The 72,089-nt window shown below is 36.8% G+C and overlaps 1 long non-coding RNA gene across 1 annotated transcript; it reads left to right on the forward strand.

The window, feature by feature from the left end:
* Positions 1 to 24,865: 24,865 nt before the first annotated feature.
* Positions 24,866 to 47,810, forward strand: LOC138842511 (uncharacterized). Its single transcript, XR_011377162.1, has 4 exons — positions 24,866 to 25,373; positions 28,817 to 28,989; positions 44,467 to 44,563; positions 47,693 to 47,810. It is a non-coding gene; the product is annotated as an uncharacterized lncRNA (long non-coding RNA).
* Positions 47,811 to 72,089: the final 24,279 nt, after the last annotated feature.

Raw genomic sequence — 72,089 nt, forward strand, 5'->3', positions numbered from 1 at the left:
GATTAATGTTTAATATGTATGCAACAACAATACTTGAACATTTTCTTGTTTACCAACCACAAAAGTGTCCCTGGGCATCAAAATAGTTCTCTTCCAAGTTTGGGGGAAATTAAGTAGTGTACTTGAAGTGCTTTGCCAGCACCGTGCTGTCAAACGTTTACCTGTGTGGCAGTTAAATGGGCCTCAGGTGAATTAACTTTTACCCCCTCCAGAAGCAGGACAATTGTAGGCATTTTCACTGCAGGCTTCACAACATGCAACAGAACTGTCACTCCGGAGTGAGTTTGAAGAGCAGTCAAATGAAAGTTAAATTGTTTTGCCTGCAACTTGCTCAGTTAACTTTGGAGAATATTCTCATATTTGCATTTGATATCATAAGTCCTCTTCAGCACTCAGTCCTGAGGGGAAGTCATTCCCTGGTCTTTTTTCACCAGGGGCATGCTTACTTCATGCCAGCCTCATGTCTGAACTGGATTTTCATCCCATGTGACTAAGTGGAAAAATCTTATGCTCACAATGGTAAGGTTTTTTTTAAATTTATTAATTTATTTTTTGGCTGTGTCGGGTCTTAGTTGCAGCACATGGGATCCTTTTTTTTTTTTTTGTGGTACACAGGCCTCTCACTGTTGTGGCCTCTCCCGTTGCGGAGCACAGGCTCCGGACGCGTAGGCTCAGCGGCCATGGCTCACGGGCCCAGCCGCTCCGCGGCATGTGGGATCTTCCCGGACCGGGGCACGAACCTGTGTCCCCTGCATTGGCAGGCGGACTCCCAACCACTGCACTACCAGAGAAGCCCCACATGGGATCTTTTGTTGCAGTGTGCGGGCTTCTCTCTAGTTGCAGCGTGCAGGCTTCTCTCTAGTTGCGGCCCGTGGGCTCCAGAGTGCATGGGCTCTGTATTTGCGGCACACGGGCTCTCTAGTTGAAGCGCGTGGCCTTAGTTGCCCCGTAGCATTTGGGATCTTAATTCCCCAACCAGGGATCGAACCGGCATCCCCTGCATTGCAAGACAGATTCTTAACCACTGGGCCACCAGGGAAGTCCCTACAATGGTAACTTTTAACCAAAGTAAAATTCTGGGACAATTTCTACCTTTGATACTTGGATTCACTTAATCCATCATTCATTCATAATTTATTTCTTAAAAACACATTTACTAAGTACCTATTATAATCTAGATTCTAAGCAAGATATTGAAGATATGACAAAGAAAACAGAATAAATCCTGCCATTAGTGAGCTCAGAATCTAGGGAAGGAAATGAAACATAAATAACACTTACTTACACAAAGTTATAACTATAGTATCATTAATATTAAAAAAACTTAAAACAACAAACAAATAGCCAGAGTTGCAGCATCAAAGTCTTCTACAGATAAAGTACCTCCTGGAAGTGCAACCTCAGTGTTGTTTATATGAAGGAAGTTTATATAAAGGAGAGGTTGGTCATACTTGGGTGTTGAAGTAGAATCTCCAGCAGCTGGACCTTCTATGAGAAGATGGGTTTACACAAATGGTAAAGTGGAGAAGAAGACAACAAAGGCATTAAAGTAGGAAGATCAGATTTGTTTTAACTCAGATAAAGGTCATGCTGTAAAACCATGTGAGTCCTCCTTCCCTTAGTGAGTGTAGACATTAAAGCATTCCCTTGGTCTCTTTCATAGATCAACAAGGATACTTTCCAGAGTGACTGTCATCTGCATATGCCGAGTCAATATTAACACCACCACGTGTAGAGCTATTGAGAACAAGCTCCCTGGTTAGATATTTCCATTTTGTTCTGTGGTCATGGGAAGTACCACTAACGTTGCCCAGGAGCTTCTCCAAATTTTCCCACTGGTCACCAAGGAGCCCATGAAGAGAAGGAGTCATCAAACCTCCTACTAAGTAACTTAAATCCCTCAAAAACATGGACGGTGTGAGTGCAGTGTAGTATCATACTCACATACAAAGGACATGATATTTCATCTTAGGCTATGACATAGGCCAATGAATTGACTGTCTATAGATCCATTTATTTTAGCTTTCTGCAATGACAAAAAGGCAGTGGCAGTTTAATTCATCAGGAGATTGTTGTGTAAATACATTGTCTATTGTCATTAGCATTTGGTCTTGCAGATAAGTGCACATTGTACAAGCTTGCTTCTCCCCAGCTACTTATGACAGAGTACAATAAATTAAAATAACTTTCTTTTCTACCTTCTTCAAGGGTCATTACCTCTTACCTGTCCCTCATAGAGTTATGGAACTTTTAATCAAGAAAACATTTTAGTACGTTGTTTTTCAAAATGCAGTCTGAGCACATCTGCTTCAGATGGCCTCTTCTTATGATCCAGATTCTGGGGTCACTGTCCAGCTCAACTAAAGCAATCTCTAGGTATGGGGCTGAAGGACCTGTATGTTTAACAAGCTTCTTGGGTGATCTCATGTAAATTAAAATTTGACAATCACTACCTTCAAAGATAGCTTAACTCCAACATTTCTCAAATCAATAATCTGCAGTTCAGAAAGGGGAAGTGACTTGTCCAGGGTTACAGAGCAAGTATCCACAGAACTCAGCCTTCCTCAGAACTCTGAGATCTGAGCCCAGGGTTCTTTTCACCACCCCACAATGTTTATACCCCAACCCCCCATCATATGCCTGTTGTGCAACATTTTCAGGAGGAAGAGTTTTTGGTGATAAGCTACTTTCAATACACAAACTCTTTTTGACTTATAATGACATATTTTAAAATAATTGTTTAGAATATACTTGTGGCAATACTTCCTTCTTCCAGAAAACTGTTTAACTGAGAATGTAGTCTCAACACAGAATCTTTGCATATGGAAAGCATTAAGTAAAGATAACTGGCAAGTTTGTAATGTAGTCTCAATATAGGCTTTGGCTTTGTGCCAAAACTCTGTAAGGTAGAATGGAATTTCAGAAAATGATGTTGAGAAATTAAATACCATAAGTTGACTAGCTCACACTTGAAGACTGAAACTTCTGCCCACTTTGTATGTTCTCTTAGAACTCACTGTGTATTGTGCCTTTGTTCTTCTTAATTACTGTTACATTGGTGAAAGTGAGAAGAACATTCTGGATCCTGCTCACAAGGAGTGGCTCCAGAAGTCACTGTTTAATTGCTTTGAAAATCAATTAAAAACATTTTATTTTGAGTATCATGGCTTTAGTAATAGCTCAGTTGAACCAGGTCACCATTTTGGAACCCGGAAAAACAGGCTTTCTGCATGCTCTATGAAGACTTTATGAGAGGCAACTCCCAGTTATTGAAAACTCTTAAATTGATTTCACCCATGACCAAGCATGGGCTTTGGGTACTGAAAAATTGGAGCTTTTATCCATGCTGACAGGTAGCGTAGTTTTAAAAAAAAGTCATGGGTAGATTGTTTAATTTTTAAGAAAGTGGCTCTATAGAATAACTATTCCCTGCCAGGTGGATTCAGTTTAGTCTAAGACTTTTTTTTCTTAAAATGACAAAGGTTTTGAATCTGAGAACTGTCAGCCTGCCTTTATTGGTACTGCAGGTTCTTGTAGTCCTTTTCATATGTTCTACATCTCATCTGATCTGACAAAATGCTTTCTCAGAACCAAAAGATTTTTCAGGTATTTTGGAAGTCTTGTTTGCTAGCTCTACAAATTAAACTCTTGTATTTTGAATTCTCAGACTTCACCTCTAGCAATGTTTTAGCTTCATATTGGGACTGAAGAGGAGGAAGAAAAAACACTTGACCTCAATGAAAATATTCCCCACATGTGCTAATCGTCTCAACTGATAGTTTAGAAGGGGCTTCAGTAACCATTAAAAATACTGATTAATGGAACCAGCTGCTTTGTACAAGGACTTCTAAGTGACATCTTTTTTTATAAGGGCCCACTCCAGCGTCTTTGATGTTCTAATAGTGTAGGGCCCCTTCATTTTATTGGGCTTTTTCTGTTTCCTATTTTGTATCATTAACATGATCTAAAATGTGAAATAATCAACAAGTGTGCATGACTTGTTCATTACTCTCTTTATTTTTTTATCTTTATTTTTTAAAAATTTTTATTGGAGTATAGTTGATTTAAAATGTAGTGTTAGTTTCAGGTGTACAGCAAAGTAAATCAGTTATACATGCACATATATCCACTCTTTATTAGATTCTTTTCCCATACATGTCATTACAGAGTATTGAGAAGAGTTCCTTTTGCTATACAATAGGTCCTTATTAGTTATCTATTTTATATATAGTAGTGTGGATGTGTCAATCCCAATCTCCCAATTTATCCCTCCCCCCCATTTCACCCCCAGTAACCATAAGTCTGTTTTCTGCTTCCATGATTCTACTTCTGTTTTGTACATAAGTTCATTTGTACCCTTCTTTTAGATTCCACATACAAATGATATCATATGATATTTGTCTTTCTCTGTCTGACTTACTTCATTCAGTATGACAATCTCCAGGTCCATCCATGTTGCTGCAAATGACATTATTTTTTCTTTTTCATGGCTGATTAATATTCCATTGTATAAATGTACCATATATTCTTTATCCATTCCTCTGTCAATGAACACTTAGGTTGCTTCCATGTCCTGGCTATTGTAAATAGTGCTGCAATGAACAATGGGGTGCATGTATCTTTTCAAATCATGGTTTTCTCTGGATATATGCCCAGGAGTGGGATTGCAGGATCATATGGTAGCTCTAGTTTTTTTAGTTTTTTGAGGAACCTCCATACTGTTCTCCATAGTGGCTGTACCAATTTACATTCCCACCAACAGTGCAGGAGGGTTCCCTTTTCTCCATGCCCTCTCCAGCATTTATTGTTTGTAGATTTTTTGATGATGGCCATTCTGACTGGTGTGAGGTGATACCTCATTGTAGTTTTGATTTGCCTTTCTCTAATAATTAGTGATGTTAAGCATCTTTTCATGTGCCTCTTGGCCATCTGTATGTCTTCTTTGGAGAAATGTCTATTTAGATCATCTGCCCATTTATTTTATTGGGTTGTTTGTTTTTTTGATATTGAGCTGCAGCTCATTACTCTCTTTATGTCTCTTTCTTTTTTGAAATAAGGTAACCATTTGCCTCAGTCATAGGTACTAGCCATTTTCCTATTCTATAAAAATAACTATGTAGGATTCAATGATCTATAAGTTCTTTTCCCACTTCAACATCATGTGTTTAGTGCTAAGGCACATTTTAATCTATCTTGTCTGTCTTTTTTTTTTTTTTGGCATGTATTTATAAAAGGGAAATAGCTAATATTCTGTGAGTTGAGAAAAAGGCTGTGTCCCTGCATTCTCAAGTGAGGAGATAGTTGATTTAAGTTAGAATATGTTTTGACAATAGGCACCACTAAATGTAATGCATTAGGAGGTATATTATATCTTTGTTTTAATATATCTATATGAACAGTGTATAAAAAGCATATGTGTTTCCCACTTGCAACCTCATTTGAATACCATTTTATTTTTAAGAGAAAAGTTCAGAAATATAGGTAAAAATCAAACCATAGACTGTTACTATGCTTATTGACTGTTTAATGGAAGCATTTGAAGAATATTTATCCTTGACCTTTTCCAAAAGAAGTCCAGTGAATTGTGCACAGGGGAATACAAATGGGTGCATTCATCCTGACTTGAAAAAAGACTCTGGCTTTGTTAAGCACTCTTTTAAAACTTTGTATTATCAGCCAAGCATTAAAATCCAGTTTTGTGATAAAAAATAAGTTCTGTATATAGATTTTAGGCCTAAATATGAAATTCATCATCAAAAGAAACTTAAGACATTAGGAATATATGTAATGTTTCCATTTTGGGGGAAAGCAATGGTAAATTAAGAAGCTAGCTAATGAATGCTAGCAGTAGGTTGGAGTTTTAATTTGCATTGTAATATGAGGGTCATTTATCTCTTCCCCTACCATCTTCTTAATTAACAAATCTTATGAGAAACATATGAACAGTTTACCCCTCGTGCAGTGCTCTGGATTGTTGTATAATAAATAGAGGACACATCCATTTTCTACTTTTCTTAATTAGGATATTATCCTTTCAATGCTTGCTAGTCTACCAGTGAACAGTAAAGACTGCTAGCTCCAGATGGTGAGAAATTGAATACCTTGCAGGTTACCATGCACCTAATACAGCAAAGAGGAGGGATTGGATGCAGTCATTGGAATAATAGTGGTGACAAGCAATAGGGATGTCAGTGTAGAAAACCTTTGACTTCCTATTAGCAGACTGAGTGTTGATTCCTAACTCAACGTGATGAAAACTCTAATAACACACATTCTGAATTGCTCTCTTTGTAGTTTGTTGCTTTATGCAAGGGGATAAAATGTTGACAGATAAATCTTACTCCAGGGAATCTAAATGTGTGTTCTTTGAATCTGTTATATTAATATAATAGCTTTCTTTTTCACAACTTTATTGAGGTATGATTAATTGCACATGTTTAATGTATGCAATTTGATGAATTTGGACATATGCAAAATACCTGTGATACCATAACCACAAACAAGGTAATAGATATGTCCATCACTTCCAAAAGTTTCCTTGTGTCTGCTTTTTGTGTGTGTGTGGTAAGAACATTAAGCATGAAATCTACTCTCTTAACAAATTTTTAAGTATACAATACATTATTGCTAACTAGAGCCCATAAAGTGCAATGTGGCAAACAGCCACATAGAATGGGTGACTTAATGAAGGATCTTTAAAATATTTTTTAAAAAAAAGAGGTGAGAGAATGGAGGTGATGATGTAGTAAGGAGAAAAAGAATAGCCATAAGCAAAATCCAACACCAAACAGAAGATAAGTTTAAAGCAAGTCTTTTAAAGCCACTGCCTAGGGGTAACATCGTTTTCTTTAGTTTAATTTTTATTTTATATTGGAGTATAGTTGATTTACAATATTGTTTTAGTTTCAGGTGTAACATTTTTCAGTTAACATTTTTCTTCTAAGCCACTGTTTCTTCTGTTGGCCGTATGGCTGATCTGTTGCTTGGCTTTAACCAAGTTTATTAATGAAAAAGTTCTAAAATAGTTTTGCAGGCTTGAGGAGCCAAATAAACAATAGCATTTATAAACTATAAGTAGGGATGTTATATTCTTTTGGCATTTAAGCATGCTGCTACATTTGGGCTGTTAAAACAAAGCAAAACAATAGTTTTAAGGTTGAATTTATTGAGTTATAATGTACATCAAGTAAAATTCACCTTTTCAAGGTGTACAGTTCTATGAATTTTAAGGATTATACAATCCACTTTTATTTATTAAGTTTTTATTGGGGTATAGTTGCTTTACAACGTTGTGCTAGTTTCTACTGCACAGCTAAGTGAATCAGCTATACACATACATATATCCCCTCTTTTTTGGATTTCCTTCCCATTTAGGTCACCGCAGAGCACTGAGTAGAGTTCCCTGTGCTATACAGTAGGTTCTCATTAGTTATCTATTTTATACATAATATCAGTAGTGTATATATGTCAATCCCCATCTCCCAATTCACTCCACTCCTCCTTTCCCCCCTTGGTGTCCATATGTTTGTTCTCTACATCTGTGTCTCTATTTCTGCTTTGCCAGTAAGTTTATCTATACCATTTTTCTGGATTCCACATATATGCATTAATATATGATATTTGTTTTCCTCTTTCTGACTTACTTCACTCCGTATGATAGACTATATGTCCATCCACATCTCTACAAATGACCCAGTTTCGTTCCTTTTTTATGGCTGAGTAATATTCACTATGGAGAACAGTATGGAGGTTCCTGAAAAAACTAAAAATAGAACTACTGGGCATATACCCAGAGAAAACCATAATTCAAAAAGACACATGCTCCTCAATGTTCATTGCAGCGCTATTTACAATAGCCAGGACATGAAATCAACCTAAATGTCCATTAACAGAGGAATGGATAAAGAAGATGTAGTACATATATACAATGGAACATTAGCCATAAAAAGGAACAATCCACTTTTAGAACATTCCCATCACATCAAAAACTTTCTCCATATCTCTTTGTTGTCAATCGTCTCTCTTCACACCCAGTCCCTGTCAGTCACTGATAGGTCTGTGTCCCTAATAAGTTCAACTTTTCCAGAATGTCATATGAATGGAATCCTGCAACATAGAGTGTTTCATATTTGGCTTTTTTCATTTTGCATAATGCATTTACATTGTATGCATCAATTGGTTTTTAGGATAAAATATGTGCCTTGTAGTAAGTTGCAGAAGGCAAAAAAATATATATGAAGAAAAATTACCAATAATTCTACTGCAAAGATAATCATTGCATTAACTGCTTTTTAAACATTTATTTCCAGGTTTTTCTTTATGCATATATTATTACACACAACTGTTGACCTTCTAATATATATATATTTTATAATATATATATTATATATAATATATATAGTTATATACTTACATAGTTTTGTGATTTTTCAGATAACATTGTATTAAATTATTTCTCATGTCATTAAAGTCTTCATGAGTCTAATTTGATGGGCTGCAAATGCCATATTGTATGTCAGTTATTTAGCCATACCTATAGTTTTAGATATTTTGTGGTTGTTTCCAATTTCTTCCTATCATAACACAACAGTGGAAATTTTGGGGTATAATGCTTTTGAGAAGTAGAAACCTCAGATGCCAGCTGATCACAGATTTTGCCATCTGAATATGAAAGGGGAATCTGATGTAAGTGTGATGAGTGCAACAGAAGGAGGATTTTATTACTCAGATAAAGCAGTCTGATAGGAATAAATGCATATAAGAGAAGCAGTACTATAGTACAAAGCACAGACTCCAAAAACTGCAAAATCCAAAAAAAAAAGCAGTGTACAGCAATAGCTTCCCTTCATTGAATAGCTTGTATTAAGCATTTAATCTATGTTATCTCATTTAACTCCTACAACAATCTTATGAGGTAGTGTGGTAGGCAGAATGCCTCCCTAAGCTGTGGAATCTATAAATATGTTACCATATATGGCACAAGAGATTTTACAGATGCAGTTATGGTAAGATGCATTAAAATAGGGAGATTAGTCTGGATTATTCTTGTGGACTCAGTCTAACCAGCATTAGCACTTAAAAGCAGAAAACTTTTTTCCGGCTAGAGTAAAATATGGCAGACAGAAACGTCAGAGGTGTCTAAAGTGTGAGAAGGACTCAATGCACTATTGCTTGCTTTAAGAACGGAAGGGGTAATGTGATAAGGAATACAAGTGGTGATAAGGAGCTGAGTGAGGATTCCAGCTGACAGCAAGAAGGAAGCAGGAACGTCAGTCCTACAACCACACAGAACTGAATACTGCCCATAACTTACACAGAGTCTACACCATTTTGCATTCCCACAGTAGTGCATAAGAGTTCCAATTTCTCCACATATATTTTCTGTTTTTTTTTATAGTAGCCATCGTAATGTGCATGAGATGGTATCAACTATTGAATTGATAGTAATGGCCTTAGTTTCATTTCTAATTTTAGTTATTTGAGTATTTGCTCTTTTTTTCCTAGTCCATCTAAGCTAAAGATTTGTCAATTTTCTTGATCTTTTAAAAGAACCAACTCTTCGTTTCACTGATTGTCTCTACTTTTTACTATCCTGTATTTTGTTTATCTCTGCTCTAATCTTTATTATTTCCTGCATTCTCTGAGTTTTGGGTTTAGTTTATTCTTATATTTGCAGTTCCTTAAGCTGTAAATTTAGGTTGTTGATATTAGATCTTTCTTATTTTTTAATGTAAGCACTTATAACTATAAATTTCCACCTTAGCACTGCTTTCACTACACCACATAAGTTTTGGTATGTTGTGTTTCATTTTCATTAATCTCTAAGTATTTCCTAATTTCCTTTGTGATTTCTTCTTTGGTATATTGGTTATTTAAGAGTATGGTTTTTAATTTTCACAAATGTGTTAATTTTCCAGTTTTACGTCTGCTGTTAATTTTTAACTGCATCAGAAATTTTCTATAGTCAGAAAATATACTTTGTTTGATATTTATCTTTTAAAATCTATTGAGATTAAACTTGTGGCCTAACATATGGTCTATCCTGGAAAATGTCCCATGTGTAATTGAGAAGAATGTGTATGCTGTTGTTGTTGGGTAGAGTGTTCTTTATATGTCTGTTACATTTTGTGGGCTTATGGTGTTAAGCCTCTATTTTGTTAATTTTTTTCTGTCTGGTTGTTCTATCTGTTACGGAGAGTGGTGTATTGAAGTCTCCAACCATTATTTTACCACTATTTCTTCCTTCATTTATACCAGTTTTTGCTTCATATACTTTGCTGATCTGTGAAAAGGTGTGTACATGTTTATAATTGTTATATCTTCTTCCTGTATTGAAACTTTTATTAATATATAATGTCATTCTTTGTCTTTTGTAAACTTTTTGATTTAAAGTCTATTTTGTTTGATATTAATGTAGATACACCTGCTCTCTTTTGATTACTATTTGCATAGAATATCTTTTCCATTCTTTCACTTCCATCTATTTGTGTCTTTGGATCTAAAATGAGTCTCTTCTAGACAGCATATAGTTGGATAATATGTCATTATCCATTTTGCCAATCTCTGTCTTTTGACTGGAGAGTTCAGTCCATTTACATTTAAAATAATTACTGATAACATGGGACTTACTTCTATCATTTTATTATTTGTTTTTTATATGCCTTATAACTTTTTAGTCCCTCATTTCCTGCACTGCTGTCTTATTTTGTGTTTAATTATTTTGTAGTGAAATCTTTAAGTTCCTTTATCATTTACTTTTGTTTATTTTCTACAGCTATTTTTTGTAGTTATAATAGGAATTACATTTAACATCCTAAAGTTATATCACTCATATAAATTTATGCCAGCTTAACTTAAATAACATACAAAAACTCTGGTGCTTTACAGCTCTGTCCTCCCACATTTTAGTTCTTGATGTCACAAAATTACATCTTTATGCATAAACTAGTAATTCTTTTAAAGGCATTAGTTTTTTAAATTATGTAGAAAACAAAAGGTGGATTTACAAATCAAAGTTACAAAAATAATAATTGATTAATAATTTAAAAATATATCAGTCCTTAAATCATGTAGAAAACAAAGAGGGCAGTTATGAACCATTGTTACAATAATACTGGTATTTATAACGCCCAAGTATTTACCTTTATTGAAATCTTTATTTCTTCATATGGCTCAAGTTACTGTCTGGTATCCTTTCATTTTACCCTGCAAGACTTGAGTATTTCTAGTAGGACAGGTCTAGTGCTAATGAACTTCTTCAGCTTTTGTTTATCTGGGAAAGTATTATTTTCTCTCTCACTCGGACATTTTTGACAGATATAGGCATCTTGGTTGACAGGGTTTTTTTCTTTTAGCACTTTGTATATATTGGTGCACAGCCTTCTGGCCTCCAAAGTTTCTAACGGCAAAGCTGCTGCTAAACTTATTGAGGATAAGTTGTATATCAGAAGTCCCCAACCCCCAGGCCGCGGGCTGGTACCAGTCCATGGCCTGTTAGGAACTGGGCTGCACAGCAGGAGGTGAGTGGCGGGCACGCAAACAAAGCCTCATCTGCCACTCCCCATCACTCACGTTACCACCTGAACCATTGCTGGCATTACTGCCTGAACCATCGCTTGCATTACCACCTGAACCATTGCTGGCATTACTGCCTGAACCATTGCTCACATTACCACCTGAACCATCACTCACATTACTGCCTGAACCATCGCTTGCATTACCACCTGAACCATCCACCCCCATCACTCACATTACCACCTGAGCCATCCACCCCCATCACTCACATTACCATCTGAGCCATCCACCCCCATCACTCACATTACCATCTGAACCATTGCCCTCTGGTCTTCCACGATACTGGTCCCTGGTGTCAAAAAGTTAGGGACCGCTGTTGTATATGACAAGTTGCTTCTCTCTTGCTGCTTCCAAGATTCTCTGTCTTTATCTTTTGAAAGTTTGAGTATAATGTGTCTCTCTGTGGGTCTCTTAGAATTTTGTTACTTGGAGCTCATTAAGCTTCTTGGATGTTTATATTCATGTGTTTCATCAAATTTGTGATATTTTCAGCCATTATTTCTTCGATATTCTCTCTGCCCCTTTTCTCCCTCTCTTCTCCTTAAAGAACCCCCATACTGTGTATGTTAGTCCACTAGATGTTGCCCCAGGGATCCCTTAGGCTCTGTTCACTTTTCTTCAATCTTTCTTCTTTTTGTTCCTCAGACTCAATAATTTCCATTGTGTTATCTTCAAGTTTGCTGACTCTTTCTTCTATCTGCTCAAATCTTCTTTTGAATCCCTCTATTTAAAATTTCATTTCAGTTATTATACATTTTAGCTCTGGAATTTCTTTCTGGTTTCATTTTAGGTTTTCTATCTCTTTATTGACATTTTGATTTTATTCATACATACTTTTCTTGACTTTCTCCACATCTTCCTTAGTTAGTTCTTTGAGCATCTTTAAGATGGTCATTTTAAAGTCTTTGTCTAGTAGATCTGACATTAGGTCTTTTTCAGGGACAGATTTTGTTGATTTATTGTTTTCCTTTGTATGGGCCATTCTTTCCTGTTTCTTTGTATGCCTCATGATTTTATGTTTAAAAAAAATGGGCATTTATATCTAATAATGTGGTAAATCTGGAAATCAGATTCTCCGTTTTCCCCAGAGTTTGCTGTTTTATTGTTTTGTTTTGTTTTGTTTTTCATTGTTACAGGCTGTCTCTGTGCCAAAGCTTAGCCTCAGGTATAAACATAAATTCTTCCTAGGTCTTTTCTGAGCTTGTACCTTTCCCTGGGCATGCACAGTCACTTTCTAATTTTTCCCATTTATACAGTTGCTTTTGAATGTCCTAGTCTTTAATGTATGGCTCCCAAAAGGGAGAAAAGAGAAAAATGAAGGGAGGTGAGAAGAGTGTTAGCCCTTTAAACCCCCTGGAAGTCACTTCTGCCAGAGGAGGAGGAGCTTGCAATAGTCGGGGGAAGTGCAAGAACAATGGCCACCCTTCTTCTTATCTGCACCTCTGCAACTAAAGCAGTGATCTTTTTTTTTTTTTTTTTTGGCGGTACGCAGGCCTCTCACTGTTGTGGCCTCTCCCGTTGCAGAGCACAGGCTCCGGACGCGCAGGCCCAGCGGCCATGGCTCACGGGCCCAGCCACCCCGCAGCATGTGGGATCTTTCCGGACCGGGGCACGAACCCGCGTCCCCTGCATCGGCAGGCGGACTCCCAACCACTGCGCCACCAGGGAAGCCCAAAGCAGTGATCTTTGATCAGAGCACAGACCCCTGATATTTGGAGGACTGGGTTCTTTTTGTCCACCCTGGCTCCCACAAACAGGAACATGTACATAGCTGTCAGACATAGGGTTGAGGGTAGGGCATGGGTAGCTGCTACTATGCTAAGAGCTGTTATTGACTGAAATTCACCACAATTTACCATCAAAGTCTTTCCCTGGAAGTTTTAAGACTTCACTCCAGAATTCCAAAATAGTTATATCATATTCTGCCAGTTTAATTGTTGTCTAGGTGGGGAGACAGATCCCTGGTGCTTCCTATTTTGTCATCTTCTCTTAGATTGCTTTTTTAAAAACTATTTTCCAACTTGGCCTAGTTGAAAGTTTAGTTGATTTATTTTCAATATGTTCTTGTTTTCTAACAAAAGCATTTAAAGCTAAGTAAGGAATCTCGACTTCTACTTTGGCCATATCTCTTCTCTTTCAGAATATTGTAGTCCCATTATTTTTACATTTCAACTACTTTATAACTTTAATATTCATTTCTTCTTAAACTAGAGTTATTTAGAATTGCATGTCTGTAAATACATACATGTGTATTGAATTGTTGTTTATTTGATTCTTAATTTTCAAATATGTTGATTTCTCTTGGCTACCTTTCTGGTGTTATTTTATAATTTTATTTAATTGTGATCAGTGAGTATGAGAGATAATTATGGCCTAACACATGATCAGTTTTGGTAACTGTTCCATGTTTGTTTAAAATGAATATGTAGACTCTATTTTGGGAACACAAAATTCTTTGTCTCTGTAAGTATAAGACTATAATTATGTTTTTCAATTTCTCTATATGTTTTCAATACTTAATTGTTGGTTTCTTAGCATGGTGTATTAAAATCTGCCACCATGATTACTGCTTTCTCAACTTCTCATATTGTAGTTCTCTTAGCATTTGTTATATCTATTTCAAATCTATAATGTCATGTGGATGAAGATTTATGACTTGGCTTTTCTGTAGGTTTAAAAAATACTCAATAAATTTGAAGTGTCTTTTAACCCCTTTAAATGATTTACCTTGAATAGTTTTGCCTAATATTAATATTGCCCCATGAGTTTTTTTATGCTATAAAATGATAGATTAATTTAAATTTCTTCAATCTGTCCACATATTTTAATAGAAAATAAATATCAAATTAAATTTAATATTGTTATTCTGATTATTAATATGTGGAGATATGTTCTTGTCAACTTGTTTGTGTTTACTTGTTCTGATGTTTTCAACTTGTTTCATTTATCCTTTTTAAAATTCTCAGTTGGTTTTATGTTTCATTGTTACTTTCCCTTTTATCCTATGGCTTAGAAATTATATTTATGTTTATATTCTTGGAGTGGTTGCCCTTAACCTTTAATACACAAACCTAACATTTCTTCAATATCTAGATTTAAATTAATATCTATTTCCTCCCTCTAACAATGTTAAGAACCATTACACACTTTACTTCCTTTCATTTCTTTCCCTCTCTCTGCTATGTCTGATAATTGATATTATTTAATATTTCAATTCTAGTTTATTATTATTACTTTAAACTCAATATTTATTTAGATTTGACACAGATATATTGGTTTCTGGTTTATTTCCCACCATTCCTTCTTCAATTCTAGTTTCTTCTTCAAGATTAATCTTTCCTTTGCTCCAGCATTTATTTCAGGGAGAACCTATGAATTGTTAAATTGAGACTTTTGCATGTCTGTAAATATCATTATTTTAATTTAATTTTTGAATAATTCATTGGCTGAATATAGATAAACATTTTTTCAGTTTTATTTCTTTAAAAAAATGAAATGTTTTTCCCCACTATGTTTTTGCCAGGTTGACAATGAGAAGCATAAAGTCAAAAAATAGTTTTATTATTTGTATAATTATTTTTTCTCTCTGAAAGATATTATGTTTTCTCTTGACCTTCATGTTCTAAAATATGGGAATATTTGTGGCACATTATCATTCATCTTCTTGGTACTATGTGGCTCTTTCATTAATCATGTCTTTCTTCCATTTAGAGAAGTTTTATTCTACTATTGTTTAGAATACTTGCTTTTCTTCATCCTTATTTGTCTCAACTTACTCCAATCTCTCTTTATTGGAATTATATAATCAATTTAGAAATTCTGGATCTATATCTTATGACTTTTTAATCTTATTCTCTGGTATATACAACTTCAAAACATAGGGCACCACTGTAGTCTTTCCTAACCTTTTTCTATTTTTTGTAACAGGTCTTTTCCTATTCCTATTTTGGGCTGTGGTTCCCTTTTCAACCCAGTCCCATTTTCCTTCTCTCCATTTGCTATTCTTTACTTCTCAGAAGTGAAATAAGGCACAAAGAATTAAGTATCTTATTCAAAGTCACAAAGGTAGTGAATAGAATTGGGTTTTGAACCTAGGCTGTCTGGCTCCAGAATCATGCTTTTCAGCTTTAAGCCATATAGCCTTGCTTTTCGGTCTTTACTGACTTTTTTCATTGAATTCCCCATTTAAATAATTTGTTACCACCCTTAGAAATAGTATTAATTTTCATTATAATAAAAAGCAACATGGTAATACAGTGAAAGATGAATATCTAGTTCTCTTCTCTCTGAGGTGTTAGTGCCTACTGAAAAATATTTGTGTTTTTGTTTAAATTATTCTTTTTTTTTAAACTAGCTTTATTGGAGTATGATCCCTTTACAGTGTTGTGTTACTTTCTGCTGTATAACAAAGTGAATCAGCTATATGCATACATATATCCCGATATCCCCTCCCTCTTGCACCTACCCCCCACCCTCCCTATCCCACCCCTCTAGGTCGTCACAAAGCACCAAGCTGATCTCCCTGTGCTATGCGGCTGCTTTCCACTAGCTATCTGTTTTACATTTGGTAGTGTATATATGTCCATGCCACTCTCTCACTTTGTCACAGCTTACCCTTCCCCCTCCCCATATCCTCAAGTCCATTCTCTAGTAGGTCTGTGTCTTTATTCCCGTCTTACCCCTAGGCTCCTCATGACCTTTTTTTTTTTTTTCTTAGATTCCATATATATGTGTTAGCATACGGTATTTGTTTTTCTCTTTCTGACTTACTTCACTCTGTATAACAGACTCTAGGTCCACCCACCTCATTACAAATAACTCAGTTTCGTTTCTTTTTATGGCTGAGTAATATTCCGCTGTATGTAAGTCCATCTTTTTTATCCATTCATCTGTCGATGGACACTTAGGTTACTTCTGAATCCTGGCTGTTGTAAATGGTGCTGCAGTGAACATTGTGGTACATGTCTCTTTTTGAATTATGGTTTTCTCAGGGTATATGCCCAGTAGTGGGATTGCTGGGTCATATGGTAGTTCTATTTCTGGTTTTTTAAAGAACATCCATACTGTTATCCATAGTGGCTGTATTAATTTACATTCTCACCAACAGTGCAAGAGGGTTCCCTTTTCTCCACACCCTCTCCAGCATTTAATGTTTGTAGATTTTTTGATAATGGCCATTCTGACCTGTGTGAGGTGACACCACATTGTAGTTTTGATTTGCATTTCTCTAATGATTAGTGATATTGAGCATCTTTTCATGTGTTTGTTGGCAATCTGTATATCTTCTTTGGAGAAATGTCTATTTAGATCTTCTGCCCATTTTTGTTTTCTTCATAGTTTCCTTTGCTGTGCAAAAGCTTTGAAATTTCATTAGGTCCCATTTGTTTAGTTTTGTTTTTATTTCCATTTCTCTAGGAGGTGGGTCAAAAAGGATCTTGCTGTGATTTATATCATAGAGTGTTCTGCCTATGTTTTTCTCGAAGAGTTTTAGTGTGTCTGGCCTTACATTTAGGTCTTTAATCCATTTTGAGTTTATTTTTGTGTATGGCATTAGGGAGTGTTCTAATTTCATTCTTTTACCTCTGGCTGTCCAGTTTTCCCAGCACCACTTATTGAAGAGGCTGTCTTTTCTCCATTGTATACTCTAGCCTCCTTTATCAAAATAAGGTGACCATATGGAAGTGGGTTTATCTCTGAACTTTCTATTCTGTTCCATTGATCTATATTTTTGTTTTTGTGCCAGTACCATACTGTCTTGATTACTGTAGCTTTGTAGTATAGTCTGAAGTTAGGGAGCCTTATTCCTCCAGCTCCGTTTTTCTTTCTCAATATTGCTTTGGCTATTCAGGGTCTTTTGTGTTTCCATAGAAATTGTAAAATTTTTTGTTCTCATTCTATGAAAATGCCGTTGGTAGATTGATAGGAATTACATTGAATCTGTAGATTGCTTTGGGTAATATTGTCATTTTCATGATGTTGATTCTTCCAATCAAAGAACTTGGTATATCACTCCATCTCTTTGTATCATCTTTAATTTCTTTCATCAGTGTCTTATAGTTTTCTGCATACAGGGCTTTTGTCTCCTTAGGTAGGTTTATTCCTAGGTATATTATTCTTTTTGTTGCAGTTCTAAATGAGAGTGTTTCCTTAATTTCTCTTTCAGGTTTTCAATCTTTAGTGTATAGGAATGTAAGAGATTACTGTGCATTAATTTTGTATCCTGCTACTTTAGCAAATTCATTCAGTAGCTCTAGTAGTTTTCTGGTAACATCTTTAGGAATCTCTATGTATAGTATCATGTCATCTGCAAACAATGACAGTTTTACTTTTTCTTTTGTAGTTTGGATTCTTTTATTTTTTCTTCTCTTACTGCTGTGGCTAAAACTTCAAAAACTATGTTGAATAGTAGTGGTGAGAGTGGGCACCCTTGTCTTGTTCCTGATCTTAGTAGAAAGGCTTTAGTCTTTCACCATTGAGAATGATGTTGGCTGTGGGTTTGTCATACATGGCCTTTATTATGTTGATGTAGGTTCCCTCTATGCCTACTTTCTGGAGAGTTTTTATCATAAATGGGTGTTGAATTTTGTTGAAAGCTTTTTCTGCCTCTATTGAGATTATCATATGGTTTTTATCTTTCAGTTTGTTAATATGGTGTGTCACATTCATTGCTTTGCATATATTGAAGAATCCTTGCATTCCTGGGATAAACCCCACTTAATCATGGTGTATGATCCTTTTAATGTGCTGTTGGATTCTGTTTTCTAGTATTTTGTCGAGGATTTTTGCATCTATGTTCATCAGTGATATTGGTCTGTAGTTTTCTTTTTTTGTGACATCTTTGTCTGGTTTTGGTATCAGGGTGATGGTGGCCTTATAGATTGAGTTTGGGGGTGTTCCTCCCCCTGCTATATTTTGGAAGATTTTGAGAAGGATAGGTGTTAGCTCTTCTCTAAATGTTTGATAGAATTCGCCTGGGAAGCCATCTGGTCCTGGGCTTTTGTTTGTTGGAAGATTTTTAATCACAGTTTCATTTTCAGTGCTTGTGATTGGCTTGTTTATACTTTCTATTTCTTCCTGGTTCAGTCTAGGAAGGTTTTGCTTTTCTAAGAATTTATCCATTTCTTCCAGGTTGTCCATTTTATGGGCATATAGTTGCTTGTAGTAATCTCTCATGATCCTTTGTATTTCTGCAGTGTCAGTTGTTACTTCTCCTTTTTCATTTCTAATTCTGTTGATTTGAGTCTTCTCCCTTTTTTCTTGATGAGTCTGGCTGATGGTTTATCAATTTTGTTTATCTTCTCAAAGAACCAGCTTTTAGTTTTATTGATCTTTGCTATTGTTACCTTCATTTCTTTTTCATTTATTTCTGATCTGATCTTTATGATATTTTTACTTTGGCTAACTTCGGGTTGATTTTTTTGTTGTTGTTCTTCTTTCTCTAATTGCTTTAGTTGTAAGGTTAGATTGTTTATTTTAGATTTCCTTGTTTCTGGAGGGAGGATTGTATTGCTATAAACTTCCCTCTTAGAACTGCTTTTGCTGCCTCCCTTAGGTCTTTGGTCATGGTGTTTTCAATGTCATTTGTTTCTAGGTAATTTTTGATTTCCTCTTTGATTTCTTTGGTGATTTCTTTGTTATTTAGTAGCATATTTTCTAGCATCCAGGTGTTTGTTTTTTTATTTTTTTCACCTCTAACTGATAGCTAGTCTCATAACATTGTGGTCAGAAAAGATACTTGATATGATTTCAATTTTCTTAAATTTACCAAGGCTTGATTTGTGACCAGGATATGATCTATCCTGGAGAATGTTCCATGAGCACTTGAGTAGAAAGTGTATTCTGTTGTTGTTGAATGGAACATCCTATTAATACCAATTAAGTCCATCTGGTCTAATGTGTCATTTAAAGCTTGTATTTCCTTATTTATTTTAATTTTGGATGATCTTGCCTTGGGTGAAAGTGAGGTGTTAAGTTCCCCTACGATTATTGTGTTACTGTTGATTTCCCCTTTATGGCTGTTAGCATTTACCTTATGTATTCAGGTGTTCCTGTGTTGCGTGTATAAATATTTACATTTGTTATATCATCTTGGATTGATCCCATGATCATTATGTAGTGTCTTTCTTTGTCTCTTGTAATAGTCTTTATTTTAAAGTCTATTTTGTCTGATATGAGAATTGCTCCTCCAGCTTTCTTTTAATTTCCATTTACATGGAATATCTTTTTCCCTCCCTTCACTTTCCGTCTGTATGTGTCCCTAGGTCTGAAGTGGGTCTCTTGTACATAGCATATATATGGGTCTTGTTTCTGTATCCATTCATCCAGTCTATGTCTTTTGGTTGGAGTATTTCATCCATTTATATGTAAGATAATTATCGATATGTATGTTCCTATTACCATTTTCTTAGCTCTTTTGGGTTTGTTTTTGTAGGTCTTTTCCTTCTCTTTTGTTTCCTGCGTAGAGAAGTTCCCTTAGCATTTGTTGTAAATGCTGAATTCTCTTAACTTTTGCTTATTTGTAACAGTTTTAATTTCTCTGTCGCATCTGAATGAGATCCTTGCTGGGTAGAGTAATCTTGGTTGTAGGTTTTTCCTTTTGATCACTTTAAATATGTCTTGCTACTCCCTTCTGGCTTGCAGAGTTTCTGCTGAAAGATCAGCTGTTAACCTTATGGGGATTCCATTGTTTGTTATTTGTTGCTTTTCCCTTGCTGCTTTTAATATTTTTTCTTTGTATTTAATTTTTGATAGTTTGATTAATATGTGTCTTGGCATGTTTCTCCTTGGATTTATCCTGTATTGGACTCTCTTTTCTTCCTGGGCTTTATTGACTATTTCCTTTCCCATGTTAGGGAAGTTTTCAACTATAATCTCTTCAAATATTTTCTTAAACCCTCTCTTTTTCTCATCTTCTTCTGGAACCCCTATAATTTGAATGTTGGTGTGTTTAATGGTGTCCCAGAGATCTGTGAGACTGTCCTCAGTTCTTTTCATTCTTTTTTCCTTTTTTCTGCCCTGCGGCAGTTATTTCCACTCTTTTATCTTCCAGGTCACTTATCCTTTCTTCTGCCTCAGTTATTCTGTTATTGATTCTTTATAAATAATTTTAAATTTCATTTATTGTGTTCTTCACCATTGTTTGTTCTTTAGTTCTTCTAGGTCCTTGTTAATCGTTTCGTGTATTTTCTCCATTTTATTTCTAAGATTTTTGATCATCTTTACTATATTATTTTGAATTCTTTTTCAGGTAGACTGCCTATTTCCTCTTTGTTTGATCTGGTGGGTTTTTACTTTGCTCCTTCATCTGCTGCATAGTTCTCTGTCTTCTCACTTTGTTTAACTTATTGTGTTTGGGGTCTCCTTTTTGCAGGCTGCAGGTTCATAGTTCCCGTTGTTTTTGGTGTGTGCTCCCAGTGGGTGAGGTTGGTTCAGTGGCTTGTGTAGGCTTCCTGGTGGAGGGAACTGGTGCCTGTGTTCTCGTGGGTGGGACTGGATCCTGTCTTTCTGGTGGGCAGGGCTGCATCCAGTGATGTGTTTTGGGGTGTCTGTGAACTTATGATTTTAGGCAGCCTCTCTGCTCATGGCTGTGGTTGTATTCCTGTCTTTCTAGTTGTTTGGCATGGGACATCAAGCCTTTGAGTTTTCCTGCTCTTGGGTGGTGCTGGGTCTTAGTGCTGAGATGGAGATCTCTGGGAGAGCTCTCGTCAACTGATATTACGTGGGGCCGTGAGGTCTCCGGTGGTTCCATGTCCTGGACACAGCTCTGCTGCCTCCGAGGCTCAGGCCTGACTCCCGGCCAAAGCACCAAGACCCTGTCAGCCACATGGCTCAGAAGAAAAGGAAGAAAAAATAAAGTAAAATAAAATAAAATTTAAAAAGTAATAAAATAAAAAAGTAAAGAAAAGAAGAGAAAAAAAGAAGAGAGCAGCCAAGCCAATAAACAAATTCACCAATCAAAAAAGCACATGAACTAAAGTAAGATAACCATAAAATTGAGAAACAAATCAGTCACTGTAAGTAAACCCCAAGTCTACAGTTGCTCCCAAAATCCATCTTCTCAATTTTGGGAACATGCCTTGTCTCTCAAGTATTCCACAGATGCAGGGTACATCAAGTTGGTTGTGGCGATTTAATCCACTCCTCCTGAGGCTGCATGGAGAAATTTCCCTTTCTCTTCTTTTTTTGCACAGCTCCTGGGGTTCAGCTTTTGCTTTTGCCCTGCCTCTGCATGTAGGTCGCCCTCACATCTTTGTTCCCCACCCAGACAGCAGAGGATTAAAGCAGCAGCTGATTAGGTCTCTCTTTCTCTCTCTGGCTGTGTAGAAGGAAGGGTATGGTAGTCATAATTGGAATGCGGGTCAGCCTGTGGCAGTAGAAGCCAGCATGTCATTGCAACAGCCTAAGGCACACCGTGTTTTCTCCTGGGGAAGTTGTCCCTGTATCTCAGGACCCTGGCAGTGGCGTGCTGCACAGGCTCCCGGGGGGTGTGGGTAGTGACTTGTGCTTGCACACAGGATTCTTGGTCACAGCGGCAGTAGCCTTAGCATTTCATGCCTGTCTCTGGCGTCCGAGCTGATAGCCGTGGCTCACGCCCATCTCTGGAGCTCACTTAGCCGGTGCTCTGCCTTCTGTGGGCACACGGGGAAGGAATCCCCTCTCCTCCTGAACCCTGAAACAATGGTCTCTTGCCTCTTTGGCAGGTCCAGACTTTTCCCAGACTCACTCCCAGCTAGCTGTGGCACACTAGCCCCCTTCAGGCTGTTTTCACACAGCCAACCCTAGTCCTCTCCCTGGGATCTGACCTCCAAAGCCTTAGCCTCAGCTCCCAGCCCCCACCCGCCTTGGCGGGTGAGCAGACAAGCCTCTCAGGCTGGTGAGTGCTGGTTGGCACTGATCCTTTGTGTGGGAATCTCTCCGCTTTGCCCTCTGCACCCCTGTTGCTGCACTCTCCTCCATGGGTCCAAAACTTCACCCCTGCCCAACCCCCGTCTTCACCAGTGAAGGCGCTTCCTAGTGTATGGAAACTTCTCCTCTTTCACAGCTCCCTCCCAGAGGTGCAGGTCCCATCCCTATTCTTTTGTCTCTGTTTTTTCTTTTTACTTTTGCCCTACCCAGGTACATGGAGAGTTTCTTGCCTTTTGAGAAGTGGGACGTCTTCTTCCAGCATTCAGTAGGTGTTCTGTAGGAGTTGTTCCCCATATGATGTATTTTTGATGTATTTGTGGGGAGGAAGGTGATCTCCACATCTTACTCCTCCACCATCTTGAAGGTCCCCCCCTGAATTATTCTTTTTACTGTAAATTCTTGCCTTGAGTCTTTTTCTTCTCATAAACCATAATAAAAAAAAAACCCAGAAATCTCATCTCAATTAGATACCTATAATACAAGATCAGCATATGTGGCCCTTCAGTATTTTTGGAGATGAAAATAGACTAACCAGTTTCAATATATAATCCTTTAAATTGAGTTAACCTAAGGCTGATTACATCTGAAGTAAGCAAAGGACTTGCCTCAAATTTTAATATTTGTGAGGACTAAAGTATATACGTTAGAAAAGTGTTAGAAATCAAAGACAAACTCACTCTGTTTCCCATGATTGATTTTTCTCCCACTGAGTCTCACTGTCACAGATATGTCAGAAGTATTCATGCCTAAAGAAAGAGATTGCAGAGCAAATGAATTCCAGAGTCCTTTCACATGAAAACTTTGAAAAATACCTGCAAAATCACCAACAAGTTAGTTTACTTTAGGCATTTATTTCTGTGTTTCCCATAGAATTCAGTATACATTGCCAGTTCCTCTTTTAAAAGAGAAAGGTATTGAAGGACCACATTTTTTATTCTGTGCAGTCTTCTCATCCAAGTGTATTTTGGACAATAAGATATAGTAGGGACATTCTATAAGGCATTACAGGAAAATAAAAATGCTAATTTTGAACCCAATTCTTCCATTTAAACCTCTGACCTCATTAGCTATGTCCTTTTACCTCTGGAGAGGGGATTTTGCTCAATGCCTTCCACATCTCATATGCTCAAAAAATGTTTTTCAGCCCTTGGCATTTCATTGAGGAATTCTTCCTAGGGTATGAAATCCAACTCATAATTTCATTATTGCATAACATGTAGTGATTGGGAAGCCCAGAGATACTGTCTAATCCTTAAAACAAAAGGCAGATCTACTACTATCCTCCTCTAGTCCTTCTCTTGAGACAGTCGTGTAGGCAGGAAAGGTAATACTGGCCTGTAATTCTACTGGCTTAATGTGACCAGCATTTTCCCTTGTGATCCTGACTACCTTTGACCTAAGTTATTTAACCACTTGGTCTTAAGTTATTCTTTCTTTTCAAGGGAAAGAAGAATTTCAGGTACTTGAAGGGCTTCTGGAGAGCTAGAAAGTGACTAGGAAGAGCAGATCCCAGTTTTGTCTTTAGGACTGTCCCTTTAACACTGCATTTCAGATCTCCGTTAAAAAAATTTTTTTTAATGATGAAGAAATTATAAATAACAGGAAATAAGACACTCTAAAATAAAATATGTAGAAAGACAGATCCACTATGTAGAACTCTAGTTAAACCCAGCAAGTCTTTCTTTTATCAAAAAGTTAGGAAAATTCTCCTAAAGGACAAGATTTAATAAGTAGGCTCTTCAGTCAGTGGAGTTTAACTGGCTAGACAAGGCTGAGCATCTTTCCAGTCAAACTTCAGGCTAGAGGAAGATGTGCTAGATGTCTGTAGGGTAGAAGCTGCCAGTGATTGGGCAGAGAATCTTATTCAACAGAGTGCTCCCCAATCTTTGCCTTCTTTATTGTGAACCCATGTACCTCTTCTAGATTAATCTCCAGACTACTGGTTCATCATCTCTTTCCCACTTATTTTTTCAAGTCTTTGCATGCAGCCCAGGACTGAAGGTAAAGAATCGACTTCTTGGAGTGGATCTAATTGGTTTGGGCCATTGTCCATATACCCTAACAATGTATTTTGTGTATCTGCTCAGCAATGCCTCCCTTTTCTGGACGTCCAAATAGTCTACAGATTTACCCATGTTCTTCATTTTATCCTGATATCTGGAACCCTGACCTATACATTTTTTTCATATTCAGAGTAATTTACCTTCACAAATCAAATTTTGAGTCTTGATCTCTAACCTTGCACACTGCTAAATCCATGTCACTTAGGTATGTGCCTCTCCCATCCTGCCCCTCTGTCACCCCTTAGCAGCCATGTCTCATGTCTGTTTATAAACCTGTACTGAACTTGGATAGTTTTTAAAAATCCCTTTTTATTTATGACAAATAATATTATTTTATGGGAAATAAAAATAAGAACTTAAAAATTTCTACCTGCCAAAAATTTATTAGTTAGCAAGTTCATAGTCATACAGTGGTTAAATTTTTAGAATTTCATGCAATGTCAGGACTCATCAATTTCAGCTTTACATCTAAAGTTAAACAGCTTTCTATATTATCCCTAATAAATAGCTGTTTAATATCTGGTTGCAAGTGAAAGACATCCAACTAAAACTGGCATAAGAAAATAGGGAAATTTATTACAAGAATAGTGTAGAATTTCATGGGAGTCAAAGCAGGGTTATAACTGGTACTAAGGAAGAAATTGTCTCAAATACCACCAGGGTTCAATAACTTTGTCTCTGATTTTCACTGCTTGTTGGCTTCATTCTTTCTCCACATGGCAAAACACATAGCTTCTTACAGTTCCTGAGTTTTATAAGACCTGGCTCAAGTGTGACTGCCTTGCTTCTGTGGCTTCCAAGTCCAATTATCACACAAAGGACTCATCTTGGGTAAGTTACCCATCCTGGATCAATCATTTATGGCCATTGGGGGTAGGGTTTTGTCACATAAAATGATTGCTCTTTCAGTCTTCCTTGTTTATAGGTAGGAAGGTCCTAGGAAAGCTGGTATAGGTTAGAGAGCTGAAAATACAAACATATTTTATATATACATATATATGTATATATAGATACACATATACACACATATGTATATATAATTTATATAAATGCTATAAAATTAGTGTATCTATATATACATATATATGTTTTGCATTCTGCTTAAATATTTTCAGTGATAAAATGCTTGCTACTTTGTGAAATACCTAATTCTCTGAAGAGTATAGTTGTCAGATTTTTTGATTTGAAAGACCATTAAAATGAGATGAACAAAATAGTAGTGACATAGAGGCTGAGTATTAAACACAATTCTAAGTAAATACTGGCATAATGACACAAATTAGAAGCTGCATTCATCTCTTTCTCAGACCCTGTGAATAGTACACTAACATTTTCTATAGCTGTTGAGATGAGTTATTGACATAGGTAGCTATAAGAAATAGTGATTGCAGGGTACTGAACAGCAATTAATTGATGATATTACTTTAAAGTATTAAAATTAAGATGAAAATAAGTAGGATATGAGGGTAATTATAAATTTAAAATAGTTTGATGTTTAAGTCATTTACATTCTTTTTTATAGAAGTTATTAAACATACATTTGAAATGTTCCTCCTTTCGATATATAATCAAAATGTTTTAAATATAGACTCACAATTCACAAACACTTTTAGACAACTTCTTCATATAGGACTTTTTGGATGGTGCTTATTTCATCTCCATTCTGACTTTCTTCTTGCTTAATGTTTAAATGTGCTCTATCATTTTAAGCAAAGTAAGGATTGTGTATCTATTTTGTGTTTGTGAAATAACTCTGCTATTTCATAATAATTATTTTTTTCATAATAGCTTTTTAGTGTCAATGGTGGAGGGTTGTAATAAATAGACTTGAACATTGCTTTTGTATTTTAATCTATAGATTGCACTAAATACCTAATAAACACTACAGTTTGCATAGCCAACCAAATTTTTCATAAAATATGTCCAAGAATCTCAGAATTGGAACAGATTAAACTGAGTTAACTGTAATAATATGTAAACTATGGTTTCTCTATCATAGAATTAAATTTTACCTACAAATCTTCTAAATGTTTTTCCCTTAATCAAAATTTTGAGACCTCAGTTTAACACTGAGCGAATCCAAGAGTTGGAGATATGTGGACTATTTTTTGTAATGTTGACAGCTCTATTATAAGGTTATTAAGATGAACTATCATGCCAAGTGTCACTGGCATTCTAAAGTTTCTAAACCAGAAATTAATTTGTAAATCTTAATCCCAATATGGATTTCAATATTTTAATAAAATTTTTCATAAAATTAATGAATAGGAATATGAATAAGAATGTGAAAATTATTGATGTAACAAAACAAATTTATAAATCAGCAAAACAACTAATTTAAAATGTGGCCTTTTTAAATTTTTTATTTATTTATTTTTGTTTTAATTTTTTAAATTTTTTTGCGGTACGTGGGCCTCTCACTGCTGCGGCTTCTCCCATCGTGGAGCACAGGCTCCGGACGCGCAGGCTCAGCAGCCATGGCTCACAGGCCTAGCTGCTCCGCGGCATGTGGGATCCTCCCGGACCGGGGCACGAACCCGTGCTCCCCGCATCGGCAGGCGGACTCCCAACCACTGCGCCACCAGGGAAGCCCGTGGCCTTTTTTTAAATCATATGATAGCTTTATGTAACATACAGGAAATGGTGATGAACCATGTCAAATGTGTTCCCCTGACCATCTCTCACTACCTCCATTCTTGTGATTCTCAGTCTGTCCATATTCTACAATCCAAATTCAGCTTGGAACACCATATTGGTTTTCACTGAGTTTGGAATCAGCCAATCATCATTTTGAATTTGAAAAAGCATCCTTGATCTATGTGTTTTGGCAATGATACAATACATAAGTGATGCCCTTACATGCTTATGGACAACTTTCACAAACCTTTTCGTTCTAACCTCATAATTCCACCAAATAGCCAGGATAGACAGTCACATGAGGCTCAAGTTAAGTGACTGTCCGAAGTCTCACATTGTCCTATATAATAAACTACATGGCCTAAACACAGGGTTTGATTTTAAACCTCCTGATTCACTGATTTTGCTTTTTGTTTCTTGTGTTTTGGTTTTTTTTACAACATCTATACTTTATTATATCAATGTCTCTTGCTATAAGAGTTATATAATAACATCACAATTTTGATAATTGATTAACAAAGCAAGGAAATATATTAGCATAAGCACCAGTGATTTTTTTGCTTAGAAATTGATTAGAAATTTAGCTTATTATGTACAAGGTGTGTCCACATGTGAAAACTATGGAATATAGTCCCATTTATCTCATTGTTGATTTTCATGGCTGATGTCAATTTACCTGATTGGTCAGACTGCAGTGATTAATCTTTGGTAAGAAGACAGATGACACCAACATCCAAAGGACCATATTAGAAACATGACCTGAGACTGATGATTCCATGTGCCTTAACTGTTTTTCTGGTCATGGGGCAAGTGATGTTTTGCAGGGATTGCATATAAAAGTCAGTCTTGTAAATGAAATGTGTATTTTGAATCAGCAGTTCATCAATGAATCAGGAATGAGTGGTAAGGAGAAATTAAGAAACTAAAGATCATTACCTAAAGTTACAGATCGTTACTCATTCTCTATTCATGTGTGTATGGAGATTTGGTTCACATCTCTATCTAATTTTTTCTGACTCAGTTTTTCCATCAGAAAAATGAATATCACAAACCAAATAATTTTATATGAAAAAACTGAAGATCATTTAGATCATAAATATAAATATAAATGACACCTTGAATATGCAGAATGGAAAGTAGCACATTTCTTCAAAGGAAACAAATTTTCAAATACATGTGGTTACTCCTTTTGTTCAATTGCCCATTTTATGATACTATCTTATACTTATGATTGAGGCAGATCACATTTTTGCAACTCTGACAAGCCCAAGAATGACCTTATACAATTTAGCTGTCTTTGTATTTTACAGTATGTTATTCTCAAGCCAATAGAAATCTAGTTCCAACTCAGATTAACCATGTCATATTTTCCATTTTTCCAAAAAGATGTAGCTGAACACACTTCGATTAATTTGAAACAGGCTAGCAATTGTGAACAACCTCATTCTAGATGCTCAAAATATAGTTTATACTTAATTTAAACCTGATAGGAGTTATAACCTGAATGATGCCATGCATTTTCTGCTACTGGTATGTCTACATATCAGTAGTACTGGCAATTATAACAAATACATTTAAGGTGCATGAGTGTATGTGTGTGTGTTTGTGTACATAAACTGTCATGATTTATTTTACAGGTTAGAAGTAAGTAAAAGTTAATGGATAGGAAGGGGACCTACAAGACGGCGGAAGAGTAAGACGTGGAGATCATCTTCCTTCCCACAAATACATCTGAAATACATCTACATGAGGAACAACTCCTACAGAACACCTACTGAACGCTGGCAGAAGACCTCACACTTCCCAAAAGGCAAGAAACTCCCCACGTACCTGGGTAGGGCAAAAGAAAAAAGAAAAAACAGAGACAAAAGAATAGGGACGGGACCTGCACTTCTGGGAGGGAGCTGTGAAGGAGGAGAAGTTTCTACACCCTAGGAAGCCCCTTCACTGGTGGAGACGGAGGTTGGGCAGGAGGGGAGCTTTGGGCCCACAGAGGAGAGTGCAGCAACAGGGGTACAGAGGGCAAAGCGGAGAGATACCCACACAGAGGATCCATGCCAACCAGGACTCACCAGCCTGAGAAGCTTGTCTCCTCACCCGCCGGGGTGGGCGGGGTCTGGGAGCTGAGGCTCGGGCTTCAGAGGTCAGATCCCAGGGAGAGGACTGGGGTTGGCTGTGTGAACACAACCTGAAGGGGGTTAGCGTACCACAGCTAGCCGGGAAGGAGTCCAGGAAAAAGTCTGGACCTACCTAAGAGGCAAGAGACCATTGTTTCAGGGTGCACAAGGAGAGGGGATTCCTTCCCTGTCTACCCACAGAAGGCAGAGCACCGGCTAAGTGAGCTCTAGGGACAGGCGGGATCCACAGCTATCAGCTCAGACCCCAAAGATGGGCATGAAATGCTAACGCTGCTGCTGCAGCCACCAAGAATCCTGTGTGCGAGCACAGGTCACTACCCACACACTTGCCCCAGGAGCCTGTGCAGCCTGCCACTGCCAGGGTCCCATGATCCAGGGACAACTTCCCCAGGAGAACACATGGCGCGCCTCAGGCTGTTGCAACATCATGCAGGCCTCTGTCGCTGCAGGCTCACCCCGCATTCCGTACCCCTCCCTCCCCCTGGCCTGAGTGAGCCAGAGCCCCCGAATCAGCTGCTGCTTTAAACCCCCTCCTGTCTGGGTGGGGAACAGATGCCTGAGGGCGACCTACACGCAGAGGCGGGTCCAAATCCAAAGGTGAACCCCAGGAACTGTGCGAACAAAGATGAGAAAGGGAAATTTCTCCCAGCAGCTTCAGGAGCAGTGGATTAAATCTCCACAATCAACTTGATGTACCCTGCATCTGTGGAATACCTGAATAGATAACAAATCAACCCCAAATTGAGGCGGTAGACTTTGGGAGCAACTGTAGACTTGGGATTTGCTGTCTGCGACTGACATGTCTCTGATTTTCATTTTTATCTTAGTAGAGATTTTAGTGCTTGTTATCATTGGTGGATTTGTTTATTGGTTTCGTTGCTCTCTTCTCCTTTTATTTTTTTATTTTAATAACTTGAACGTTTAACAAGGACCTAGAAGAACTAAAGAGCAAACAAACAATGAGGAACAACACAATAAATGAAATTAAAAATTCTCTAGAAGGAATCAATAGCAGAATAACTGAAGCAGAAGAACGGATAAGTGACCTGGAAGATAAAATAGTGGAAATAACTATCACACAGAAGAATAAAGGCAAAAGAATGAAAAGAATTGAGGACAGTCTCAGAAACCTCTGGCACAACATTAAATGCACCAACATTCGAATTATAGGTGTTCCAGAAGAAGAAGAGAAAAAGAAAGGGACTGAGAAAAAACTTTTTTGAATGTTTGAATTTTATTATTTTTGTATACAGCAGGTTCTTATTAGTTATCTATTTTATACATATTAGTGTATATATGTCAATCCCAATCTCCCAATTCATCACACCACCACGACCACCACCACCACCCCCCACTGAGAAAACATTTGAAGAGATTATAGTTGAAAACTTCCCTAATGTGGGAAAGGAAATAGTCAAGTCCAGGAAGCACAGAGAGTCCCAGGCAGGATAAATCCAAGGAGAAACACCAAGACACATGTTAATCAAGCTATCAAAAATTAAATACAAAGAAAGCATATTAAAAGCAGCAAGAGAAAAACAACATGTAACATACAAAGGAATCCCATAAGGTTAACAGCTGATCTTTCAGCAGTAACTCTGCAAGCCAGAAGGGACTGGCAGGACATATTTAAAGTGATGAAAGGGAAAAACCTACAACCAAGATTACTCTACCTAGCAAGGTTCTCATTCAGATTCAATGGAGAAATTAAAACCTTTACAGACAAGCAAAAGCTAAGAGAATTCAGCACCACCAAACCAACTGTACGATAAATGCTACAGGAACTTCTCTAAGTGGGAAACACAAGAGAAGAAAAGAACCTACAAAAACAAACCCAAAAGAGTTAAGAAAATGGTAATAGGAGCATATATTTTGATAATTATCTTAAATGTGAAAGGATTAAATGTTCCAACCGAAAGACATAGACTGGCTGAATGGATAAAAGAACACGACCAGTATATATGCTGTCTACAAGAGACCCACTTCCCACCTAAGGACACATACAGACCGAAAATGAGGGGATGGAAAAAATATTCCATGCCAATGGAAATCAAAAGAAAGCTGGAATAACAATTCTCACATCAGACAAAAGAGACTTTAAAGTCTATTACAAGAGACAAAGAAGGACACTACATAATGATCAAGGGATCAATCCAAGAAGATATATCAACTAATTTTTAATTCTGATAGGTTTTAGTTTTACATATTTAAAATAGCACATTCAACTTTAAATTTTCAAGTATCACTTTTAGATATACAAGAGTTTCTTTGAATTCTCCTCTATGAAATATTAATAGCTATAGCTGATGCCTAATGAGTCTTTTCTTAGTAACTGCTTGGGAATTTGCATGCATCATCTTATTCTCACAACAACCCTATGAAATAGGCACACTTCTCATCAAGTGATTTTGCAGGTGAAAAAGCTGAGGTTGATGGGGCTTCCCTGGTGGCGCAGTGGTTGAGAGTCCGCCTGCCAATGCAGGGGATATGGGTTCGTGCCCCAGTCTGGGAGGGTCCTGTGTGCCGCAGAGCGGCTGGGCCCATGAGCCATGGCTGCTGGGCCTGCGTGTCCGGAGCCTGTGCTCCGCAGATGGAGGGGCCACAACAGTGAGAGGCCCGCGTACCGCCAAAAAAAAAATAACCCAAAAAACAAACAAAACAACAACAACAAAAGCTGAAGTTGAGAGAAGTCAGTCATTAGACCAGGGGCCCATAACTATTTCTTGTTAAAGCTACATTCAAAATATGTTTTGATTGATTCTAAAGGCCAAAATCATAATATACTGAAGTGAAGAAATTATTGAACTTCTACTTACTTCTTTCCAATCTCCGTCCATTTTCACAGTTAGTGAGTCTAATTCTAAACCAGTGATCCTAACATTGGGCTTGTTTTCTTTTATATCACGCTATATATATCATGCTCATCTGTTTGCCCCTGTACTGGGGAAGCTGCTCCATGTTAAGAAGGCATACACTTTGGTGTCGAGTGCCCTTCATGTTTCATTGTATTCCATCTCAGAGGAAGGAATCCATTTTCATGAAAAATGTCCAGGGTTGATGGGGTTTTTGTTTTGTGTTAACGTATGTATTTCTCCTGTCCAGAAAGCTGTTTGTGGCTCTACTTCTCAGATTACTTCTATTTTTCTCTGACATTCTACCTGGCTAGAAGGAAGAGGAACTATAAATGGGTAGGTAGGTAAGCAATCTCATCGGTTCTATGGCTTCACATCTCTTCCAGGATTTAACTTTGCAGGGATGGTTATTTTCAGTGGTGAAATGGCCTCCACACAGTATGTTCTATGTATTTTGGAGTCTGCTCAAATCTAATTTCTCTGCCTCTCCAAGCTGATATCTGAACTAAGCTGGTCATAGGGGTCATATAATGATTTCTTGAGTCTTCTTTTAACCTGGGACAAATTATTTTGTATCTGCATTATACCTCTAGAAGTATATTGAATGAGACTTGGATTTTTTCCAAGTTCAAGCACTGCTGATTTATGTCTGTTCATGTTGGTCAGTCGTGGCATGAGAAGTTCTTCAAGCCTGCACTATTTCTGCTTGATTTCCTAGAAAGCCTCACACTTACTTATTTTTGAAGGTTTTTAAGGAAAAGAAAGTTAAGCAGTATTCCTTGTTGAATGCCAAATTTCCACACTTGACATTTCATCAGAATAAAGCAAAAATCTCTACAGAAGAAAATGCTTGAGAGTAAAGGAAACCTTGTGCATTGTTAATGGGAATTTAAATTGGTACAGCCACTATGGAAAACAGTATGGAGGTACCTCAAAAATTAAAAATATAAATAGAGCTAAATATTATCCAGCAATCCCACTTCTGGGTATATACTCATAGGGAGTGAAAACAGGACTTTGAAGAGATTTCTGGACTCCTGTGTTCATTGTAACACTATTCATAACAGCCAAGATACGGAAACAACCTAAGTGCCCTTCGATGGACAAATGGATAAAGAGAATGTAGTATATGAGAAAGAAGAAAATCCTGCCGTTTGCAACAACAGGGATGGACCTTAGAACATTATGCTAAGTGACATAAATCAGACAGAGAAAGATAAATACTGTATTATAGCACCGCATGTGGAATCTAATAAAGCCAAACTCATAGAAATAGAGAGTAGATCAGTGGTTACCAGGGGCTGGTGGGTGAGGGAAATGAGGAGATGGTGGTCAAAGAATACAAACTTCCAGTTATAAGATGAGTCAGTTCTGGGGATCCAATGTACATCATGGTGATTATAGCTAACAATACTGTGGTATACACATGAAAGTTGCTAAGATAGTAGATCTTAAATGTTCTCACCACAAAAGAGAAATGGTAATTTTGTGAGGTGATGGAGGTATTAGCTAACACTATGGTGGTAATCATTTTGCAATCTATAAGTGCATCAAATCAACATGGTGTATAACTTAAACTTACACAATGTTATATGTCAATTGTATTTTAATAAAATTGGAGCAAAAGAGATCCATGGATCAGGAGATCTCTTTGCTGAGGTGGGAATGGCGTCAGTTCTAGAGTCATACACTCTGGTAGTAAGTTTTTGCTCAGCTGCTTTTAGATGCTGTGATCTCGATCAAATGTTTACTTTTTCTGAAACTCAGTTTTCTTTTTTAACTCTGTAAAATGGAAATAACTATCATAACTTCCTGATATTATTTTTAGAAGGATTAAATGTAGCAAAAATATAAAGTATTGAGCATAATGCCTGGCACAGAATGAGCTCTACATAATTTTGTTTCCTTTTCCTTTCCCTTGCTTACCTATTAATGGTGAGAAACAGCTGTAGGTTTGCCAAAATATACATAATTTTATAGCTGAAAACATCCAAAATCTTTTTGGGTAGCATATTAAAGAATGATCTATAAGGTTTTTTACCTTTGTCAATATTGATATTTTGTGGCGAATAATTCTTTGTTGGGGTGGGGGCCTGTCTTGCTCAATTTAAGATGTTCAGCAGCATTTCTAGTCTGTACTCACTAGAAGTCAATAGCACCAACCACTCCCCTCCTCCACCCAGTTGCAACAACCAAAAATGCCTCCAGAAATTGCAAAATATTCCCTGGAGAGGGATGCAAAGTCAACCCCAGTTGGGAACTACTGAGCTAGAAAAACAAGAACGTTTTGGGGGGAAGTGGATAAGGACTTAAACCTCGAAGTGTTGTTTATAGCCTGGTCCAGGGCTACCTCAGCCCTTCCCACCCATTCAGTGAGCTGGCCCTCTCTATGCCTAGGTCTCAATGAAGGAAAGTCAGAGTAGAAAGCAGGAGACAGAAGGGGGGTTTTCTTCATATAGGGGAAATTGAAAACAAGCCAGGGCATATTCAAAAGATTCCAGAAGATCCCTCATGAGTTAATGTAAAGCTTTTCTGTTCTTGAGACCAGAAACAAATTTTTCAGCCTAAGAGAAGAGTCAAGTCAAGATGGGTGTAGTGGTCATGGCTATCCTCCATTCTCCTGGTAGAGCTTGTTGAGGTGGCAAGACTCCAGAAAAGCAATGCTTTAGACACCTCAGAGAATTTTCAGTGCCCCAAAATGAAGATTGTGAAATGGTGGCATGATTTCAGTATGCCCCAGAAGTTGAAAAAAGAGCTCCTTGGAATGAAAGAGCCTTGAGGATGGGCACTAAGGGTGTCTCAGTTGCACCTGGGAGACAGGAAGTTGGCTGTCTCAAAAGATGCTAAAAATATGATTAGTAAGATACCCTCAAACACACATACACAAACACAGAAACCTTGACCCTATGCCCTGGGAAAGTGGTAGAAATCTCTGAATTGGTGTCTGCCACCTTAGGAGAATGATATTTATAAGGTGAACTATCGAAAATAATAAACATTATATTTCTTGTTCCCCTGAGTCTTTGAACTGAGATATAAAATGGGTTGTGTAACATAGAAAGCCTTGCACACGCCAGAGGACTCAGGCATAAAAGTACAGTTCAATTAAATAGTTCAACCATCACTTAACAACTGCCTACTAGGTATCAGACCCTATGCCAAGTACCAGAAAGTAAGACAACACCTCTGCCCTCACAGAGCCCACAGCCAAGTATATGTATAAACAGTTAAAATTCTGGGTGTTAAGATTTGTGATCGGAGAATGTGCTTAGGGTGATATGAGAGCCCAGAATACGGACACCTGAGCAGCATGGGAGAAGGCAACAGGAAGTGTCCCTATTGCCTGAGATGAAGCTTAAACAATGTCCGTTGTATCCAACGTGCACTGACCTACAGCCCTTGTCTGCTGGACCCCTCCCAAAGTCCAAGTGTTGTTGCATTTGAAAAGCACTGGAAACCTAGGCTTGTAATTTATACAGATTTGACACTTTGGTTCCAGTTTAAGTGGGCAAAACATTTTAAGTGCATTAGCACTTAGTTCAAGGGCTAAATCTCTGGCTTAAGGTTGATTTGTTTGTGGAGATTAGTGACGAAACTTTTTTAGAAGGATTTGGGGAAAAAACAAATTCTATATATGCAGGGTTGGCTGAATTGACCATAATGTACTTTAGGAAAAAATATTTAAGTACACCACACTTAATAAAGCCTTCTATGTACACAGTAGATACTTACTTTGCTAAATGACCAGACATTTAGAAAAATCAAAGCACAGTTGTAAAACAGAGTCAAATGCAAAAGTTAAGATTCTTGTAAACTGGTCTGGACTGATCCACACAGCTCCCCAGGTTCCTGCATGTGTAGGACAGCCCTCTGAAGCCCCAGTGGGCCGGTGTTCTGTGTTTCACTGTTTCTCAAACAGCTGGCAAATCTGGTAGGGACACTATTAGTCACAAGGGATGAGGCAGCCACAGTGACATCTGGCAGAAAGAGCTCACAGAATATGAGGTGATTATAAGTCCCTTTGTAGACTGCAAGTCTTCACTGTTCTGAGTCCTGGCAGCCCTGGTTCCTTCTTTAAAGCAGCCCTCTGAAAACTCTTATGTTGTTAGGCTAATTAGACCTCCTCTTTGGGTAGAATGTATAATGAGTAGCTGGGGATATGTAACTAGATGTCTTTATTCAGAGGGCAAAAACACACACAATCCCTGGCCCTTGATAATTAGTAATAATTTAGTCATTCTTAGAGTAATCGGGCAGCTATATGTGTCACCCGCTTCCTGAGTCCTCGAGAGCCCAGAAGACTTGCTACCTGTGAATTGTTTAATGCTACCTAGCTTGCTGACTTTGTATATGTTTGTGGTGATATTGATGGAGAAATCATCTGATGCTTACCTTGTGAATCTGAGTTTTCAAATCTATGGGCCTTGCAGGGCAGTCATGCACATGGCTTGGCTGAATCATTGGATAATAATGTTACTGTGGATTGAAATTAAGCTACATTGCTTATATTGCTGAGGCAGTGTGATGTGAGTTTCTCAAACAGATATGACTCTTCAGTTAATAATCTGTAAATGTGTTCTATATTAAAATTTCTATTTTAAAGAGAATTTAATGAATCTGTTCCATAATAAAAGGATAGGAGTTAAGTGGTTTTTTTTCTCCCGTGGGATTAAGTATATCCATTTTCCAAGTAAAACACATTTATTTATTATATATTCTATACATTTATTTTGTAAATATGAATTATGTGCAGTTCTAATACAACAAATACCATACTAACTTTTTAATGTCTTTAGAACTATCTCCCCTAGACAATTAATCCATTTCTTTGACCCAGTGCTTCTCAACTTGGGAAGATTTTGTCATCTAGGGGAAGTATGGCAATGTCTAGAGATATTGTTGGTTGGCATATTGGGGGATGGGGGAAGATGCTATTGGCTTTTAATGAGTAGAGGCGAGGAATGTTACTAACCATCCTATAGTACAAAGGATAGCCTCCCACAACAAAGAATCATGCTGCCCAAAATGTGAATAATACCAAAATTGAGAAACCTTCATTTGATCTAATGTGCTCAGAACTATAAAAATGTGCACTGTGAAAATCTGTGAAGACCGAGCAGCCAACAATTACCTCATTTTTTAACATCTTTATTGTAGTATAATTGCTTTACAATGAATCACTTAATTTTCTGTGAGCTATTTCTACTAAAGCATTTGTGTGGGGAGACCTCTTCCCCAGCTGTTAAATGATTGGCAGGGAGGTTGAGAGATTGAGGTGAAGTTGGCCAAAACCCCAGTGACGTTTAACAGTCAAGAAATACCCTACCTGGGGCTTCCCTGGTGGCGCAGTGGTTGAGAGTCTGCCTGCCGGTGCAGGGGATACGGGTTCGTGTCCCGGTCCGGGAGGATCCCACGTGCCGCGAAGCGGCTGGGCCCCTGAGCCATGGCCGCTGAGCCTGGGCGTCCGGAGCCTGTGCTCCGCAACGGGAGAGGCCACAACAGTGAGAGGCCTGCGTACCGCAAAAAAAAAAAGAAAAAGAAAAGAAATACCCTACCTGGCAAGTATTCATTCATAGTATCATAAACCACTGCAGGAAAATGATCTTTGACCTCTGAGAAAATTAATAGCTATAATATAATCTTTGCTAATTAGCTTTTAGTTTGTGATCCAACAAATGATAAGCTAAGTAGGGAGTGGCCACAGGTTGTAGCGTCTTATTTCATTTTCAAGAAAATATTTTTCTAAAACTATCACCATAAAAAGTGATTTAAAAAGAGAAAGTTACGTGTAGCAAAAGATTTAAAATTTTTCTGTAAAAAGAATATGATATTGGAAAAATGTACAATCACATTTTACTTGGAATTTTTTCTATGTGGCAAATTTAGTTCAGACTTCTTAAGAACATTTCATAAACTTGGCATCTCCATTTTGAGAAGGATTTCATGGAAATAATATTTTCTTATGTCTCCAAATGGGGGAGAGAGCCTCTCTCCACCAATTTACCATACTGAAGTGGTATGTTCAGCATTTTTTTTTTCACTTCATCCATCCTGGCTGCAATTCAGCTAATATATGAGCAGAAGTCCCCCTGCAAAATGAGTCAGAGGAGGGCAGTCACACCCATTTAGTGTGCTTTTCACATTAGAAAGAGCACAAGAACAAAAACAAAACAAACAAAAATACTCGATAAATCCTTAATGAATAAAACTTTCTATTTAAGGGGCTAGAGAATGGAACTTGCTTCATTGATTATGTTTTTTCTTTGTTTTCAAATTCTGCCTTTCTACTAGCTACTTCACCAGAATTTATAAATAAGTGCAATCTTGAATAAAAATTTTAAAACAAGCAGCATCAGCAACCATAAACATCCATTGGCTCTGCCCTCCCCTTCAAGGGTGACACTTACTGTCTTTGTTTTTACTTCCTTGATAATAGATCTCTTTTTAAAAAGCTTTACTGAGACATAATTGATATACAAAGAAATGCACGTTTAATGTGTGTGATTTGATTGGTTTAGACATACGTATATACTCATGATACTGTCACAACAATCAAAGTAATAGACATATCGATTACTTCCATAAATCTCCCTTTCCTTCCTTTGTTAGTGTGTTTGTAGTAAGAATAATTAAATGAGATTTACCCCCTTAACGAATTTTTAAGTACACAATCCTGTATTGTTAAGGGTGAACACTACGTTGTAGAGCAGACTTCTAGAACTTATTCATCTCACATAACTGTATACTTTGAGAAATCACCAAGGACCTCCTAATTACTGAATCCAAAGTTTCCTTTAAGATAGTTAGGTCTCCAAACAGATTGCATCTTCTTAGAGACACCTTTCCTGAACACCTGAGTTAAATCTCAGTACATCCTCAATTTATTTTCTTCATAGCCCTTAGTAACTTAAATCATTTTATGTGTTTGTTTACATGTTTATTTTCTTTTGACCCCCATTAGAGTATAAGTTCCTTGAGGGCAGAGACATAGTCTTGTTGACTACAACATACTCAGCCCCTAAACTATGCCTAGCACATAGTAAGCATTCAATAAATATCTGTTCACTGGCTGGGACTGATCGTTTTTCCTTTTAGGTGACCTCCCCAGGGCATTTGTCACTGATGAACATTCTCTTATATATGTTCCCTTCCTGGCTTTTGAGATAACCATTCCTTTTCAGTCTTCTTTGTTAACTTTCCAATAAGATGTGATCTCTTTAAAGACAGGAACTGCTATTAATACATTTGCTGCACATGGAGGTCCAGGGAAACACTCACGAGAGGGCTTTATATTTGTATTTCAGTATGAAAGAGCTTAATCGCACCCTGTATCTAAAGTGGCTGAAAACTATTGGCACAAGAGGAAGTATTATTTTTTGCATGCTGACAAGCCTAAATGTGCCTAGAGTGATAGTTGGTATTGAATAGACACTTGGAATTGTATGAATATATGTATTGCTAATTACTATAGACTATAGTTGTGTTTTGGCACTTGGTCTGCTATTTCAACAGAAACACAGTGATTTCAAAATGGGTCAAAAAGGGATAATGTCCATATAAAGAAATGTCCATATATGGACAAAGGTGTTCATATATAGAGGAATGGTTCATGCATGGTACCATTTTATTGAATATTATGCAGCCATTAAAATTATAAATTGTAATTATGAAGATAAGAAACTTGCAATACTTGTTGTAAGTGAACAAGGCATGACACAATATTGTACATACAATATGAGTAGAGCTTTATAAAATATATATAACAATGAATACAGTGAAAAATAAACAAAGACTGTAATAATAGCTGGGTCATTCTACAGGATTATGGATGTTTTGTTCTTACTTTTCCAAATTCCCTATAGCACTCTAACTTATATATTTTGAAAACATTCCAAAGCTGAAAACACTAAACAACCTGTACCCCTAGTGGGGATGCATTTATGATGGAAATGTCAGAAGAGTGGTTGGCACTCCTGTCCTCTTTTTTCAAGGAGGACATACATTCCCTGTCACTCATGGCCTTTGAGATTCCCTGTGTCCTTTATGTATTCCACACCTAGATTCTCCTTTCAAGGTATCATGCCCTGGAAATATAAAGACTTAATTTACTCCCATGAAAATGACTTCTTCCACTTCACACTGTGAATCCCTGGCAGATCTGAAAATGAAACCCCTCAATTTACACTCCTAGATTTGATAAAAATCTCTAAAACACTTCTATTCTAGAGTGGTGGCTACATAATGAAGGGTTCTAAATTTATTAGACTAAAAGTCTTAAATTTTCCCTTTGATTGCTATTGCTCTAAGTGGCAATGAAAGTCATTTTGACTTCACTTGTAAAAGCCAGATTTGTTTGACACACGCATTGTGGAGTTTATTAAATTACTGCCTCTTCTCTCTCACTTATAATTTTGAAAGTAAATTCACATTCATGAAATTTTTTGCACCTGTGTTTGTAGAGGCATAGAGAAATGCAGCAATTGATTCATGAATAGGCTTTATCATGTAAATTAATGATAGCAGTGTCAGTCTAGTTCACAAGGTGGTTAGAGTGACAGAACACACACAAATTTCAGCCTTATACATGTGACAGTTTTTAAAGGCTATGTGCTTAGAGGAATATGGTTGGAGGAGTGATCTGAGTCTGATGCATGAATTCCCTGCCCCTGCATGCAGCCTGCCACTCCACACACTCCACAAGGGTCAGACCATCAGCATGGGAAGTATAAGCTGCTAAACAGGAAGACATTTTTCAGCTCTGCACACCAGAAGGACTTGCCTTCAGCCAATTTAGACAGCCCAAATACTTCTTTATTAGTGGCTGGCTACATACGTTTTGTATTATTTCATACTTGAATAAATTTATTGCCTGTATACTGTCCAATTATAGCAACACTGAGCCTAAGAAAAAGCTCATCTTCCCTGAAGAATGTCTGAGAGGCCTAGAACCTAGAAATGCCAGATAAGGACATAGGGCAAAAGGGTGATATTGGAATAAAGCCAGGATAATTAATTTAAAGGATAGGGAAAAAGAAGCTTCCCTCAACTCCATCTTACCCCATGCACAGAACTAAAACAGGCATACAACTGCAGAAGAAAAATTAACAGTTCTCTCAAAAACTTGAATGGCTCAAGAGCAAAAACTTGAAAAACTTTTTTCCAAACAAAATTATGTTTTTGAAATGTAGTCCTGTGTCTACATGCGACTCTGTTTCATTCATTTTTACTGCTGTATAGTATTCAATTTTATGAATATACCAAAAGTTATTTTTCAGTATTCATTCAGTGGGCACCTATGTTATTTGGCAGCAAATTCTCTCACTTTTTGTTTGTCTAAATATATCATCATTTCACCCTCATTCTTGAAAACTATTTACACTTGGTATATGATTCTAGGTTGACAGTTCCATTGCCTTCCTGTTCCCTTTGCTTATGTTGCAAAGTCAGGTCTTAGTCTAATTGCTGTAGGTGAATTTCTTTTCCTCTGGATGCTTTTAAGATTCATGTGTCTTTGGTATTCTCCTCTTACACTGATGTATCTAGGGATGGGTTTCTTTTCATTTATTCCACTTGGGATTTGTTGGTCTTTCTGGATTTGAATTTTGGTGTCTTCAAAAATTAAAGTAAAATATCAGTCATTACGTCTTTCACTATTTCATTGACCCCCATTTTCTACTATCTATTGAGATTTTGAATCACATATATTAGGCTTTCTTACTCAATACACCATGTCTTTTAATTTCCCTTTCATATTTCAATCTCCATTTTATTAGGCAGCCTCTCAGATAATTTCTTCAGATTATTTTCTTTCTAATTCTAAATACCTGCATTGTATTTGCATTAATGAGAAACTTATTTAGAAGTAATATAAACCCATGCCAGCATGGCCCAGCATAAGAGTTAGCCTACCAGGAAACTTTGGGGAATATCCTCCTAGTATAATTGAACTTTTTTTTTTTAATTTAAAATCATACTGAACATGTTTTTAAAGTGCTAACATATCCATTCATTCTAGGTCATAGTATGTATTGAGTGATACAATATTTTCTTCATTGATATTTCCACTGCAAGCTCTCTGTATCAGCATTTTGAGTAATATAAAATGGTAGTTTGAGGTATGTTTTCATACTTAGTTTAATTTAGCAGTGAATAATGTAAAGTGATGATTTGTAGGAAATCTTAAAAATAATTTTCCCAAATTTAACATTTAATGCCAAGGACATTTAATAAACATACTTATAATTTTATTTAGACAGAAATAAAGAACTAAATTAAACTGAAACTGTTTATTTTCTTTTGAGGACAAAACATGCATACAGATTTTGATTGTGTACAACTATGTGTATGGTGATAAATGAGAATAGTTTTTATGATGGATAGAAAAACAAATCCCCAAAATAAAAGCAAAACTTTTCAGAATGCTTTGGTGTAAACTATAAGATAACTTATCTTTGAAGTCTTATATGCCAATATTAACCTTTTGTTTTGCTGAATGGAAGTTTGCAAATTCCATCATTCCAGTCATATTTCCAAAAACAGAATTATATACTGACAAAATCTAAGTGGTGCTTGAGGGAAAAATGTACCAAGTGAACATATCTCTGTTGATACTCATTTTCTATGAGCTAACCTTTAAAAGCTAACAGATTTGCAGTTTCGACACATGACTCTCATTAAAATGCTATGTTGTATTACTTTTGAGAAACTAATGAAATTAGTAAATGTGTAAGAGTTATTTTGTTGTTGTTGTATTAAGCTTTTACAGGGATAAAAATGCTCTGGGAGGTATAATTGTTTAGTTGCAAAAGCATTTATGGGGAACCCTCCTACACTGTTGGTGGGAATGTAAATTGGTACAACCACAATGGAGAACAGTATGGAGGTTCCTCAAAAAACTGAAAATAGAGCTACCATATGATCCAGCAATCCCACTCCTGGGAATATATCTGGAAAAGATGAGAACTCAAATTCAAAAAGATACAAGCACCCCAATGTTCATAGCAGCACTATTTACAATAGCCAAGACATGGATGCAACCTAAGTGTCCATCAAAAGATGAATGGATAGGGCTTCCCTGGTGGCGCAGTGGTTGAGAGTCCACCTGCCGATGCAGGGGACACGGGTTCATGCCCTGGTCCGGGAAGATCCCACATGCTGTGGAGCGGCTGAGCCCGTGAGCCATGGCTGCTGAGCCTGCGCATCCGGAGCCTGTGGTCCACAACGGGAGAGGCCACAACAGTGAGAGGCCCGCATACCGCCAAAAAAAAGAAAAAAAAAAGATGAATAGATAAAGAAGATGTGGTTTGGGTGTGTGTGGAATGGAATATTCCAATTCCAATATTCCAATGGAATATTACTCAGCCATAAAAAAGTGAAATAATGCCATTTGTAGCAACATGGATGGACCTAGAGATTATCATATTAAGTGAAGTAAGCCAGACAGAGAAAGACAACTATTATGTGGTATCACTTATATGTGGAACCAAAAAAAAAAAGATACAAATGAACTAATTTACAAAAAAGAAATACACTCGCAGATATAGAAAACAAACTTAATGATTACCAAAGGGGAAAGAGGGAGGGATAAACTGAGAATTTGGGTTTAACAGATACACACTATTCTATATAAAATAGATAAACAAGGACTGTATAGCACAGGGAACTGTATTCTTCAATATCTTATAATAAACTATAATGGAAACAAATCTGAAAAAGAATATATATATATATATATATATATATATATATATATATATATATATATATAAAACTGAATCCCTCTGCTGTATACCTGAAACATTGTAAATCAATTATACGTCAATATAAAAAAGAAAGAAAAAGCATTTATGGTCAGTCCTATTTATGATCAAATCAAATCCTGGCCCTATTGGTAACTAGCTGTTTGACCAAGAATTTTTCTGCTCTTCAGTTTCCTCATCTATAAAGTTGTTATGATAATACATATATGATAAGAATGTAGCAAAAACTAAATTAAATGACGAATTTAAAGCCTCTGTAACTGTGCTGTAATGCCTATATTAGAAAAATAAAAGAGATGTCAAATCAATTAACCTAAGCTTACACCTTAAGAAATTAGGAAAAGAAGAACAAACTATACATAAAGCAAGCAGAAAAAGGAATTAATAAAGATTAAGGCAGAAATTAAGAAAGAGAAAAGAGAAAATCAAAATTGGTGATGCCATAGTTTGGTTCTTTAGAAACCAATACTTGAAATCTGTTCTTTGAAAACCAATATTAAAAAAGAAGTATACATATATATTTTTTTCTTTTTTTCAGGAATTATCTCACATGATTGTGGAGGTGCAAGTCCAAAATCTGCAGGATAGGCTGGCAGGCTAGAGACTCAGGGAAGAGTTGCAGTTCAAGTTCAAAGGTAGGCTGTTGTCAGAACTTCTTGCTTGGGGGAGATCAGATTTTTGCTGTTAAGGACTTCAACTGATTGGATGAGTCCCACATACATTATAGAGGGTAATCTGCTTTACTCAAAGTTCACCAATTTCAATGTTACTGTCTTCTAAGAAAACACTTTTTCAGAAACATCCAGAATAATGTTTGACCAAATGTATGAGCACTGTGATCCAGTCAAATTGACGCATAAAATTAAACATAACAGACACATATTACCAAAATCAGTGCTGAAAGAGAAGGCATCACTACTGTCCTTACAGAAATAAAAAGGATTATAAGAGAATACTGTGAAAATATTTATGACAACAAATTAGAACACTTAGGTGTAATTAGCAAATTCTTAAAAAGATATAAAAGTATTGAATCTGACTCAACAAGAAATATAAAATCTGAATAGACCTATAATATAAGTTAGAATTACTAATCACTAAACCACTTATAAGGAAAAGACCAGACCCAAATAACTTCAATGGTGAATTTTACCAAATATTTAAAGAAAAATTAATGTAAATTCACACACTCATCCAAAAAATTAGAAGAGGGAAGTAGTATTGGTGATTATAAATTGAGGCTTGACATACTTGGCAAAAAGAGTTAATCATGATTCCAACCTATGTGGTCCTTCACTTTTCTCTTCATTTATTCATCACTTCCAATTATCGATTGGAACCCCTGTGACAGTTGACATGTTGGATATTGGGATGAGTCTCTGTCTAAATCATTGAAGCGTATTTGTCATCATGGTGGATCAATAGAAAACAAAAATTTTGCCATTAGAGCTTGAATGCTGTGCTATATTTGGCACTTTCCATGTACTTTCCTTTTTTAGTTTTTATTATTTGCATCAGATCTTTGGGTTTGTGTTTCTTTTAATGACAATACTGAACTAAAAGTTTATCTTGTATTATGTGGATTGAACTTAACAACTTTTACATGAGGCTAGTGTTTTTATTGAGATATTATTTATGTACCATAAGATTTATGATTGAAAGTGTACAATTCAGTGGTTTTTGGTATGTTCACAAGACTGTACAACCATAGTCACTACCTAACTCCAGAATGTTTTTATCACCTCAAAGGAAACTATACCTGTGAGTCATTCTGTATTGCCTCCTCCCTTCAGACTCTGACAATCACTAATCTACATTTTTATCCCTATGCATTTGCCTATTATAAACTGTTTGGCATCCTTGTAGAAAAATTAATTGACCACAGGTGTAGTGATTTATTTCTGGACTCTTACTTCTATTCCATTGATCTATATATCTTTCCTTATGCTGGTACCACACTATTTTAATTACCGTAGCTTTGTAGAAAATTTTGAAATCTGGAAGTATGCAAACTTTAACTTTGTACTTCCTTTTCAAGATTTTTCTGACTATTGTGGGTCACTTGTATTTCCATATGAATTTTAAGGTCAGCCCATATATTTCCCAAAATTTAGCAGTTGGAATTTTGGTAGGGATTGCATCAAATCTGTAGATCAATTTAGGGTGTATTAACATCTTAATATTAAATCTTCCAATCCATGAACACAGAATATCTCTCCATTTATTTAAATCTTTCGTTTCTTACAGTAATTTTCATTATATGTAGTTTTCATTATATAAGTCTTGCACTTCTTGGGTTAAATTTATTTTTAAGTATTTCATTTTTGATGATGTTGTAAATGGAATAGTTTTCTTAATTTCATTTTTCAGTTTTTCGCTAGGGTATATTGATCGTGTTTCATGAAATCTTGGTGAACTCATATATTAAATCTAATAGATTTTTTGAGTTTTTATGTATAAAATCATTCAATCTGCAAAAAGAGATAGTTTTATTTCTTTCATTCCAATCTGGAGAACTGTTTTTTTCCTTTTCCTTGCCTAATTGCACTAAATAGAACTTTTAGTGTTGTGTTAAAGGGAAGTTGTCCTTGTTCTAAATCTCAGGGGGAATAGATTTCAGTCTTGTATCTTTGAGTATGATATTAGCTGTGAGTTTCTCATAGATACTCTTTGTCAGATTGAGGAAGTTCCTTTCTATTAGTAGTTTGCTGAGTATTTTTATGATGAAAAGTGTTGGATTAGGTCAAATGCTTTTTCTGCATCTCTTGAGATGGTGCTATGCTTTGCTTTCTTTATTGTATTGATATGGTGTATTGCATTAATTTGTTTTCAGATATTAAGCCAACCTTGATTTTGTAGGATAAATCCCACTTGGTCATGGTGTATTATTATTTTTATATATTGATGGATTTTGCTTGCTAATATTTTTTGAGGTTTTTTTGCATCTGTATTTATATGAGGTATTGCTCTGTAGTTTTATTTTAATGGGATATTTTTGTCTGCTCTTGGTATCTGGTAACACTACTTTCATAGAATGAGTCAGGCAGTGTTTCGTCCTTTTCTATTTTTTTTGGAATATTTTCTAGAAGACTGATCTTAACTTTTCTTTAAACCATTGATAGAATTTACCAGTGAAGCCATCTGGTCATGGGCTTTTCTTCGTCGTATTTTTTATTACTTAGTCGATCTCTTTACTTATTATAAGTCTATTCTAATTTCCATGTATTATTTGTAACTTTAAAGGCAACCCTTGAGGTAGGTGGCATGATGACAATTTTAAAAAGGAGGAAACAATAGTTAAATTTCTTGCCCAGTTTTTCAAGATAATGAATGGCAAAGCTATGATTCTGGTCAATCTGGTTCCAGAAACCATGTCAGTTTTCATTGTATCAAACTGTCTTACATGGACACTGATTAAGATTATATACTCCAGTTATTTTTGATATGAACACAGAGTTAAGAGAGTAAAGCCATTGGAGAGATGTGGGCATCTTGAAGCAAATGTCTATTGGCAAACCAGCGTTCAGCCAATATTATTTGTGCAGATTGTGAACATCTGGTGAAAAGATTTATTTAATTCAATCCATTTTTGGTCATCTGTCCTCCACTGGAAGTAAAATTTTAGAAATGTTTTTGATGTTTCCTCTTATCTACTGAATTACTTTTGATTTTATATGGCAGGGACAACATTTGGGTTACTCTTGCTGAAGAAAATTGGTCTTCTCTGCTAAACTTCTCTTTCTCTCCTTTCTTCTTTCTGAGAGACTTGGCTTTGTAAGAAAGACGTCTGGACATTTTTATGAAGACTTCAGGAGATTAAGAGACACACAATAAAAATGTTGTAAGAAGAAAGGGGAAGTGAATAAGGGAAAAGAGTCATGCAAGCTAGTGTTTTGTGTTTTGAGGTAAGAGTTTGAGAAGTAAGAGATGAGGAGAGAGAAATTAATGAGTGAAAGGGGTTATTGTGAAATGGATCCCCTTTTTATGTTTTCCAAAAATTCAAGTGAATGATTCATTTTGTTTTGTCCACTGGATTATTTATCCACAAGATTAGTTCAAATGTGGGACCATGAGAGCTCCAGCTTGCATTAACATCACACTCCCATCACACAATGAGGACGTTTCTGAGTTTGGTTTTGTACCCTATGTACAAAGTGATAGTGGCTTTTGGATTTGGTTTGCATGAGTCATATGATTTATTCACTCATAAACTCAAAAAACAATTATTGAAAGCCGATTCTGTTCCAAGCCCTGTGGTAGATGCTGGGTGAATAAAACAATTATGATCCCTGACATCATGGAATTTATAGCCCAGGAAGGGAGATAGATATTTAATGATTATACACACAAGTATATGAATGATTACAATTTGTGGTAAGCCTTATGAAGGGAAAGTACAAGGAATTATGAGGGATAAGCATTCTGGACCTAATTTAAATGGAAGGGCTGGACAAGGAAGCCATCTCTGAGGTACTGATTTAAAGCTAAGACCTGAAATCTGAATAGGAGTTTCCTATATAATGAAAGTTCCAGTTAGAAGATTCTGCACATGCACAAGTTCTAAAGCTGTGATCTTCTGAGAAATTAAAAATGCCAAGGACTAGATCATGGTAACGGAGAAGGATATGTAGCTGAAGAGGTAGGCAGGGCCAAGATCACACAGATCATGTTAAAAACTTAAAAAATATTTTATCCTGTGTCCACATGGGAGTTATTTAAAGGTGTATTTGGGAGCCTGTTTCCTCCCATACCCCAGTTGAACTCTTCAGGCATACAAGAACCAAGCACCAGCATTCCAGAAGACCAGGACTAAGGAAAATTTAGATTTTGAGTGATCTCACTCTCAGGAGCATATGTACAATTTTGCTAGGTGACAAAACAAGTATCATTCTGTAATCAACTGCCCCCTAATTCAACAACGTATGATTGAACCTAGCTAGACAGGGTGAGAGGTCTGTAAATATAAGACAGGATTTTGGCGGGGAGGTCAATGTGTTATCTACTGCTATGCTTCGTGCACTTTTTCCTCATTTATTTAGGTGCATTGTACTTAAGTTAAAGATATAGAAGCTGAAGGTCATGGAGATGGAGTGATCTTCTCACAGTTGATGGGAGAGTTTATTTAATCCCTTTCAGTTGAGAACTCTTGTTTCCAGAACATCCTGTCAACCAGATATTGTTAATTAATGATCATTCATCCATCAATCCATTAATTTGTTCTCCACATATTAATTAAATATTTAATTAATGAAAAGCAGTTGGGAGCTGAGACTATGCTCAAGAACAACTGGACATTTTCCTAGATCCTTCAGAGCTATAGCAAAATCCTAACATGCTTTAGAAAATAAAATATAAACCGTATAAGCCGCATTACCTGTCTAAAATGAAAATTTTAAAAAACCTCTGAGGGAAAAGAGGGAAGTATTCTTTCTTTTGGGGAGACAGCTTAGTATAAGCACCATGCCTAGTGGATTCAACTTGGTCCTATTACTGAACCAAACTTGGGTCCTCTCGCCCACGCACAGTAAAGTCAATCTACTATCACCGGGTTATAGTGAGGGCAAGTGCAGCATTTATTTCAGGTACCAAGCAAGAAGTCCAGGGCAGCTAGTGCGCAAAAAGCCCAAACTCCCTGAAGGCTTTCAGGGGAATGGTATTTAAAGACATGGTGAGAGAGAGGGATTGTGGAGTGTGTGATCAGCTCGTGGACATTCTCCTGATTGGTTGGTGGTGAGGTAACCGGGAGTCAACATCATCAACCTTCTGGTTCCAACCAGTCTGGAGTCTATGTGCTTGTGGGCAGCATACAGTTAAATTCTTCCACCTGCTGGAGGTTTCAGTGTCTGCAAAACAGCTCAAAGGATTTGGCTCAGAAAATTATCTGAGCCCTTGAGGAGGAACAAAGGTCCTTGACTTTGTTTAATGGCTAAACTGTTACTATTTTGTCTTGCTTGACAGTTTTCCTTTCTTTCTACATTTTCTCACTTATCTGATTAAATTTCTTCTTTGACTAAAGTCTTTCTACAGACAAAAGGCAGGCAGAGGGCCTGGCGGGGGATCTGTTCTGGGAAGGCCCCCTAGGGTCCTGCTCGGTTAGAGTCCTACTGTTCATTTAACAGCTCTTTATTACACTCATAATGTGTGTAAGGCACTGTCCTTGGTGTTGAGTTCACCAATATATGTGGACTAAGACTAAATGAATTGCAAATTTCATTTTGGTGAAAGTTTGAAAAATCAATCCCTCATCTGAAAACTGGCAAAATGCCTGGTTCCTAATATATTCTGTAACTCATAATCCCGAGGGGATTCTATGTTCAGCCATACACAGGTGCAAAGTGTGATTAGCAACATGAAGCTGATGCTTTTAAGTCCCATATCAATTTCATGAACCATGTATAAAACCAGTAGATAAGTTGAAAATAGTTAATTTTAGGGTTTATTTTATCCTCTAAAATCCATGCATGAGGAAGAGAAGGCTTTGGAGTAGTATCTTTCTTTCTAGTCTCCAATTTATGGTTTGACTATTTTCTATAAGCATATGTGAAATAGAACTATGGGATATGTTGAAAGAAAAAGCAGACAGTGCATCCAAGTAAGCTACTGGAACAGTGATGGATGGCTTTCAAACCTCTGAAAGACCATCTGGACCAAAAACAGCATTGACCTGTGCTCAGTACAGCACTGTGGAGAGGTCTCTAATGGTCCTGAATGTGATAGGTGGACATCAGGCTTGGCCCTTGGCCCAGAATTTCTGAGAGATGCACTGGTAACCTTGTGATCTTGTGGCTAGATGAATCCATTTTTGTTAGTTGGCTTTGATTTTTCAGAAATGAAAGAGGAGACAAATAAACCCAAGTTGTATACACACTGATGTTAGACAATGAAACACATTTTTGTGAAGGAGTTGCAGTGCCTGAAGAGAGATGATCATGAGCAGAGGTGAGGAAAATTTAGTGCTGCATAATATAGAAGTAGTTGCTATAATATTTCAAAGTGTTTCTGCTACAGTTTTGAAAACTTTCTTCCCATAGGATAAATTTTAATGTCTTTGAAAAAGATATTGGAGTCCTTTCCTGTACCTTAATTCTGGATCCACTAAATACTATCAACTGAGGAAGGAGTTTTAATAAAAATTTGGCTCACATTAGTGTTACGTGTATGCCAGGGAGAGAGAATACAAGTGAATGCAAATGTAAAGACTCTGGCCCTGATAGAACTTCAGTGGATCTGTCCAGCGTTCTGAACATCTTGGGTCAGGAGTCCCTTGGAGAATCTCATAAAAGCCACCCAGGCAACCAGTAGTTTGCTCACTAAATTGATCATACAATTTCAGGGGATCACAGACCCTTGACATGTACTTAAATCAGTTCAAGGTTCCCATATTAAGAACTCTTGGGCTAGATAGTAAAAACATTAGAATGTAGTTGTGAAAAAGTCAGGCTGGGAGATTTTGGCATTGATAAGGAAACTAGGCTCCAGAACTAGAACCCACCAGAAGAGTCTCTATCTGCTTATCTGTAATCACTGGCAGGAGTCCACAGGGTGTTTGCCTACAGGTGAGAGTATATGGGCTGAACAAAGGTTCTTTTTATTGTAGATTATCTTTAGAGTTCTATCCCAGGTTCCGAGACAATTGGGCCACTCCAGCTCTTCACACCACACATCTATCCAGCTTCCATATATATCCACCTCAGCTTCCCATTACTCTTTACTCTTCTCCCTCCCTGAACTATATTGGGGGCTCGGCAAATATTTATAACTCCAAGAAAAGCAATTCATATACCCAAGAGTACCTCTTTGGACATGGAAATCAGGCCCACAGTCCCAGAGACATTGTTCTCCATTCTACCTCAAAAAAGAGAGAAAGTCTAGTCACACTCATGGCTTTAAGTATGGCAAAGTAATTACATTAAAATAATATTCTGATTCAGGAATTCAGGGCTGGAGGAAGCTGTATGTTAAATGCACACCCCACATACGCCTGAAGCCAGAAATTATCTGTGGAGCAACATTTGAGAACCACTGCTCTAGCATAAGTAATAATGAAAATTAATAGCAACAACCCTTGAGCATTTACTGTGTGTAAGACACTTAATATATATACTCCCATGTAAACCTCTGAACAAATCTAAGAGGTAGTCACTTTAGTGACGATGCCATCTGTTGAGCATCGAAGGAAAATGAGGTAAAGAGAGGTTAAATTGAAGTCAAGAGAAGTTGCCCAACTTCATATAGGTAGGAAGAGGAAGAGCCAGGACTGCCAGCCAGGTCTCTCTGAATAGTGAGTTTTGGGCTTCTCACCCTTTTCTATGTCATGTGGCATAGAAATGCTTGTGAGGGTCTGGTAAAACCTATGGACCCCTTCTCAGGATAAGTACTTAAAAAGGAAATTGAGGATACTTAAGTTATCAACCTATTAAAAAATGAATATAGGATATAGTAACATGTACCACTTTTGTGGTGCTTTAAGTAATAAGATCTACGGACAAGTCTAACAGCTACTACAGTTTCAAAGTAATGATGAATATAAACGATGTTTAACAATATTTTGAGATATCTGTAATAGCCCTAAGGTGATGTGAAAATATCTATGATATCTATTGATAACAAAGTCACACATACTGCTAATACAACTGTACTTTGTTGCCTACATTCATTGTGGAAGAAATGCTGGCTTTCAGATTAGTGAAAATAATGTTATCTATATTAGATATACATTAGATATACAGATATAGATATACATATATAGATATAGATATCTTTTCCCTCATCCAAGTTCATGGACTCTTTGAATTACATCCATAGACCCAAGGATAAGAACTTCTGTAGAGTTTCTTCTCTTTACCAGCATGATGCACGGACTTTCATTAGAATTATTATTATTTTTTAAATTTTTATTTATTTATTTATTTATTTATTTGCGGTACGCGGGCCTCTCACTGTTGCGGCCTCTCCCGTTGCGGAGCACAGGCTCCAGATGCGCAGGCTCAGCGGCCATGGCTCACGGTCCCAGCCGCTCCACAGCATGTGGGATCTTCCCAGACCGGGGCACGAACCCGTGTCCCCTGCATCGGCAGGCAGACTCTCAACCACTGCGCCACCAGGGAAGCCCCTAGAATAATTAAAGATAAGTATCTGTTTCCTTATAGCTCTGATATTCTATGACTTTCTCTAATACATGGTGAAAATAAATAACGTGAGTTTGTCAAAACATAACTGGAAAAGCTGGACATTAAAGTAAGTGATACATTTCCAAAGGAATGTTCTTGGGAAGATGTATACTCATTCTAATGATGCTTTTTTGTTTCTTTGGGTTTTGTGCCTAAAACTTTTCAGACCTCCTAAATATCAAGCGTAAATTGATGCTGTACTGTCGCTTGGGTTGTCCTTAGTTTTATCTCTTTGAGTATTTCTCCTCTGTCCTCAGCTGTGGTTGTGTCCTGTTCTTTTCTCTTTGACCTCTCCCCCTCTACTCCCATTCTTCTTCTCTTCAGTTTTTATGTCACTAGCTTCTTCCTTCCTTCCAAAAGTAATGTTTGTCTATCTCTTTTTCAAAATAATTACAAAATATCCTCTGATTTATCCTCAATCCCAGGGTCAAACTCATGAATAGGTAAGCTGTGCTTTCTTTTCTCTACTTTCTCAGTGCAGACGTCCTCATTATCCTTTAGAAATCTGACTCCTATCTACACTGCTCTACTGAAACTTCCCTATTGACGTCAACAAGTACTTTCTAATTTCCAAATCTGGCATCCTTACTCTCTCCTCATTTGCTTGAAATTGTCTGGGATATTTTGCATTGCTTTCCTCGGCTGTTTCTATTCCTCTGTCTCACTGTTCTTTCTCTACCCTTTAATGACAACTTTTCTTTCTCCCTCTCCTACTTATGAGTCTTATAATGCAAAACCATATATATGTAAATTATATCAATATTATATATGTATATATGCATATACACAGTCTATCAATACATCATATCTTATAAAATATATAACTCTCAGAGGTTTCATTTGAGGATAAAATATTTGTGTATAATTAATATATGGCATATGTTATATACAAAGTTAATATATAATGTATTGCCCATAAACTGTATATCTTATATAAGATTTATACATATGCATTCTATATGTATAGTGTGTGAGTACACATTTAATCTTCACAATAACTATTGAGAGATATACAATTATTTTCTAAATTTTACAGATATAGAAACTGAGGCACAGAGAGGCTGGTACACTTGCCCAGCAACACAGCGCCTGAGCTAGTATTCAAACGGGTGTCTTAGGCAAAGGGCTGTGCTCATAGCTATTCTATTATATACTGCAGGTTCAGTTTTCAGAGAGAGAACACAGCAAAGATAGTAGATGTTCTTCAATTTCATTGGAGACATTGAGTACCAAACCGAAGCCCACTTTTCCTTGAATAACACAAGGCTTCACTATAGCCCTGAGACTTCCATGATGATACAGGTTGAAATCTCATCCAAGTCTAACTTTTAGTCATTTGAGAGTTTCCTTTCCCTCCTTCTGATTTGATTATCAGTGGCTGTGATATCTTTTGCCACTTTGCATCCTTCCCTTTCCCCCTCACACCACACAAGTTCAGGCCCATGCTTCCTCTTGCCTCATCTGTAACATCAGCCTCCTATATGAGCTCTCCTTGCTTTAATCTATTTCATACAGCTGCTATGTTTACCTTTCCAAATGGTACAGCATTCCAACTACGCCATCTTCTTACTCAAAAAGTATTCCATGGGGGTCTTCCCTGGTGGCACAGTGGTTGAGAGTCCGCCTGCCGATGCAGGGGACACGGGTTCGTGCCCCGGTCCGGGAAGATGCCACATGCCGCAGAGCGGCTGGGCCCGTGAGCCATGGCCGCTGAGCCTGTGCATCCGGAGCCTGTGCTCCACAACATGAGAGGCCACAGCAGTGAGAGGCCCGCATACCGCAAAAAAAAAAAAAAAAAAAATGTATTCCATGATTTCTTACTGCCTAAGAAACTAAAAATAGACTATTTGACATAATATTGAAGGACTTTCAGAGTATGTCTCACAACTACCTTACTAACTGCATTTCTCTTCCTTTGTCATTATAATTCAGTCACTGGAACTATACTTTGTCCTTTATACCAATCTTTGTGTAATTCCCATTTTCTCTTCTCAAAGTCCTTCCCTTAAAGACTTGTTTCATCATAGAAACTTTCCTGGTCCCCCTTGCTTCCCAAGGAGACAAAGAAAGCTTCTTTCTCTTCAGAAAATGTCTAGCTACTGCTACTTCTCCTATAGCACTTGGGTTCTGACCTGTGTATTAGGTACTTGTGTACTTTTGTGCCTTATGTATCTTCTTTCCTGCCATGTATAATAGCACAGAGTCTGTCACTTAGAAAACATCAGTAACTATTTGTCAAAGTGACTTTAGTTGGACATTTCTGCTACAGTTGGCTACAATAGTCATACTAGAAAACTCTTCTCCTTGTTTTAAAGCAAAACATGTTTACCCACCAAATGGTACTATCTGGGGGGCTAGCCAACTTTATTCAGTACTGTTAACCATAGAATAAATTTTAAAAGTGAAATTCACCCTCAAAGTATAGATGTATATATATATTTTACCATTGGAAATATTATTGTGAGTGTGATGCAAGATCTGAAGGCAATCCCAAATGAGGAATTCAAAATAGAATTCTAGTTAATTTCCCCTTTCAAAGGTATCTGGTGGCTTCCTATCACCATGGGAATATAATTCAAACTCCTTCCCTGGTCTACAAGCCCCTGCTAGTTCTGGTTCTTGCTCACCTCCAGAATCCTCTCCTCCCTCTCCCTCCCCACTGCTTGCTCCTCTAGTCATACAGAACTCTTTGCAGCTCCTTGAACTTGTGAAGCCTGTTCCTGCTTCAGGGCTGTTATCCTTGCTGTTCTCTGCCTGAAGTGCTCTTCCCCCAGACTTCAGATGCTCTTTTCCCCATTCATTCACATCTCTGCTGTGTCGCCCTACTTAAAACAGGCCTCACCCTCACTCCATCAGCCTCTACTTACTTACCTTGGTTTTCTTCATTATACTTGCAACTCTCTGAAATTACCTGGCCCATGTCAACAGTATCGCTCTCCATTACGACACATAGTCCAAAAGGTGCAGGATTTTTCACTGCTGTGTCCTGAGCACCTAGAATAGAATCTGGCACATAGTACATTCTTAGCATATATATCATGAAAAAAATAAAGTATGATTAATAAACAAATACATGCTTAGTGACTACTGTAAGGGGGAATATTGATTTAGAAAATTCATTCTAGTGAGAGTATTAATTATCCATGTTGAGTGACAGTTACACTTCATGCAATCAAATATTTAAGCTTTCCTGGGGAAGCATATATGCTAGTCTGGATATGCCTTGGTAATATTATTTGAGAAAAAAGAATAACAGCATTAAACTTTGTTTTCGTCAGAAAATGTAAAAATGCATGCAGCTTCTTTTTTCTGTAAGAATGAAGAATCCATATTCACAGCTGAGGTGGATTATCTAATGCTCTTCCAGCAAAGGAAGGCTCAGGATTGTCTTAGCCTTGAAAACATTAGTTTATAGAATTCCAGCAATCAATCTTTTGCTCAAATCCACACAGGGTTATCACAGGAAAGCTCATTTTGTTTTACTTCTGATTGAAATTAGGGAAATGGCTTATGTAAGTTGCCTTCTTATATAATCAACAATCATTAAAACCCCATTTCTTACAAGCAATCCATTTTCTTTCTTAATAAATTCATTTAAATTTGTTTACATATATAATTTTCATAAATGCATTATATGCAGGCATATTCACTTGTACTGTGTGCAAACATTTTTGTTCTTTCTCTTTATGTTGTTTGGCTTCCCACTCCCCCAATTCAGTTATCCCCTGCCTGGCAACCTATGTTAGCAAATGTGTGCTTACGTATTTGTGACTATATGTACATACACCCTGGAAGCCCTTGTTTAAAATCTAACATATATTCTCGCATGTTTTTATTCATGTTCACATATACACACATATTCATATATGATAGATACATACATACATAGAATAGTCAGATAGTATCTATCTATATCTATCTATCTATCTACCACTGTGTATACATGTATTTATATCTACACACAAACCTACATACATTCACACATAAAGTTGGAGTGGTAGGTCTTATTTGGGGAGGGGTTTACTTTAAAAATCTAAACATTATTCTACAAACTTTCTTGCATTCATAGTTTCTCAAGTTAGAATACATTGTAGAAATTCTTTCCAGTCACCTGTGTAGCTCTGCTTCATTATTTTTAATGGCTGCATAGTATTCTACGACACAGTTTCATGCAATTCTTAACCACTTCAAAATGGATGACCACTCACTTTGTGTTTTTAAATGCATTTTTGCAATAAAATATTCAAGGGTATCCTAGCAAATCCTAGATCTTTTACAACTGAGTTAGATTCCAAGGAGTTAGTTTGCTAAGTGAAGGATTCATTTTTTTATGTTCATGAGTACTGTCAGATAGCTTTGCAAAAAAGCTTTACTGTATTATATGTCCACTGTATTATGAGCTTATCTTTTTATCTGTATTCCCACCAAGAGCAGGCATTACTGATTATTTAACTTTGGCCCATTTGATGAGTATAAAGTGATATTCATTCTGCTTTAATTTGCATTTCCCTGACTACTAATGAATTTGAACATGTTTGCAGCCTGTTTAGATTTGCTCTTCTGTAAATAGCCTATATATATATATATCCATTGATTACATTTTTTTTCTATCAGATTGCTTTTATCTTAACAAGAGGAGGTCTCCTCTCACTAAGCAGGAAGTCGTGGACATTATAGATATTAATCCCTTTGTCATCTATATTAAAAGTGCATCCCAGAACACTTCTGACTCCAACAAAATGGAGTAGCCCCATTTTTCCTAGATCCTCCACTTTATAATTTAAAAACCCTAGGGCTTCCCTGGTGGTGCAGTGGTTGAGAATCTGCCTGCCAATGCAGGGGACACGGATTCGAGCCCTGGTTTGGGAAGATCCCACATGCCGCGAAGCAACTAGGCCTGTGAGCCACAACTACTGAGCCTGCTTATCTGGAGCTTGTGCTCCGCAACAAGAGAGGCCACGACAGTGAGAGGCCCACACACCGTGATGAAAAGTGGCCCCTGCTCACCGCAACTAGAGAAAGCCCCCCCACAGAAATGAAGACCCAACACAGCCAAAAATAAAATTAAAAAATAAAATAAAAATAAAAATAAAAACCGTGGACATAACTAACCAAGCAAGCATAGGGAGACTCTGAAAAGTGGAAACAAGAAAGCAGTCTACAAGAATTAACATCGCTAAAATGTTCATATTACACAAAGCAATCCACAGGTTCAATGCATTCCCTATCAAAATTCAATGGCATTTTTCACATAACTAAAACAAATAATCCTAAAATTTGTATGGAACCACAAAAAGATCCCGAATAGCCAAAGCAATCCTGAGAAAGAAGAACAAAGCTGGACGTATCTTGCTTCCTGATTTCAAACTATATTACAAAGCTATAGTAAACAAAACTGTATGATTCTGGCTTAAAAACAGATGCATAGATCAATGGAACAGAATTGAGAGCCCATAAATAAATTCACCCACATATGGTCAATTAATTTACCACAAAGAGCTAAGAATATACAAAGGGGAAAGAATAGTCTTGTCAAAAAATAGTGGTGGAAAAACTGGACAGCCACACACAAAAGAATGAAATTCTACCCTATCTTACACCACTGACAAAAATCAACTCAAAATGGATTAAAGGCTAAATGTAAGACAGGAAGCCATAAAACTCCTAGAAGAAAAAGTAGGGTGTAAACTCCTTGACATTGGTTTTGGAAAAGATCTTTGGATTTGACACCAAGAACAAAGATATCAAAAACACAAACAAATGGGATTACATCAAACTAAAAAGCTTTTGCACAGCAAAGGAAATCTTCACAATAAAAAGGCCAAGTATAGAATGGGAGAAAATATTTGCTAATCATATATCTGATGAGGGATTAATATTCAAAATATATAAAGAACTCATATCTCTCAATAGGGAAAAAAAACCTGATTTAAAAATGGGCAAAGGAACTGAATAGACATTTTTCTGAAGAAGGCATACAATTTACTAACAGGTACATGAAAAGGTGTTCAACACCACTAATCATCAGGGAAGTGCAGATCAAAACTGTGATGAAATATCACCTCACACCTGTTAAGGTGTCTATTATCCAAAAGACAAGAGATAATAAATGCTGGAGAGGGTGTGGAGAAAAGGAACCCTCCTACACTGTTGGTGGGAATGTAAATTGATGCAGCTACTATGGAAAACTGTATGGAGGTTCCTCAAAAAATTAAAAACTGAACTACCATATGATCCAACAATTCCACTTCTGGGTAAATATCAGAAATAAATGAAATCACTACCTTGAAGAGATATCTGCACCCCCATGTTCATAGCAGCAATATTCAGGATAACCAAGATATGGAAACAACATAAGTGCCCATCAATGGATGAATGAAGAATATGTATTCATACAATCGAGTATTATTCAGCCATTAAAAATAAGGAAATCCTGCCCTTTTTTGGCGGTATGCAGGCCTCTCACTGTTGTGGCCTCTCCCATTGCGGAGCACAGGCTCCAGACGCACAGGCTCAGCGGCCATGGCTCACGGGCCCAGCCGCTCTGCGGCATGTGGGATCCTCCCAGACCGGGGCACGAACCCGTGTCCCCTGCATCGGCAGGCGGACTCCCAACCACTGTGCCACCAGGGAGGCCCGGAAATCCTGCCATTTTTAACAACAAATATGAAACTTGAGGGCACTATGCTAAGTGAAATAAGTCAGAGAAAGACAAATACTATATGCTCTCACTTATATGCAGAACCAAAAAATCCCCCACAGAAACTGAGAACAGATTGGTGGTTGCCAGACACAAGAGATGGGTGGTTAGTGAAATGTGTGAAGGAGGTCAAAAGGTACAAACTTGCACTTATAAGATAAATAAGTCCTGGGGCTGCAATGTACAGCAGAGTGACTACAGTTACTAATATTGTATTGTATATATGAAAGAGTAAATCTTAAAAGTTCTCATCACAAGAAAAATTAATTTAACTATGTGAAGTGACATATGTTAACTAACTCATTAACTTATTGTGGTGATCCATATATATATATGAAATCACGTTGTACACCTTAAACTAATACAATGTTATACGTCAATTATTTCTCAATAAAACTGGAAAAAAATCTGTATATAACACACCAAACAAGCATGGGAAGACTCTGAATGGGGGAAAGAAGGTGGAAAGCTGAGGAACCTTGGGACTTGAGGAACCACTGGAGAGTCAGTTCTTTGGGTTTTCTTATTGCCTCGCATATATCCTAGACAGAGGCAATGCAGAGACCTTCAACCCACAACTGTCAACAAGGAAAGACAAATTAAAAAATCAAAACCATAACTTCCAAGAAGACCCTTTTGTCCTTAGCTAAAGACTAGCAAGAAAAGTTTGGTTGGCCAAACACAAAGAAAAACTGCAATATCTGTCCACCCTCCATCACCACCACCACCCCTGCATTGTTTGATCAGGGAGGACTGGAGATTGGATTTTCACTCCCTGCCTAGCTAAAGCTGGTGGTGCTCCAATTCCCTGCTCCTGGTAATGTCAAATCTTAACAGGGAGTTAGCTTTCCATCCCCTTTCTGGCAGAAGCAGGTAACAGTTACCCTGCAGGGTGGCGTAGGTGGTCCAAGCAGAGAGCTGATCTTCCATTCCCCAGCTGCAGAAGTAAGAGGTGCTCTGATTTCCCTGCCAGGGTAGTGTCAGCAGGGTCCAGAGGCAAGCTAAGCCTCTTCCACCACAGCAATGACACTGATCTAGGTGGTTCAAAGCAAGATTAGTTTTTACTCTGCTTCCCCCTGTTCAAAATAAATGGGAAAATATCCTATCCTCATGAATGTAAAATAGGGTAGTCCCTATGAAATACAGTATGTACAGTTTCCACAAAAAGTTAAGCATGGAATTACCATATGATCAAATAATTCCACTTCTGGATATATAACCCTAAAGAATTGAAACCAGTGACTCAAAAATATATTTGTGCACCTGTGTACAAAACTGCATTATTCCCAAAAGCAAACAGGTAGAAGCAACTCAAATGTCCATCAACAGATAAATGGATAAACAAAACATGGTATATACATACCACAGAATATTTATTCAGCCTTAAAATGGAAGGAACTTTGGATACATGCTACAAAGTAGATGAACCTTGAAGATCTTACACTAAGTGAAATAGGTCAATCACAATAGGGCAGATACTGTATGACACCTCTTATATGAGGTACCTGATATAGTCATATTCATAGAGAGAGTAAAAAGGGTGGTTGCAAGGGTTAAGAGTAGGGAGGGTGGGGAGTTATTGTTTAATAGGTACAGAGTTTCAGTTTGGGGTGATGAAAGAGTTCTGGAGATGGATGGTGGTGATGCTTGCACAACAGTGTGAATGTACTTAATGTCACAGAGCTGTACCTTTAAAAATGGTTTAAATGGTAAATTTTGTTAAATATACTTTAGAATAATTTTTAAAATCTTTATTTGTAAAGGCACAAAAATATCTTTGAAACTTATATTTGAAGGAAGGATGTATGGATGTGATCTGGCCAGAGGGATTGGATGTTTAGGATAGATGAGATAAACAAAGGAGATCTATGGATTTTCTAAGATCATCCAGGGTTTCTAGACATGCTGAACTGAAAAGGTCTTGAAATTATTCCATTAAGGTGCTATCAAAATCTTGAAATTGCAGAGTCTGAGTAATGGGTATATGGGGATTCACTACTACTGTCTCTGTTTTGTCTGTCTTTAAAAATAAAAAGGTTTTTTTTTTAATGTGAAAAAACAGGCTATTCTCTATCATCCCAACCATATGACACTATGATACAGGCAAAACTCTGGAGACAGTAAAGAGATCCGTGGTTTCCAGGGCTTCAGGGGAGGGGTGGAGAGACGAATAGGCGTGATACTGCAGTGGTGGATACATGACATTATGCATTTGTCAAGTCCTAAAAACTATACAACACAAAGAGTTAACCCTGATTTAAACTGTGGACTTTAGTTAATGATGATGTATCAATATTGGTTCATCAATTTTAACATATGTATTACAATGTATTACAATATGACTAGGTGTAAATAATAGGGGAAACTGGGGGTACATGGGATCCCTTTGTATTTTTTGACCCGTTTTTTGGTAAACTTAACCAAACAATGTATTTATTTAAAAAACATGTAAATGATTTTAAAGGCACTTCTAGTGGGGAGCAGCCGCATAGCACAGGGAGATCAGCTCAGTGCTTTGTGTCCAGCTGAAGGGAGGACTTTTACCCAGAGTCCTACAACTCAGCACCCTTTCTTTCCCCCCACTCCAGGGTATTTGGCGCTCACATCCAACTGCAGAACTCTAGACTTCCCCTGAACACAGCTGCTAGAAAACCCTTCTCAGACATGGATTTCATCATGCTCCTGCACAGGCATCTATCTGTGTGGACCCCAATATACCCAACTCACTGAATCCCAATTTTGCCACATGGCTTTCTGGCACTACCAAGAACTTGATTGTATTACGTGTTCTTGTCATTTTTACACTTTCTGAAAGCTCTTGCATGATGTGTCCCTTTCTCTATATAAACAATTTCTTATACTTTTAGCTGCATCCTACACCATTCCTTCTCAACCACCTCTTTTTGTTTTGGTTTCTCAGACAGAGAGCAGATATTTTAGCTTCTCTAATCTTTTAGAAGAACCAGTTTTGTTTTCATTGATGTCATTGTTTTCCTAAATTCAATTTCATTGATTTATGCTCTTATCTATATTATTTCCATACTTCTGCCTGACTTGGATGAATTTATTTTTCTTTTTCTACTTTCTTAGGTGAAAGATTAGAGTATTGATTTGAGTCTTTTCTTCATGCTAAATAAAAGCATTTAATGACATAAATTTACCTCTAAGCACAGCTGAATCCCTTAAATTCTGATGTGTCCTGTTTTCATTTTCATTCAGTTGAAAATATTTCCTAATTTCCCACAATAATTTATTTGAAATAGGATGGCAAAAATATATTGTTTAATTTCCATAAATTTGGTGACATACCCATATCTCTTTAGTTCTATTCTTTGTTTTAATTCCATTATGGATAGAGAAATATTTTATATAATCTCAATTCTTTTAAATTTGTTGGGTGTTGTTTTATGGTCTATCTGTGTGAATGCTCTGAGTGCACTTGAAAAGGATACACGTTTTACTGTTGGAGTGTTTTGTAAATGCCAGTTGGATCAATTTGGTTGGCATTCTTTTTCAGGCTTTATTTTCTAAGTATTTGATTATTTACTCATAGAGGAACATTCATGTTTTAAAATATAATTGCAGCTTTGACTATTTCTCCTTTCCCATTCTCTCAGGTTTTGGTTAATGTGTTTTGAAGCTCTGCTTTTAGGTGCAATCAAATTAAGGACTGCTATGTTGTCTTGGTAAATTGACTTTTTAAGATTATGTAATTAATATCCCCTATTTATCCTTGGCAGCTTTCCTTCTTATGAAGTCAATTTTTCTGACATTATTTTAATTATTCAGTTACCTTTTATTCCCATTTTTATTTTTTTCTAAATAGCAAATAATAACTTTTTTGGGTTTTTTTTGGGTACATTACCATGATTTTTATCCATCTATAGATTTGTGTAACCACCATAATTAAGATACTGAACACCTCCATAACTGCCCCTCTAAAACAAAACAGAACAAAACTTTCCCATGTGTTATTTACACTCATAACCTCTCCCCACACCTAACCCTGACAACTACTCATCTATTCTCCACATCCATACTTATATATTTCAAAGAATGTCATATAACTGAAGTAATACAGTATATAACTTATTGATACTGACTTGTTTCACTCAGCAGGCTTTGAGATTTTTCCAGCTCACTGTGTGTCAATAGTTTATTCCTTTTTGTTGCTGAGTAGTATTCCATTGTATGAATGTACCTAGGTTTGTTTATTCATTCACGCATGCAAGGATATAAGATTGTTTCCAGCTATGAATATGAAGAGAGCTATTACAGAAATCACATATAGATTTTTGTGTGAAGATAAGTTTTTATTTCTCCCAGCCAAGAGATTGTTGAGTCAAATGATAAGTGCATATGTATATAAGAAATTATGAAGTCATTTCCCACAGTGACTGCTGAACTTTATATTCACAGGGGCAAAGCATGAGAGTTCAAGTTATTCTTCACCCTTGCTAGTACTTAATAATGTCAGTATTAGTTTTCAATCTGGTCCTAAAAGTAGTCGTATCTTACTGTGCTTTTAATTTGCTTGTCTCTAATGGTTAATGACGTAGAAATTTTTTCATGGGCTTATTTAACATGCATATGTTAATTATAGTGAAGTATATTTTGCCCATTTTTTAAACTGGGCTTCAAGCTGGTGCCTCTGAGGAAGAACAGAAGGGCCCTCCCATCACAGATACAGGGAACCTCAGTCCCACCCTGCCCCTGATGTCAACCTCCAAAAGCCCCAGGTGGTGTCCTCAGATGTGTTGTTTCCAGACTTCCATCTTGGGAGCTTGAGGGACTGGACGTGAGACTTCCTCTGTGGGCTGTGGCTTTGGTTCGGCAGATGGGAGTTTTCACCCAGTCAGACATCTAGTTGCGGACACTAAGGAAGGACTGAGGAGACCTCTCACCACTGATAGAGGAGGCTCCAGCCCTGCTCCACCCTTGCTGTCTTCCCTGAGAAGTCTCAGCAGTTTTCCCCAGGTGTGCTGTATCTGGACTTACATCTTGGAAGCCTGAGGGAGGTGAGGCTTTTTCTGAGGGATTCAGCCTTGGTTCAATAGAGGGAACAGTCCCAGGCCCTGCCACACATCAAGGTGAGGATCTAGAAGGAGGACACAGAGGGCCTCTCACTGCATACAGACAGAGTCTCACAGAAACCCTACCCTAGTGTTAGCCCTGAGAGGTCCCATGCATGGACATCAGGTAAAGACAAACCTCGACATCTCCCTGACTTTTTTCTTTTGGCATGTCAGGGAGATGGTGGCCTTGAGCTGAGGGACTAACCTCAGGTAAGTAGATGAGAGGGGTGCAGGCCCTGTCAAGAGTAAACATGAGGATTTTGAGGAGGACTGAGGGGACTTCACAGAATCCTGCCTTTCTCTGCTGTCAATCCTGGGAAAGAAATATTTTTTAATATTGAGGAAGTCTGATGCCATTTTTTTTTGTTTGAATCATGAATTTAATTTTTATTCCTCTAAAGGTTAATGATGTAAATGAATTTTTATGTGCTTATTTAACATCCATATGTCAACTCTCCTGAAGTACATATTGATTTATTTTGCAGATTTAAAAAATTAGGTTGTGTTGACTTAAAAAAAAAAAGCACAATGTGGGAGTTGTGAGTTAAGTTTTATTGGGGGCAAAATGAGGACTGCAGCCCTGGGGGGAACAGCGTTTCAGATAACTCTGAGAAACTGCTCCGAGGAGGCGAGGGGAGGGGCCAGGGTATATAGGAGTTTTGCAACAAAAGGGCAGGTGGTCAGAAAGCCAAAAGATTATTGTTGGTTAAAGAAAACCAGATATCTCAAGTTAAGGAATTTAGCGTTTTTCTATATATGGGAAGATGCAAGAGTCTGGGCTCACTGAAATCATTCCTTTGATATGCACCTCAGTTATCTGGGGCCATTATCCTGTATTTTCACATCCTGAGTTTCCTCAGGGCTCACTGCAGGGACTGGCTGCTGTCTGATGGCTGCTAGATGACAGGTATTCTTTTCAGCCCTGAGTTTCCTCAGGGCTCAAAGGCTCACGCTGGAGGGTTGCAATCTTTTATGACTGTGACATCCTTTGTTTATTGATATGGCAGGAAATATTCCATTCCATTTATAAATATTCCATATAACAGTTGTTTTAATTTTTTTCAATTTTGAGGATTCTTTTTGTGCTCTGGATATAGGTCTTTTGTTGTATATTTGATTTGCAAATGTTGTCTTCCAGTCTGTAGCTTTGGTACACATTTGTGAAGACACTCAGCATCACATGTCACTAGGGAATTGCAAATTAAAACAATATTGTTTTATAAAACACACCTATTCAAATGGCTAAAATCCCAAACACCAAATGCTGACAAGGATGTAGAGCAAAAAGAACTCTCAGTAATTCCTGGTGGAAAGGCAAATTAGCACAGCTACTTAGAAGGCAAATTAGTACAGCTACTGAGAAGAGAGCTCAGTTTCTTACAAAACTAGGCATAATCAAAAATTGGTTTGTGACATCATTAACTTCTATGAAAAATAAAATAAGTATAACTTTACCCCTGACATGAGAATCTTTAACCTAAACAGTAGCTTGAATATGTAAATGCCCATTATCTGTGCACTGTATTTTAATTTGGGGACAAAAATGAGTTTAAGGCTATTTTAAAACTTGTGTGGTTGGAAGATTTCACCTAAGTTTTATGGCTCCAAATTCACTCCTCAGAGTATTAAGAATGTTGTTGCTTATCTGACTTTCATATGATAGAGGAAAAACAGAGCTGATGATTTACATGGGTTTTTCCAAACCAATAAAGCCATGACAAGAACCTCAAAGCCCCTGGCAATCATTCTTATGAGCAACAACTCCCTGAATAAACAAAACATACATCACACTAGGCCAACAGGTGCCTTTTGGGTGAATACAACATTCAAAAATGTAAAGAACTTCCTGAGTTTCAGCATTGAGGATGCAGGAAAGAAAAGAAATGAGATTTTCAATAAACTGTAGGTTCAGCAAAAATAAACTTGATAAAATGATGCATTACCATTTTTGCAGCAGAAATAACTAGTAGAGTTGAGACTGCACAGAAGTACAGTGTTCATCTTACATTAAACATTTTTCAAATAAAAACATATGCAAATCAGTTCAGTGCAGTTTAAAATTATGATTAAATGTATAATTTAGATGCTTAATTGAACTTTTTATTGGATTTTTCACAATAATTCTGAGTGATGTATAGGTATAATTAACTTATTGAAACCATCTTTCCAAAATAAATTTATACATTTTATAAAGATTGTTTATGTTGCTAACAGTGTACTTCATATAGTAACACTAAAATGATATTTATTTAGGCTTTTTAAATGGAAGTTTCACAAGAGTTGAGTCTTCTGGTATTTTCATATATATATATATATATATATATATATATATATTTAGTTCTGGTTCTGGTAAAGGAAGAGTAGTTTAAATATATATAAAAATATATATTTCATATGTACATATAGTTAGTTCTGGTTCTGGTAATGGCTGAGTAGTTTTTTTCAGAATAATCCTCCCACAGATAATACTTATAAACTGAGGCCAAATTTTAAAAAATATAACTACTTGAAGGCACTAGAATAAGACTGAAAGCAGACAGAAACTGGAGGGGATTGAACCTTTGAAAGAAGGAGCTTGCACTGGGTGAGAGTCATGATTATAGGACTTGTCCCCTGTGGCATTCCTCAGTCTTCATAAAAGAGGAATGCAAGCAGTTAAGCAGAAAATCACCATCATATTGGCTTAAAGTGTCAGAAAAGGGAGCATGTAATTGCCAGAGTTGGTAGAAATTGAGGAGGAATATCCCAGCAAGGAGGAAGTCAAAGTGAGGGTTCCCCTAAAATAAGCATATAAATTCCCTTCAAATGTTTAGTTGAACCATGAACTGTGTTTGCATAGGAAAAAAGTCCAAAAAGCCCAAGTGGAAAACTATAGTTGGAGGGCTGAGAAATACAAGCAGAAATTTCAGTGTTTGGTTGCTGCAAGGGTGACCAAGTCAGGAGTTCAAGTCCAAAAAGGTTAGAATGGCTTGGTAAAACCTTGAGTTTTCACAAGCCAACTCAAAGAAAGTGTAAAACAAAGCTTCTACAAAGTGAAGGTGATCAGTCAGTAATTTAACTACCTGAAAGAACAAAGAGCAGCAATCTTCAAAAGAACACAATGGTATTTGTTTTTCTATTTCTGACTTACTTCACTCTGTATGACAGACTCTAGGTCCATCCACTTCACTACAAATAACTTGATTTCATTTCTTTTTATACCATATGCTAGCATATATATATGGAATCTAAAAAAAAAGCACTCTGAAGAACCTAGGGGCAGGGCAGGAATAAAGATGCAGATGTAGAGAATGGACTCGAGGGCTTGGGGAGGGGAAGGGTAAGCTGGGACGAAGTGAGAGAGTGGCATGGACATATATACATTACCAAACGTAAAATAGATAGCTAGTGGGAAGCAGCCGCATAGCACAGGGGGATCAGCTCAGTGCTTTGTGACCACCTAGAGGGATGGGATAGGGAGGGTGGTAGGGAGATGAAAGAGGGAGGGGATATGGGGATATATGTATATATATAGCTGATTCACTTTGTTATACAGCAGCAACTAACACACCATTGTAAAGCAATTATACCTAAATAAAGATGTTTAAAAAAAAAAAAGAAGACAATGGAATTCAGAGTGTCTATACTGTGTAAACCATAATGCCTAGTATACAGTAACAATTAGTAGGCATGCAGTGAAGCATTAATATGGTGATGCTGCAGATTTGGGAATTAATTGACACATTGTTTTCAGGTGTAGATAAAGTGTTGATAGAGATAGACTGTATAAGAGTCCATAAATTAAGTATTTAATATTAAAGAATGCCAAAAAATTGAGTTCCTATAGACTATGTCCCCTAAGCAAAATATAATTATATTAGAAAACGTGATAAAGAGAAATTATAAAGAAAATTATAAAAATGTGAATTGCATAAAATATAGCATGCCAACTCAGGGGGGCTTGCAGGTAAAGTATTTGTAGAGAAACATTCTTGCTTTAAATTCATATATTACAAAAGCAGAAAGTTCTCAAATCAATAATCAACATTTTTACCTCAAGAAACTAGAAAAAAGAGCAAAATAAACCCAAGTTAAGTAGAAGGAAAGAAATAAGGATAAGAGCAGAAATCAATGATATAGAACACAATTAATGGACTAAATTAACAAAACTAAAAAGTTGCTTCTTTGAAAATATGAACACACTTCATATAACTAGGAAGATAATAAAAATGATAGAGATACAGATGATAGAGACAGACATATAGACAGCCAGAGACAGCCAGAGTCAGAGAGGAGGAGAGAGAACAAACAAATGCCAACATCAGAAATGAAAGCAGGATATCATGACAGATCCTGCAGATTTTAAAAACACAGTAAAGAAACAATATGAAAAATATGTCAGTAAATTTGACACCTTAGATAAAATTGAAAATAACTTGAAGAAGAAAACTTAGGACTGTCTCAAAAAATAAAATAGAAAAGCTAAAGTACCCTATATCTATTAAGGATGGTAAGTTCATTATCAAAAACTTTTGCCTCACCATCACAAAAAATTCCAGGCCCAGATAATTTAACTGATGATTTTTATCAAACATTTATTGAAATAGGGATAATGATATATTACACAATCTTTTGGAAAATTGAGGAGGGAGCACTTCCCAACTAATTTTATAATGCAAGTGCAAACATACCAAAAGTTGACCCTGAATAAAACTTAAATTCACAACTCTTATGTTGTGTGTTTTTCCTCTGACAGCAAGTACAAACTTTTGCCAAAAGATGACAAATATTTTATAAGAAAGAAACTGTTGACCAGTATTGCTGATAAATGTAGAAACATAAAACCTTAATAAAATTTTAGCAAATCAAAGCTGACAATATGTTAAATGGGCTAAACATAATCAAGTGGGAATGTAAGAATGCAAGTTTGGTTTAAAATTTTAAGACCGTTTACTATAATTTACCACGTTAACTTTAAAATGGATAAAATCATCTCAATAATTGTGTTAAGAAGACTCAACACATGTCATTATGCATTTATGGTTTTAAAAAATACTCTCAGCTAACTAGGAATAAAGGGATGTTTCCTCACTCTGAAAAATGAGTCTCTATTAAAACACTTGCATCTAACATAGTCAACTATGTCAAATTTCCCCCTAAGTTCAGAAACAAGGAAAATATCCCTACTTTCACTTTTATTCAATAGCCAATGGGTCAAAGGAAAAGTCACAGGGGCAATTAGAAAATAATTTGAGGTAAAGGAAAATAAAACAGAACATAGCAAAACTTATAGGATACAGCAAAAACCATGCTCAATGGAAATTTATGGTGGTGAATACCTACATTAAAAAAGAAGAAAGATCTCAAAAAGTAACCAAGCTGTACACCTTAAGGAACTAAGAAATGAAGAGCAAGCTAATCCCAAAGATAGTAAAAGGAAGGAAATAGTAAAGATTAGAGTGGAGATAAATGACATGGAGAATAGAAAAGAGAAAAGAACCACAAAATCTACAAACCTTTAGTTAGACTGACCAGGAAAAAAAAATAGAGAAGACTCAATAAAATCAGAAATAAAAGTGAGGAACTCACTGCTGATATTGCAGAAATAAAAGAATTGTAAGAAGGTACATGAACAATTGTACATCAACAAATTAGATAATGTAGATGAAGTGGAAAAATTCCTAGAAACACACAAACTTCCAAAACTAACCAAAGAAGAAATGGAAAATCTGTACAAACTTAAAACAAGTAAAGAGATCGTACCAGTAATCTAAAACCTCCCAACAAACACAAACCCAGTACCAGATGGTTCAGTGATGATTTCCACCAAATATTTCAGGAAGAATTAACACAAACCCTTCTGAAACTCTTACAAAACACAGAACAGTAAACTATTATGGCAACATTGTCCTGACACCAAAGCCAAACGAAAACATCACAAGGAAACAAAGTTACATACCAATTATTTCTTATGAATATAATGCAAAAAAGTCCTCAACAAAATCCTAGGAAACAAAATCTGGGAGTATATTAAAAGGCTTATACACCATGACCAAGCAGGATTTAGCCCACTTGTAAGAGTGGTTCAACATAAAATAATGAATGAATGTAATACATGACATTCATAAAATGAACAATCCACATAACCATCTCAATTGATTCATGGTTAAAAATAAATAAACTTAACAAAAAAAATCCTCTCAGAATAGAAGAAGTCTTCTTAAACATGATAAAAGGTATGTCTTAGTTTGACTGCTATAAAAAAAAATCATAGATATTTGCCTTTAACAACAAACTTTTACTTCACACTTCTTCTGTAGGCTGGGAAGTCTAGGATCAAGGTGCTGGCAGATTCAGTGTCTGGTAAAAACTAGCTTCCTTGTTCATGAACAGCCATAGACAGGCATCTTGCTATGTCTTCGCATAGTGCTAAGAAGGCTAGAGAGGTTTCTAGGGTCTTTTTAAATAATGGCACCAATCCCATGCTAATATTGGTCATTATTGGTCACCATTATGACCAATTACCTCCAAAACGCCCCACTTCCCAACTCAATAACCTTGGAAGTTAGAATTCTATCTTTCACAAATGAGTATGATATTCCCTATGGGTTTTTCATAAATACCTTGTTATGGACTGGATATTTGTGGACTGAATTCATATGCTGAGGGCACAAATATTCAGTGTATAACAATGTATTTATGGAAAAACCCATCGGTAATATCATACTCAGTTGTGGAAAAACTAAAAGCTTCCCTTCTAAAATCAGGAACAAGACAAAGATGACTGCTGTTGCCATTTCTATTCAACACTGTACTGGACATTCTAGCCTGAACAATTAGAAAAGAAAAAGAAATTATAGGCTCCAGATTAGAAAGTAGGAAGTAAAAGTATGTGCATTTACATATGACATTTTCTTATATAAAGTCCTAAAGAATCCACAAAAAATACAGCTAATAATCAAATTCAGCAAATTTGAGGGATATAGATCAATACATAAAGATCAGTTGTCTCGGGCTTCCCTGGTGGCGCAGTGGTTGAGAGTCCACCTGCCAATGCAGGGGACACAGGTTCGTGCCCCGGTCTGGGAAGATCCCACATGCCACGGAGCAGCTGGGCCTGTGAGCCATGGCCACTGAGCCTGCGTGTCCGGAGCCTGTGCTCTGCAACGGGAGAGGCCAAAATGGTGAGAGGCCCGCGTACTGCAAAAAAAAAAAAAAAAAAAAAAAATCAGTTGTC

This window comes from Globicephala melas, chromosome X (assembly GCF_963455315.2).
Source record: "Globicephala melas chromosome X, mGloMel1.2, whole genome shotgun sequence".
In the NCBI taxonomy this organism is placed as follows: Eukaryota; Metazoa; Chordata; class Mammalia; order Artiodactyla; family Delphinidae; genus Globicephala; species Globicephala melas.